At 46.5% G+C, this 69,105-nt stretch overlaps 1 protein-coding gene across 1 annotated transcript; it reads left to right on the forward strand.

The window, feature by feature from the left end:
• Nucleotides 1-23,774: 23,774 nt before the first annotated feature.
• LOC140411374 (uncharacterized) lies at nt 23,775-59,164 on the forward strand (the record flags this gene model as incomplete). Its single annotated transcript, XM_072500493.1, has 3 exons — nt 23,775-24,916; nt 55,163-55,277; nt 55,381-59,164. Coding segments are annotated over 3 exons (2,286 nt in total), but the record flags the coding sequence as incomplete, so codon positions are not given.
• Nucleotides 59,165-69,105: the final 9,941 nt, after the last annotated feature.

A 69,105-nucleotide genomic window follows, 5' to 3' on the forward strand; every position in this document is an offset into this window, starting at 1 on the left:
ATTTCATCAGCTGCTGTAGGGGGCCACACGCCTCTGTGTAATAATGCCTCGATTACATTCTACCCTGGTCTCGTCGTAATTGATAGTGCATCACCACCTACGCCACTCCCTCAGAAACAGTATAAAATCCATCACATTTCTCCCTCTCTTTAGCTCTGAAGAAGAGCCATGCGGACTCGAAACGTTAATTATTTTTCTCATTTCACAGATTTCCACAGACTTGCTGAGATTTCTACCAGCATTTTCTGTTTTAATTGCAAGTATCCGCAGCAATTTGCTTTTATTGCAGGATATGATTTACCTCTGGAAATGCAGAAGGGGCATTTTGAATGTTTTCCAGCGATAACCGTGAGCAAGGATTGAATGATTTTGTCTGACGATGACTGGAGACATTAGCTCTGTTCTCACTCCATAGATGCTGACAGACCTGATGATTTTCCAGCATCCTATGTTTTTATTTTAGATCCCAGCATCCGCAATAATTTGCTTTTATATTGAATGGAATATGTTGCTGCACGTTAACAGGAAGGAGTCAGGCGGGATGAATGATGGAGCGTTTTTGATGAAGACGCTGTGCTGACAGATCATATACACCGAAACTTTGTGATTCACACAATTTGCACTTTTGCCGAATGAGCTTTCTCCTGTTCGTATTGAGTGTATATATTTTAACATATTATTATGCGTACGTCTTACTTTCGGGATTCCTTCCTGAGCAGATCTTTGTTTCTCTGGACGTCTTTCTCTTTGTCGCTTCCAACTACTGAACGGATAGCATAGTGCCTTGTGTTCTCTGACACGTTTTGAATGGCTGTCATTTGTCTCTGTTTCCCTCTCTTTATCTCTCTGTGTAATAAATTATCCTTCCTATTAGGTTAGTAAATTAGCCAAGAGCTGTTCACATATCCCGTCAACTCGTCAATGATCTCGGGATCTCAGCTTTGAAGGTATTGAGCGCTCCCAAGATTCTGAGGGGAGCATTTCAAAGATTCACGAATCTCAGATTGAAGAACTGTCTCCTCATCACTCGTTATTCTGAACTCTAGAGTGTATAGACACGTGCAATCGTTCTCTCCTCATAACCCAGGAATGAATCCAAAATCACACTAATATATTAACGTTACAACTCCCACACGGGAATATTCCTCCTCCAGGTAAAAAGATCAAAGCAACATTTTATGGTAACTTGAGACCAGAAAGAAAGGAATTCGAATGTGTTATTTAAAAGAAGGGACTTCTTTGGAGAAATAAATAGCGAAGTTCAACAATAAAAGTAATAACTCCCAAAAGGGGAGCTCTAGCAAAACAGATCGTGGCTTCAGGTCAGACCGCCAAAGCCCGCCCAAAGCTCACACATGCTCAAAACCCTCAACGGATGCCAGGAAAACAATTACACAGGAGAAAGAACGTCTTGTGCAGAAATAGCACTCTGCAACACATTTTATTTCCAGTCCCTTGGAACAAACGTTGCCCAGGAGAGAGAAAGAGAGAATCCACTAGAGAGTGAAATTGAGATGTCAACCAATGGAGCACTGGATTTATGGGACATTAATAATTTATTGCGGATTCAAAATCGGCAATATTTTCACATATTAAAAGGTCTGACCAAATTACAAAAACTTGTAAAAGCAGGAATCTCAATAAAAAAACGAATTGTTGAGTAAAAGGTAGAAAGCAGCAAATACAACAATCTGAAGTAAAATCAGAAATGAATGCACGGCCAGTGTCATACGTCTTACTTTCGGGATTCCTTCCTGAGCAGATCTTTGTTTCTCTGGACGTCTTTCTCTTTGTCGCTTCCAACTACTGAACGGATAGCATAGTGCCTTGTGTTCTCTGACACGTTTTGAATGGCTGTCATTCATTTGTGATTCATTTGTCTTCCTGTCACAGTCAAAGGCCCAAGATCCTCCGCACCTTGGGTATAAAGTGAACACTACGGTTGAGGTGTTTTCTTTAACACGGACGGTGCTGGGTGTGTGTAATTGAGCAGCAAAGGCGGCAGGGGGACTGGATTGTTGCACAACACTCGAGAGAATTGTTAAGCTCTTAATTGCAGCAACGGGTAAAACCTGGTGTTTTACCAACTCGAAATTCAGATTTTTAAATTATGTTTGTACAAGTCTACCAGTATTTGGTGGGTTTTATACCTGGAGACCAATTTCGCTTTGCTTCCCTGCTCCCTGATTCCTTGTTTTTCGCCATTGAGAAAACATTCCGCCCTTTCTCGCCTTCTGCCTGCAATATCTGTTCTTTGTGTAACTCCCACATTCTTACTGACGGGTTCTCCCTCCACTGTTCAACGTCCTTCCCTTTCGGCCGCTGTGTGGTGCACATACACATTTCCAAGAGGTAATTTATTCCCAGCCAACCTATCGAATCCTCCAGCTTTAATTAATTGGTAACCTCTCAAGTCCAAATGACAGACATATACGGATTATTGTGGAATATAAATCGATAAGGGCAGCACGTTAGCACAGTGGTTGGCACAGCTGCTTCATTGATCCAGGGTCTCAGGTTCCATTCCCGGCTTGAGTCACTGTCTGTGCGGAGTCTGCACATTCCCCCAGTTTCTGCGTAGGTTTCCTTCGGGTGCTCCAGTTTCCTCCCACAGTCCAAAGATGTGCAGGTTAGGTGGATTGGTCATGATAAATTACCCTTAGTGTTCAAAAAAATGTTAGCTGGTGTTAATGGGCTATGGGGATAGGCTGGAGGAGGCGTGGGCTGAAGTAAGGTGCTCTTTCCAAGAGCCGGTGCAGACTCGATGATCCGAATTGCCTCCTTCTGCACTGTAAATTGTATGATTCTATCCTCTTCCTATTTCAAAAAGCAATCATTGGCACCGCTTTTAACGGAGCTCTTGTGGAGTCCCGGCATTTGGTCTAACCGTTGCCAACGCTATATACATGTTAAAGTGAGAAATATAAGTAGAAGTGGCCACATGGCTCTCAATCCTGCGCCGCCATTTAATCAAATCGTGACCGTTCTGTTTCTCTTGAGTTGTACTCTTTCCCTCTAACCCCGATAACATTTGATTCATTTGTCGAATAAGGATCTATCTACCTCCGCCTTAAAAATATTCAGTAACCCACTTCCACCACCTTCCCAGGCAGAGAGATTCAAAGTTCTACAACCCTTTGAAAGAAAAAGAATTCTCATATTTGACCTATTGGGGCGTTCCCTAATTTAAACACAGCTACCCCGAGTTCTGGACTCACCCACAAGTGGAAACGTCTTTTCAGCATCCACCTTTTGAATGTCCCGGATCTTATCTGCGACAATCAAGTCACCCTTCACTCTCAGTAGTTCTGACAGCAGCTGTGGAGAGAAAAGGGAGCTAACGTTCGAGTTGCGACAAAGATTCATCCTGACTCGAAACGCTAGCTCCATAGAGACATGCTGAGAATGTTCAGTATTTTCTGGTTTTGTTCACTCTTCTGAACTCGAGCAGACACAAAGCCAACCTTTCCTGCCCACATAAGACAACCCAGTCATTCGGGTATGAATCTAGTAAACGTCATATGAACCCCTTCCAACATATTTACAGCCTTCTTTGAATAAGGTGACCAATACTACTCACAATATTCGAGGTATGGTGTCCCCAATGCGCTGTGTAACGGAAGCAGAACATCCTTACTTTTACCATCAATTCCTCTCGTAATAAATTAATCTTCTTGGTATACATATGAAAAATATTGTGATATTTGCAACTGGATTGTGGATGTATCGGTGTATTATTCTGCAGAGATGTCTGTGTACCTCTGTGGTATTTCTGGACCTATTTGTGTTTTAGGCGTATTGGAATATAAGAGAGAGAAATATTCCGGCAGGAAAAAGATACGTTTTCGAATGAAATTCTATCCAGACGAAGCAATGAAGGAGGAATAATTCAAATCAATGGGTAAGAAACAGAGGCATGAAAGGAATGTGCATCCGTCACACGAAATGAAAAGAAGAGCTAAATGACTTCCTGCTCGTTCAATTATGTTTACAATGTCGATTAAACTTCAGCAGTCCGTCTCTGGTGGTCTGGTGGTTAGGATTCGACGCTTTCACCGTCGGGGCCCGGGCTCGATTCCCGGTCAGAAAAGGAATCTTTTAGATTCATAACAGTTGCTCTCTTAACCACGGAGAAACCCTCTCTGTGGGAATTTTAACCGTTTCCGCCACTGGTTGGCAGATAAAATGCCAACCAAGAGGAAACTCCGGAAATGCTTTACAGACAAAGACTAGTTCCAAATCTCCAAATAATTATGATCACTCTACTGTAATTTGGATAAGATGTTTCATGGAAATTAAGCAAGTTGAGCCAAAAGCAGCGCCTCCTTATGGCAATGGCCTACTGTGATCTGTGGCCATTCATCGTTGACATCGACACATAGTCATAGAGTTTTACAGCAGAGAAAGAGGTCCTTCGGCCCATCGTGTCTGTGCTGGCCAACAAACACCAGTCTATCCTAACCCCATTTTCCAGCATTTTGTCCATCGTCTTGTATTCTATGACGTGTCAAGTGCTCATCTGAATACGTCATAAACATTGTGAGGGTTTCCGCCTCTACCCCTGCTCAGACAGTGAGTTCCAGATTCCCACCACGCTCTGGGGAAAAGTGTTTTTCCTCAAATCCTCTCCACGTCTCATGTTCCTTAGATCTAGCTTTATTGTCACGTGCACCGAGGTACAGTGAAAAGGATTGTTCTGCCTGCAGTCCAGACAGATAATTTCAGACAGGAAAAACAAGAGATGTCGGAAGACATCGATGGGGGAGAGCTCGCAGAGAGTCGCCACGCTCCAGCCCATCTTGAGATATCCTGTTGTTTACTCTATGCCCCTGGTTGTTAATCCCTCTACTAAGGGGAAGCGTTTCTTCCTGTCTACCCTATATTTGTTCCTCATAATTCTGTGCACCTCGATGAGCTCCCCCCCCCCCACCCCCCCACCCCCACTTCCCTTACCTGCTCTAAGGAAAACAACTCCATCCACCCAACCTCTCTTCCCACAGTTTTCCCATGGCTGCCTTCAGTGAATTCCCTGAACCTTGTACAGATCTGAAATGTTAATCCCCCCTTCCTCTCTCCATGGAAGCTGGCGGACTTGCTGAATGTTTCCAGAAGCTCTGGTATTATGTCAGATTCCCAGAGTGAGCAGTATCTCAAATTTTGTGAACAATGAAACAAACTCTCTCGATAAATCGATATTCCGATAAGATATGGGAAGCTGCAGAAGGAAAAGATTCAGAGAATTAGTTAATCGCACTGCAATTATATCCCGGCTGCACACTATAGTTCGGAAGGAGGGGGGATCAGCGATAAGGAACAAACCTGAGTTAAATTTAAAATGATTATAAGTGGAGGTTGGAAAATATTTTAATTTGTATTACACCCGTTTCCGGGGCAACGTTTCACCAAAACGGATCCAATTCAGCTCCAAACTTGGAGCTTCTGATTTACGATGTTCAAAAGATCACAAACTGCGAGTGGAACGTAGAACAACTGCTTGGAAGGCTGCTATGCTCACTAGTGGATCACCACCGCTGCTGGTGGGCATAGAGTCCGTATAGCCAAATAACCCAAGGCAGTTACCATAAGCATTATCCTGAGCCACAGAAGAGATATTGCATCCTGGTAACAAAAACATGGTCAAAGATGAGGATTTTAAAGAACATCTTAAAGAAGAGAGGGGGGAGAGAAGTCGAGGGAGCGAGAGAAGTGGTATCGTGGTATAGGGTACACGGACGGAGTCCAGAATTTTAGACCAGGTCATCTGAAAGCACGGCTGCCAATGCTATAGAGATTAAAGTCGGGAATGTACAAGATGGCAGAAGAGAGGAGATCTGTAAGATTTGTTGTGATGGAGGCGCTTATAAAGAAAGGGAGGGATTTAAAATAAGGATGAGGATCCGAAAATGGGGGCAATTCGGGCCAAGAGCCAGTGCAGATCATCAAATACCGGGTGGATTGGTGTCTGGACTTGGTTCACCAAGGTGCAGTTCCAGGCAGCGGGCGTCTGGATGAGCACAGGGTGGAAGCTGGGAGGCCGGCCAGGGGAACACTGGAATAATTAAGTCCAGAGTGAACCAAAGCATGGGTGAGGGTTTCAGCAGCAGATGAGCTGAGGCAGGATCAGAGTTGGACTCTGTTTAGGATGTGGAAGTACAGTGTATTCACCTGATAACATTCTGTCAGTCTGTCGAGTATCATGCAGTTTAGTCAGAGTAATTTGGGTGAAATGAGTAAAGTGCCTGTCGTTATTATTTAATATTAGGTTTGTTACTGTATCTGTATCCCGAAACGATTACATGAATACGGGAATCTTCTCATTTCACTCTGATCAGAATCCATATATAATGTTTCAATGACTTTTAGATTAATATAATAATATACAGACGGTGGACATTCAGTCCATCTTGCTGTGCAGGGTCTCCGAAAAACTATCCAATTAGTCACACTTCTCTTTCCTTTGTCCATAAACCCAAAAGCTTTCTATAGGTATGTCAGGAATAAAAGAATGACTAGGGTAAGAGTAGGGCCAGTCAAGGACAGGGATGGGAAGTTGTGTGTGGAGTCTGAAGAGATAGGCGAGATACTAAATGAATATTTTTCGTCAGTATTCACTCAGGAAAGAGAGAATGTTGTGGCGGAGAATGCTGAGACCCAGGCTATTAGAATAGATGGCATTGAGGTACGTAGGGAAGAGGCGTTGGCAATTCTGGACAGGCTGAAAATAGATAAGGCCCCGGGGCCTGATGAGATTTATCCAAGGATTCTCTGGGAAGCCAGGGAAGAGATTGCTGGGCCTTTGGCGTTGATTTTTATGTCATCATTGGGTACAGGAATAGTGCCAGAGGACTGGAGGATAGCAAATGTGGTCCCTTTGTTCAAGAAGGGGAGTAGAGACAACCCCAGCAATTATAGACCGGTGAGCCTCACATCTGTTGTGGGTAAAGTCTTGGAGGGGATTATAAGAGACAAGATTTATAATCATCTAGATAGGAATAATATGATTAGGGATAGTCAGCATGGCTTTGTGAAGGGTACGTCATGCCTCACAAACCTTATCGAGTTCTTTGAGAAGGTGACTGAACAGGTAGACGAGGGTAGAGCAGTTGATGTGGTGTATATGGATTTCAGTAAAGCGTTTGATACGTTTCCCCACGGTAGGCTATTGCAGAAAATACGGAGGCTGGGGATTGAGGGTGATTTAGAGATGTGGATCAGAAATTGGCTAGCTGAAAGAAGACAGAGGGTGGTGGTTGATGGGAAATGTTCAGAATGGAGTTCAGTTACAAGTGGCGTACCACAAGGATCTGTTCTGGGGCCGTTGCTGTTTGTCATTTTTATCAATGACCTAGAGGAGGGCGCAGAAGGGTGGGTGAGTAAATTTGCAGACGACACTAAAGTCGGTGGTGTTGTCGACAGTGCGGAAGGATGTAGCAGGTTACAGAGGGACATAGATAAGCTGCAGAGCTGGGCTGAGAGGTGGCAAATGGAGTTTAATGTAGAGAAGTGTGAGGTGATTCACTTTGGAAGGAATAACAGGAACGCGGAATATTTGGCTAATGGTAAAGTTCTTGGAAGTGTGGATGAGCAGAGGGATCTAGGTGTCCATGTACATAGATCCCTGAAAGTTGCCACCCAGGTTGATAGGGTTGTGAAGAAGGCCTATGGAGTGCTGGCCTTTATTGGTAGAGGGATTGAGTTCCGGAGTCATGAGGTCATGTTGCAGCTGTACAAAACTCTGGTACAGCTACATTTGGAGTATTGCGTACAGTTCTGGTCACCGCATTATAGGAAGGACATGGAAGCTTTGGAGCGGGTGCAGAGGAGATTTACCAGGATGTTGCCTGGTATGGAGGGAAAATCTTATGAGGGAAGGCTGATGGACTTGAGGTTGTTTTCGTTAGAGAGAAGAAGGTTAAGAGGAGACTTAATAGAGGCATACAAAATGATCAGGGGGTTAGATAGGGTGGACAGTGAGAGCGTTCTCCCGCGGATGGAAATGGCTAGCACGAGGGGACATAGCCTTAAACTGAGGGGTAATAGATATAGGACAGAGGTCAGAGGTAGGTGCTTTACGCAAAGAGTGGTGAGGCCGTGGAATGCCCTACCTGCAACAGTAGTGAACTCGCCAACATTGAGGGCATTTAAAAGTTTATTGGATAAGCATATGGATGATAATGACATAGTCTAGGTTAGATGGCTTTTGTTTTTTGACTTCCCATGTCGGTGCAACATCGTGGGCCGAAGGGCCTGTACTGCGCTCTATCGTTCTATGTTCTATGTTCTAACCCTGTAACCTCCCAAGAATCACAGATTTCTTGAAATCCATTCTAAAAGTTATTATTGAATCTGCTTTCTCCGCCCTTTCAGATGGTAATTCCAGATGGAAACAATCTGCTGTGTCAAATAAACTGTTCTTCTGTCAAATGTCTATACTCTTTTCGCCACCACTTCTCGCAATGGAACAGATTATTCTCATTGATTTCTGCATTTTGAGCAACTTTTTGATAATACTCCAGCTGGACGCTGCAATTCAAAAAGGTTGAACATCTCTTCCGTTTCTGGTTTCTAACTTTGTCTGGGCTCTGGTTTCGGCAGATTGAACATTGAACAAAGAACAAAGAAAAGTACAGCACAGCAACAGGTCCTTCGGCCCTCCAAGCCTGTGACAATCATGATACCCTAACTAAAAAAAACTCTGCCCTTATTCATGTACCCATCCAGGTGCCTCTTAAAGTTGCTAATGTGCTTCCACCATATCCTCCGGCAGCGTGTTCCAGGCACCCACCACTCTCTACATGATAAACACACCCGGCACATCTCCTTCAATCTTTCCTGCTCTCACCTATTGCCCCCTGGTAATTGACAGTTCCACCCTTGGAAAAATCCTGTGACTATCCAACCGGTCTATGTCTCTCATAATTTTGTAGACCTCTATCAGATCTCCCCTCAGCCTGTGTATTTCCAGTGAAAACTATCCTAGTTTATTCAACTTCTCCTCATTGCCAACACCCTCGAGGCCAGACAACATTCTGGTGAATCTTCTTTGCACTCTCTCCAAAGCTTCCACGTCCTTCTGATAATGTGGTGACCAGAACTGGACCCAATACTCCAAATGCGGCTTAACCAAGGATTTATATAGCTGCAACATGATTTCCGAACTCCTGCACTCAATGCCTCAGCTGATGAAGACAAGCATGACATATGCCTTCTTAAACACCTTGGCTACCTGTTTTGTCACTTTTAGGGAACTGTAGTGCTGCGTGCCCAGATCCCTCCATATATTAATGTTCTTAATGGTGCTGCCACTAACAATTCATACTTAGATTTGATCCTCCAGCGCATCTCCTCACATTTGTCCAGATTAAACTCCATCAGCCATTTCTGTGCCCAAGTCTCTAATAGGCCAGCACGGTAGCACAGTGAATAGCATTGTGGCTTCACAGCGCCAGGTTCCCAGATTCGATTCCACGCTGGGTCATTGTCTCTGCAGAGTTTATACGTTCTCCCCGAGTCTGCGTGGGTTTCCTCCGGGTGCTCTGCTTTTCTCCCACAGTCCAAAGGCTTGCAGGTTAGGTGGTTTCGCCATCTTAAATTGCCCTTGGTGTCCAAAAAGGGTTAGGAGGTTTTTTTGGGTTACAGGGATAGGGTGGAAGTGAGAGCTTAAGTAGGTAATGGGCCGAATGACCTCCTTCTGCACTGTATGTTCTATGTTCTATCCAAATCCTGTTATATCCTCTGACAATCCTCAGTACTATCAGCAATGCCGCAAACTCTATGTCATCAGCAAACTTACTAATCAGACCGTCCATATTTTCCTACAGATCATTTATATATACTACAAACAACAGAGGTCCCAGCACTGATCCCTGCTGAAACTAGCAACAGTCTCCATTCTGTAATATACCCTTCCATTGCTATTCTCTGTCATCTATAACCAAGCCAGTTTGTATCCATCTAGCCAGCCCACCCAGAATACGATTTGGTTATAGTTTTTGTACCAGTCTGCCATGTGGGGCCTTGTCAAACGCCTTAATAAAGTCCATATAAACTACATCCACAGCCCTTCCCTCATTAATTTTCTTTCTCACCTCTACTTTGGAACGATTTGGTCACTGAGTCCCTGCCTTTGCCTGCCGCCAGTGCACAATCTTGATCTGCACTCACTGTCTCCTGGACAACCACGGTTCAATTTCAAAGCCTACTTCTGATTTTCAGCTGATGAAAAGTCAACTGGTCCCCGTCGGGGAATTGAAGCCCGGTCTCCCACGTGATAGCCGGAACACGGACTACTTATGTTAATGAATAACATTTACTAATCTGGCTGTGCTGATCTTTCAACAACTCAATTAATAATGCAACAAAATCTGTCGAATTATGGTAATCGCCATCATAAATCCCAAATTAAAACGGAAACACAGTCAGTTCACTTAGAGAAGGTTTCCTTTCATCCTTCCAGTCTCACCCCAACACAACTCAAGGAATCCTGAAGACCCTGTAGTGCCACAGTGAGTAAGACCAGAAGACCATAAGACAGAATTAGGCCACTCGGCCCTGCGCGTCCGCTCCACAATTCAATCATGGCTGACCTTTTCCTCATCCCAATTCTCCGGCCTCCTCCCCATAACCCCTGATTCTCTTATTAATCAAGAAGGTATCTATCTATGCCTTAAAGACACAGTGATTTGGCCTCCACACCCTTCTGCGGTAAGGAATTCCTCAGATCCACCACCCTCTGGCTGAAGAAATTCCTCCTCATCTCTGAGTTAAAGGATCGTCCCTTTAGTCTGAGATTGTGTCCTCTGCTTCTAGTTTTTCCTACTAGTGGAAACATCCTCTCCACATCCACTCTATCCAGGCCTCACTGTATCCTGTAAGTTTCAATAAGATACCCCTCATTCTTCTAAACTCCAACGTGTACAGACCCAGAGTCCTCAACCGTTCCTCACACGACAAGATCTTCACTCCAGGGATCATTTTTGTGAACCTCTTCTGGACCCTTTCCAAGACCAGCACACTCTTCCTTATGTACGCGGTCCAAAACTGCTCACAATACCCCAAATGGGGTTTGACCAGAGTCTTCTACAGCCTCAGAACTACATCACTGATCTTGTATTCTAGCCCTCTCAACATGAATGCTAACATTGCACCTGCCTTCCTAACTGCCGACTGAACCTGCACGTTAACCTTAAGAGAATCGTGAACAAGGACTCCCAAGTCCCTTTGTGCTTCTGATTTCCTAAGTATTTTCCGATTAGAAAATAGTCTATGCCTCCATTCCTCCTTCCAAAGTGCATAACCTCATACTTTTCCACATTGTATTCCATCTTCCGCTTGTTTGCCCACTCTCCAAGCCTGTCCAAATCCTTCTCTAACCCCCTGCTTCCTCAATACTACCTGTCCCTCTCCAGATCTTTGTATCATCTGCAAATTTAGCCTTCAGTTCCTTCTTCCAGATCATTAGCAGTTTATTCCTGAAAGGATTGGGACATCCCTCCATTTTCAGATGAAAATGTTAATGTCTGATATAAAGGTCGGATTTCTCTACCCATTCTACCAATTAAGACGTTACTTGTTAGAAAGTATATGTTACCATTAATGAATTGAAAATCCACTTAAAATTTTATTTATTGTAAATAATACGTTCAATTGTCTACTTTACCTAAATTTACCATAAACTCTCGGAAATCTCCCGCCAATTTCTTCTCCCATGTTGTAATTTGCTGTTACAGGGAACGCAGAACCAGTCCTCTCCATCTCTCCTTTGATCTACCTGCTCCACTCCCTCTTAAACAGTAGAAATTTCGTTCACATGTACTCGAAAAGTCCACTCTGTTTCTCTCGCCACAGATGCCACCAGACCTGCTGATTTATTCCAAGTGTTTCTGTTTTATCTCCTGTTTACTAGACAGCCGCTTTAACCCACTAAGACACGGCGCTAAATAGCATTCAACTTTCTGATTCAAATTGGCCCGCAACTTGCGCAGAGTGGCAATCCTCAAAGGACTATCACTCTCGCCAGATTTACCTGCGCTGGGATTCCTAAATCTCTGTCTCTCCCAACCTTCCTCACTCAGGCTGGGTGAAACAGCGGTTGTAGCTGCCGGAAAGTAGAGGTTTGAAAGCGCAGGTATATTTTTACGTTTACGGAATAGGGAGGGGAGCGGGGGTCAGGAAAGGGCTCAGTCCGGGAAGAATGGAAGGGGCTCGATCCAGGTGGAAAGGAAGGAGGAGGCACTGTCCAAGTGTGAAGGAGTGAGAGGGGCTCAGTCCAGGTGTGTGTGGGAGGGGGGGGGGGGGAGGAAGTCCTATCGGGTCGGAGGTGAAATTGGGGTTTTTAAGGTGGTCCCGGGAGAGCGGGGGTGGGGGGAGTGGCGCGGCATAGTCGGGTCGGGCGGGGAACGTCGAGCTGAGGAGTGGGTTCAGGCGGGGATCGGGTTTGCGGGGGGGGGGGGGGGGGTGGTCAGGCCGAGGCTGTTGATCCGGGGTCCGACGGCGTCAGGTCGGGCTGTGGGGGTAGGGAGAGGCGGGTGCCAGGCCGGGCGGGGGATTGAATTGGGCCGCAGGGATGGAGGGAGGATCGGGCCGGGGTGGGCGATGTGGGGGTGGTGTGATGGCTCCCCTGGGAGGCCGTGTTCGTGCGGGGTGCCCCGTGAGGGTCTGGGTCTGGGTGTTTCAATCGTTACTCTGGAGTGAGAAGTTTGTTTTTAGTTTAACTCTTTCATATTATCAGGGTAAAACGAGCAGAACTATCTGAAGCTAGCGATTTCAATCGCTTCTGTTGGATGGTTCCCAGCCCAGCTCAATTGTCCAGAGGAAGTTAGCTCTTCTCGGAAATTGCCAGGTAGCCCCTTACGTGGCTACCCCCTAAATGCGACCCTGGGGAAGCAGGCAGTTATGGGTCAAAGTTTTGAATTGCTTCCAATTCCAATTCCCAATTGCTTCCAATTCCCGTACCGGCCTCCACGAACAGGCGCCGGAATGTGGCGACTAGGGGCTTTTCGCACTAACTTCATTGAAGCCTACTTGTGACAGTAAGCGATTATTATTATTACGATTATTAATTATTTTACAGCAAACATAATTGTTCATTTGTTATGAAGCTGCATGGCAGATCGAATTGAGAACATTCATGTCAAAGATCATTCGAGCACGGACACAACTCCGGAGAAGTCAGCATTAACGGGATAGGGTAGATGGATTCTTACAAAAAATAGAAGAATCAAAGGTGATTTGATGGAAATGTGTAATATTTTATGGGTCTTAACAGGGTAGATGTTGGAAATATGTTTCCTGAGGCTCGGGTTTCTCGTTCTAGTGGTCAGAATCTCAGAGGAAAGCAACAGTCATTATCTCTGAGATGAGGAAACATATCTTCATTCAAAGAGTTGGGAATCTTTTGAATTCTAGAGACGGGAAAGCGGTGGATGAGCAAGGCAGAGATCGATATTAAATCATAGAATAGAATCCCTACAATGCAGAAGGAGGCCATTCGGCCCATCAGGTCTGCACCGATCCTTCGATAGATCACCCTACCTAGGCCCAATCCCCCAGCCTATTCTTGCAACTCGCCCCTCATGACCAATCTACCTACTGTGGGAGGAAACCGGAGCACTTGGCGGAAACCCATGCACACACGGGGTGAATGTACATACCCCACACAGACAGTTGCCCAGGTTCTATGGGAATAATTGGGTTATGGGGATAGTTCAGGAAGGCGCAATTCAGGCAGATGATCCAGGTAGTTATTGAATGTTTGAGAAGCAGTGCAGACCAGTACATGATACGCCTGCTCCTATTTCTCATGTTCTTACAGACACTACTCAGAGAGACAGTGAAGATTATACTGACCCTGCAGTCGAAGCAGTGCTGAGTCAGCAGTAAGATTCCAGCGTTTGGTGAGTTATATTCGGAGGACAAGCTCCATGCTCACTGAATCACAGAGTGGTCACAGTACAGCAGGCTGGCACTCAGGCCATTCTGTCTGTGCGGTCTTTCTGAAGGATCCATTCACTGTTGTCACTCCCCAGTCTTCTCCCCGGTCCCCGTGCATTCTTCATTTTCGAACCTTCTTCAAATTCCAGTCTCTTGAGGATAAAAGGATAAAGGATTATCTGATCAATTTTTCTATCCTGTAAAAAATGAATTGTTCAGCTAAGCAGGGAGAAAATGTTTCTCCGCCCACTGGTAAGAATGGGATTGAAGGGCAGCACGGTGGTGCAGTGGACAGCACTGCTGCCTCACGACGCCGAGATCCCAGGTTCGATCCTGGCTCTGGGTCACTGTCCGTGTGGAGTTTGTACATTCTCCCCTTATTTGCGTAGGTTTCGCCCCCACAACCCAAATATGTGCAGGGTAGGTGGATTGGCCACGCTAAATTGCCCCTTAATTGGAAAAAATGAATTGGGTACTCTAAATTTATTTTAAAAAAGAATGGGATTGAATGTTAATCTGGTGGTTGCCAGTTGATATGGAATGAAATGGCTCAGGAGCTCACCTACACTGGGTGTGGGGAGAGATTCAGGTGCTCCCCAATCTCACTGAACATCTTGATGTGAACACTGTGGAATGACCATTCACCGGCTCTGACTGAGGGAAGAGATTCACACAGACCCTCCACCTGCTGAGACACCCGTGGGTTCACAAGTGACGGCAGTGGTTGGAGCTTGCCTTTATTGCTCCTGTTAATCACATCGACGACTGAAGCATGCTCATTCTGGCAGAATTCTGACTCTGTGCTTGTGAGTTTGGTGTCCAAAGTTTCTGACATTGTGTGCCAACTCCTTGGTTTCTTCAAGAAGAGACATATTAATCTGAATGTTAAGGACTTTTTGGGGATGGAAAGCGGGATCCCACTGCCTACATTCTAGGATTAGGGAAGTGTTGGCTGTACTGATACGAGATTGTTGTGATTTTCCAAAATTCCCCACATTCTGAAAGGTCCAGTGGAGTGGAATGCACAACATGTAGTTCCAATATTTAAGAAAGGTGAGAGACAGGAAACAGGGCATCATAGAATCGTAAGATCACTAAGTGCAGAAGGAGGCCATTCGGCCCATTGAGTCACCGAGCCTATGAACGAGCACTCTACACAGACCCACTCCCCTGCCCTATCCCTACAATCCCATCTAGGGGCAATTTAACATGACCGATCCACCTAATCTGCATATCCTTGGACTGTAGGAGGAAACCGGAGCATTCAGAGGAAACCCACGCAGACACAGAAAGAATGTGCAGACCCCACACAGACAGTCACCCGAGGTCGAAATCGAACCCAGTCCCTAGTGCTGTGAGGCAGCAGCGCCAACTACTGTGCCACCGTGCCACCTCTCAATCAGGAAACAGGCCTAACATCAGTCAACAGAAATGTACTGGAAGATATTAATACTGAAATGGTAACAATACACTGAGGAAAGCAGAATATGATCAGACAAAGTCAGCATGGTTTAATGAAAAATAAATCCAGTACAATTTGATGGTGATGTAACTAACAGATCAGATCAAAGGGAACCATGAGATTATGTATAGTGACTTTTCGGAAGTCATTTGATAAGGTACCACACACAAGATTGTTGCACATATAAGGGCTCATGAGAATGGTGCAAAATATTAACATGGATAAACAAAACAGAGAATAGGAAATAACGTGCCCATTAGACCATAAGGCAGTAGGGAAGAATTAGGACATTCGGCCCATCAAGTCTGCTCTGCTATTCGATGAGATCAAGACTGATTGGATATGATAATCCTTAACTCCGCTTTCCCACCTTTTCCTCATAACCATTGACTTCCTTGCTGATTAAGGATCTGTCTATCTCAGCCTTGAATATACTTAACGGGCCTGCCTCTACAGCTCTTTGTGGTAAATGCAAAATTACACAGATTCACTACCCATTGTCTTATATGAGGGGCTCTTAAATCGTGATTATGCCCCCTGGTTCTTGACTCTCTCACAAAGGGTCTCATCCTCTCCACATCGGACATGTTCAGCCCCCGATAATTCTATGTGTCTCACTAAAATCACCTTTCATTCTTCTAAACTCCAATGAGTACAGGACCAACCTACTCAACCTCTCCTCATAAGAAAAAAAAAATAGACCTGGAATTAGCCGAGTGAATCTTCTCTGGACTGTTTCCAACGTCAGTATAACTTTCCTTAGATAAGTGGACCAAAACAGATCACAGTATTCCAGGTTTGGTCGAACTAGTGCCTTGTATAGTTTTTGCAAGGTTTCCCTACTTTTATACTCCATTCCCTTTGAAATAAAGGGAGCCTTCAACACATCATCGATGAAGACGAATATCTCGCCAAGGTCATCCCCACACCCCCACTTCTTGCCTTCAAACAACCGTGCAACCTCAAGCAAACCATTGTTTGCAGCAAACTACCCAGCCTTCAGAACAGCGAGGACGACACTAAACAACTCTGCCATGGCAGTCACTGCAAGACGTGCCGGATCATCGACATGGGTACCACCATTACACGTGAGAACACCATCCACCAGGTACGTGGTACATGCTCGTGCGAGTCAGCCAACGTTGTCTACCTCATACACTACAGGAAAGTATGTCCGGAAGCGTGGTACATTGGCAAGACCATGCAGATGCTGCGACAACGGATGAACAGACATCGCGCGACCATCGCCAGGCAGCAATGTTTCCTTCCAGTCGGGGAACATTTCAGCAGTCAAGGGCATTCAGCCTCTGATCTTCGTAAGCGTTCTCCAAGGTGGCCTTCAGGACACGCGACAACGCAGAATCACCGAGCAGAAACTTACAGCCAAGTTCCGCGCACATGAGTATGGGCTCAACTTGGACCTTGGATTCATGTCGCATTACATTCGCCCCCCACCATCTGGCCTGGGCTTGCGAAATCCTACCAACTGTCCTGCACTTGGGAGAATTCACACCTCTTTAACTTGTGATTATCCCTCTCTCCAGTTGCTCCGTTTGGACCTGTAAAGACTTAATCGCCTACAAACACTCACATTCAAAGTATTGTCTTGCATTTTTGTCTTTGTCGATATAAATGTTTCTGGAACCCACCTCTTCATTCACCTGAGGAAGGAGCAATGCTCCAAAAGCTAGTGATTCGAAACAAACCTGTTGGACTTTACCCTGGTGTTGTAAGGCTTCTTACTATGCTCACCCCAGTCCAACGCCGGCATCTTCACACTTTGAAATAAAGGCTAACATTTCATTTGTCTTGCCTATTACTTACTGAACTTGCATGCTAGCGCTTTGTGATTTATGCACGAGGATCCTAAACCCCATGGTGCTGCAGTTTCCTTCAGGTTTTCTCCATTTAAATAATATTCAACGCCTTCATTCTTCCGACCTGTGGAAGGGAAAGTAATGAGTTGCCCACTTAGAAGCATGCTGGGAAATGCTTGACTATAGTTTAACACTACTTTTGAACGAAAATACGTAGGTCAGGTAACCTGAACAAAATACTGCTTAGTATTTTGGTCTCGGCCTTATTATGCTAACACATTGTCCTCCGAAAGATAACAAAATGCATACTCGAGTTGTTTTTAGCCAAGGGCAAGAACCATACATACCACGTATTTCATCTTACGTACTGTCCAAGGTCTATTTAATATAAACATGGATGTTTACTTCAAGCTGTTATTTCAGACTAGAAAGATATGCTTTCTTCGGTCGAATCTCAGAGTACTGTGGAATGGCTACTTAGCCAGACTGGCCTATCTGCAAATATATTTGTGTCAAATAAATATCTTTTAACGAAACTCGAAGAATTTGTCTTCATTATAATTTCCACGACACTACCAAAGTATATCTCTTGACATTTTCCTACATACGTTCCATCCGCCATGTCATTTCGCACTCACTTAACCTGTCTATGTCTCTCTGTGGACTCATTGTGTCATCTTCACCATTTGCCTTCCCATCCATTTTTATGGCATGTGCAAATTATATATTTTTGGGTTGGAACGTTGTTATTGCAGAACATGACAAGGAGCAGGACTAGAGTTTTGACTATTTATAACCTATACTAATGACTTATTTGAAGGGAGCAAGACCCATGCATTCATGCTGTCGATGGTATAATGTTAACAGAAAGCGTGAGGAGGAGACAACGAGTCGACAAGGGGACATGAATTGAGGGGTAAGAAGGTGTCAGATAGAGTATAATATATGCAAATGTGTGGTTAGTCACTTTGTTAAGAAGCATAGAAGACACAATAAGAAAATAGATGATATGCTGATGTTTGTTCCAAAAGGATTGGAATGAAGTTAAATTAATGGAAATAAAGCAGGGCAGCTCATGGACATCAGGAATTGTGTTGTAAATTATGATGATGAATAATGGCAGCAATGCCTGCTGAGTATGGTGCAATGTCCGAGGACATTGGAGAGAAATACTCAAACCCAAGCGAATCTTGGGGCAATGCGCCTAAAATATATTATATTAGTTCTCATTGTAACCTGTGTTAGAATCTTCCTCATCAACCAAACGATCAATATAGGAGGAACTAACAACGTCTGTAATTTCAAGAGGAAAGTTGGGCGGTAATTTCCTTGTGATTCAAGCCTATATTGTACATTATCTTCTAATGGGGGTTGATAATCCTGGGTAACAATAGATTACTAAATGTTAATTTTTTGTTGTCGTCTCTGTCATAGAGTCGTAGAAGTCTACAGCACAGAAAAGTCCGTTCAGCCCATCACATTTGTGGCAGTCAAAAATAATCAATTAAGTATTCCAATCCCATTTTCCAGCAACTGGCCCATAGCCTTGGATACCTTGGCATAGAAAATGCACATCTAAATACTTCTTAAATGGTATAAGGGTATCTGGCTCCACTACCCTTTCACGCAGACTCCCACCACTCTCTGGGTGAAAATGTTTTTCCTCATATCCCAAACCTCCTGCCCCTTATGTTAAATCTATACCCCCTGGTTGATGATCCCTCCAACACAGGGAAAGGTTCTTCCTGTCTACTCTATCAATGCCCATCATAATTGTATATATCTCAATCATGTTCTACCTCAGTCTCCTCTGCTCCAAGGAAAACAACTCCACTTTAACCACTGTCTCTTCACTGTCAAAACTCGCCAGCACAGGAAACATCCTGGTAAATCTCCTTTGCATCCTTTCCAATGTTATTGCCTCCTTTCTTTGACGGTGATTACAGAACTGCACACAATATTCTAGCTGTGTTTTAAGCAACGTTTTAAACAGTTCCAGCAAAACCTCCCTGCTCTATGTCTCGGATAATAAAGTCAAATATACCATATGCTTTCTTTACCACTGTATCTACCTGCCCTGCTACCTTAAGGGACCAGTGTACATGCATACTACTTTTCTTCTGATCTTCGGTGCTTCCCAGGGTCCTGCCATTTATCATGTATTCCCTTGCCTTGTTTGTCCTCCCCAAATGCATCGCCTCGCACTCTTCCAGATGTTGTTCAGTGTAGATTTAAGGTTCGGAGAAAGAGGGGGAATTGGACGATCAAAACTGCTCAAAACTTTCTTGAATTTTTCAAACATTGTGGCTCTGATAGGCACTAATACATTATCCCCAATATTGATCAGATAGTTTGATGTTCTCCACCCGATTGGACTGCAAATACATAGATACATAGATACATAGAAGATAGGAACAGGAGTAGGCATTTTTGGTCCTTCGAGCTTGCTCCGCCATTTATCACACACATGGCTGAACATCCTATTCAATAGCCTAATCCTGCTTTCTCCCCATAGCCTTTGATCCCATTCTCCCCAAGTGCTATATCTAGCCGCCTCTTGAATATATTCAATGTTTTAGCAGCAACTACTTCCTGTGGTAATGAATTCCACAGGCTCACCACTCTTTGGGTGAAGAAATGTCTCCTCATCTCTGTCCGAAATGGTTTACCCTGAATCATCAGACTGTGACCTCTGGTTCTTGGCACACCCATCATCGGCAACATCTTCCCAGCATCTACCCTGTCCAGTCCTGTTAGAATTTAATAATTCTCTCTGAGATCCCCCTCATTCTTCTGAACTCCAGTGAGAATGATCCGAACCTAGTCAAATTCTCAGAACAATCCTAACCAAGTCAATCTTTCTGATTTCATGTGTTCTCTGTTAGTCTGTAGTGTGGTTGTAGGTGTGTCCAGGACTTTGAGTGTGTGTCTACATGTTGGTGTGGGTGTCTTAGTGTGGGTATGTGTGTGTTGGAGAGGACATGCATGCGTGTGTGTGTGTGGCAAATAGTATTTATATGGGTATATGTGTGGGTGTCTACGTGTGGGTGTCTATGCACACTGTTTTTCATTAGCTTCAATACAAATCTTCCTCTCCAAGGAGACACTGTGCCTCCTGAGAATCCCATCAAATAATTTAAATGGTACAATTGGGAGATTCTTCAAACAAGTTGATACCGCCGGCTCACTGTGCTGTGCAAAACTTGACAGCTGCAAACCTCCCCTACTTTTCCTTGAATAATAAGATGTGGCTGCTAGTTTTCTGGTTCTCTTACTTTCCGTGCACTCAGCATAGAATCATAGAATACCTCCAGTGCATAAGAAGGCCATTCGGCCCACTGAGTCTGCAACAACCCTCTGAAAGAGCACCCTACCTCGGCCCAATTCCCCCATCCTATCCCCGTAAACCCGCCCAGGGGCAATTTAATATGGTCAATTCATCTAACCTACTTATCTGTGGTTTGTGGGAGGAAACCAAACTATCCCCCAAAAAAACATGCAGACCCGGGGAGAACGTGAGAACTCCACACGGTCACCCGAGGTCAGAATCGAACCTGGGCCCTGATGCTGTGAGGCAGCAGTGCAAATCAATGTGCCATTGATCTTCAGATATTTCATAAAGTCCTTGAGAACAGTGCTACGGGAGTCCATCCCGTACCAGCCTCCCAGAACAGGTGCCGGAATGTGGCGACTAGGGGCTTTTCACAGGAACTTCATTTGAAGCCTACTTGTGACAATAAGCGAATTACATTTCATTTCATTTCAGAACAGAATCCACCAGCCTCTCGTCTCCAATTTAAATCCTTCTATTGTTCTTACGAACAGACAGCAATGGAATTGCTGCAATCAGAGATGATCCAGATCTTTCTACCCAACACCAATCCTCATCTGCGTTCTCGATGTTAATGTGATTAATATAGAAAATAAAAATAATTTCACCACTTTAAACCTGATTCAACAGTCACACACTCTGTATAAATTACAAACTCTGAGACCTGATATTCCTTTTTAGTCAGTATAATCTGAATGTTGACGGTATCAGCAAGTGATTAGCACTGTGGATTCATAGCGCCAGGGTTCCAGGTTCGATTCGTTGCTGTGTTTCTGTCTGTGCGGAGTCTGCACATTCTCCCCGTGTCTGCGTGGGGTTCCTCCGGGTGTTCCAGTTTCCTCCCACAGTCCAAAGACGTGCAGGTTAGGTAGTTTGGCCATCCTAAATTGCCCTTAGTGACCAAAAAAGATTAGGCGGGGTTTTTGGGTTACGGGGATAGTTTTTAAGTGGGTTGGTGCAGACTCGATGGGCCGAATGGCCTCCTTCTGCACTGTATGTTCTATGTTCTATGTATTAACCTTCTCTCTAACCTGTCCTAAATCTTCAGTCGGTTCACATTGAAACCAGAGACTCTCCTTGTTCTGATGGCCACATGCCCTGCTGTCCAGTTGTTCCTTTAAGTCAGCCCTTAGCCTGTCCATTATTTAAGCATTATCCTACATTTTACTGACAAATGTTGAAATGTTTGCTCCACACCCACGGGGTTTCATCTATTTAAACCAACAAACAGAAAGGTCCAGTTTTCCCTGAAGTTTGAGTGAAATCAGCTTCCAAAATAACGCCGACTTTCAGCCAGTGAGGGAGATCCGGGTGCAGCCCCGACCATCATTCACTCTGATTGGTTGGAGGACCAGCCGCTCGCGCATCGTCCTCCATGGCCGCCCCCTGTTTCTATTGGTCTTTAGCTGCCGTCAATCACTCAGGCATTGCGAGCTGGTGCATGCGCGGTACGGTTATGAAACTGGACTCGCTGCGCGGAAACTCGGAGCGGGTTAGAGTGGGCCGGGAGGGAGCCGGAGGACGGGGCGGTCGGGGTTGCCTAAATGTGATGTGAAGATCTCAAACACCGAATAAGGAGCTCCGAGTCCGGGATTTGTTGGGCAGCCGCCGGCGGGTTTTGATCCGGAATCAGGCCCGGGTTAATGTGCGGCAGGGCGCATGTGCAGATTGAGTGAGATCCTGCATCAGCCCCTCATGGTGCGGAAGGTAGAATATTAACATGGATGGGAGATTGGAGAGTTAAGAGGAGACAGAAAGTAGGTATAATGGATAATGGTGTGGGTGGGTAACATATTGACATGGATAGGAGATTGGATAGTTAACAGGAAACAGTAGTTTTAAATAGAACTATACAGTGCAGAACAAGACCATTCGGCCCATTGAGTCTGCACCGACCCTCTGAAAAAGCACTCTACATAGGCCCATGCTCCCAAGCTATCCCTGTAATCCACACATCATAGTAATTGATCATGGCCAATCCATCTAACCCGTACATCTTTGGACTGTGGGAGGTAACCCATGCAGACACTGGGAGAATGTGCAAACTCCACACAGACGGTTACCCATGGTTGGAATCAAACCAGGGTCCCTGCTGCTGTAAGGCAGCCGTGCTAACCACTGTACCGCCGTGCTGCCATAGGTCATCGTGTCACAGTAAAATATTGTCACGGAGAGGAGTTTGGATAGTTAACAGGAAACAAAGAGGAAGTTTAAATGGGTCATCGTGTTGGATCTAAAATATTGTAATTGATGGGTCATTGGATAGTTAGCAAACGGACAGTAAAGAGACAGTATGTATAAAAGTGTCATGGAAGAGGACCTAAAATATTGTCATCGATGGGAGATTGGATAGGTTGCAATCAGATCGGCCATGATCATAGAATTTAGAATGCAGAAGGAGGCCATTCTTCCTATTGGGTCTGCCCTTGGAAAGTGCACCCCACTTAAGCTATGCCTGCACCCTATCCCAGTAACCCCACTTAACCTTTTGGACACTAAGGGCAATTTAGCATGGTCAATCCACCGACCCTATACATCTTTGGACTGTGGGAGGAAACCGGAGCATCCGGAGGAAACCCACGCAGACATGGGGAGAAAATGCAAGCTCCACATAGTCACCTGAGGCAGAATTGAACCCGGGACCCTGAAGCTGTGAGGCAGCAGTGCTAACCATTGCACCACATTGTCGCCCTTATCCTATTGAAGGATAGAGCAGGTTCAAAGAGCCAACTGCCCTACTCCTGCTCATTGTTCGTATGAAATGGGGATTTTACGATGGGTTTGGATTTCACTCCAACAGGGAGTGTGTCAAGACAGGAATTTAAAGCTTTGAGGAACATGAGAGGACAAAAATATTCCATTAAATCTATTGTTTATTCTGAATTTCTATCCTGTATTTACAATGATGACTTTTGTGAACTCCTTCAACAGGATAGCAGAAGGGAAGGATTCTCAGATGAAAAACTGAAACCAAACATTATGGTCGATTATCCAAGTCCAAATATCATCAGACTTTAAATGTGGAGGAAGAAATGCCTGTCTGTGGGAGAACATTTCAAACATCAGTGTCATTCGAAAAGACCTAAACCCCCCCCCCCCCCCCCTCGAGTAAAAGTGTTCCAGTGACTGTGGAAATAGCTCTAACCAGTTGCGCAGTCTGAAAGAAAATCACGGCATTAATCGCTGAGAAAAACCATACATGTGTTCTGTGTGTTGTTGAGGCTTCAATTGATCACCCAACCTGGAGAGGCACAAGTCCACCGGCACCATAGAGAAACCATGGATATGTGAAGACTGTGGGAAGGGATTCAATTACCCATCCCTGCTGGAAATCCATCGACGTATTCACACTCGGCAGAAACCGTGGAAATGTGAGGATTGTGGTAAAGGATTTAATTATCCAGAGCAGCTGGAAAACCATCGACGCAGTCACACTGGGGAGAAACCATGGAAATGTGAATATTGTGGTAAAGGATTCAATTATCCATCCCTGCTGGAAAACCATCAACGCTGTCACATTGGAGCTGACATCAGAGAGAAACCGTGGAAATGTGAAGATTGTGGTAAAGGATTTGATTATCCATCCCTGCTGAAAAACCATCGACGCAGTCACACTGGGGAGAGGCCGTGGAAATGTGAGGATTGTGGTAAAAGATTTAATTACCGGCATTTGCTGGAGGTCCATCGACGCAGCCACACTGGGGAGAAGCCGTTCATCTGCTCTGTGTGTGGGAAAGGATTTATTAAGTCATCCTGCCTCATGATACACCAGCGAATTCACACTGAGGAGAAGCCCTTCAGCTGCACGTCCTGTGGAAAGAGGTTCAGGCAGTCATCAAAGCTCAATGCACATCAGCAAGTTCACATTGGGGAGAGACTGTTCACCTGTTCCGTGTGTGGGAAGGGATTCAGTCGGTCAGCCTACCTCCTGATACATGAGCGAATTCATACTCAGGAGAAGCCCTTCAGCTGCACTTCCTGTGGGAAGACGTTCAGGCAGTCAGCCAACTTGGTTACACACCAGCGAATTCACACTGGAGAGAGACCATTCAGCTGCACTTACTGTGGAAAGGGCTTCAGGAGGTCATCCAGCCTGAGCACACACCAGCGTGTTCACACAGGGGAGAGACCGTTCACCTGCTCGGTGTGTGGGAAGGGATTCACTCAGTCAGCCAGCCTGGTGTCGCACAAGCGAATTCACACTAAGGAGAAGCCATTCAGCTGCTCTTCCTGTGGCAAGAGGTTCAGGCATCTGTCCACCCTCAGTGCACACCAACGTACTCACACTGGGGAGAGGCCATTCCTCTGCTCCGTGTGTGGGAAGGGATTCACTCAGTCACGGTATCTGCTGAAACACCAGCAAGCTCACAACTGACTTTAGGGGCTGGATTCTGCTGTTTAAAAACATCTGGAACTGATCGTCTGACAATATTAGGTTTATGAATGACTTATGTTAACAACTCTACAACAATAAAATTATGAAATTTTACTTCAATCCTAAACTGATCTTTGGTGCAAAATCTAAAATTCAGTTTCTTAAGAATTCCACTGATTTGCATCTCCCATGAGAAAGTGCTGATTAATCCTTGCAGAAAATTCTTACTGACTTCCGCATTCTTCACACTGACACTTACAAAATTAAGTTATGAAGGATCATGAATAAAATACCAAAATCATTTTACAGCCACATCAATAAAAACTTCATTAATAAAAACTTCAACAATCAGCATTGATGTTGGTGAAGTTTGAAAGTCGCTGAGCTCAATCATTTCTGACACAGCAGCAACATTTGTTAAAGGTGGAACTCACAACAGAAACTGGTTGGAAACCCACTCAGCAGAGGTGACATCAGTCATTGAAGCAAAAAGCAAATCCTACCTGATGCTAGAGCATGGCATAACTTGAAACTAGACAAGACAGTCGTACAAAAAGGCAGGAAGATTCTGTGTAAATAAACACTGGGTCAGCCTATGGAAATCTAAACTGCCTATGACAACTGAAACGTATGTGCTTTGTGATGGGACCAAGAGGGTGTTTGGTCCAATTATTACAATGATGCTCCCATGAAATCAGCAGATGTTGAAGTATTCATCATCAGAAGTAAACAGATGTCCCACTGGGTTAAACACCACTGAGCTGTACTCCCATGAGACAGACATCTTCCTGTCTCTGTTTGATGCTCTGTGTCATGTTTGAGTTGCACAAGGAGCCCTCATCACCTAAGCCCAAAAGGCCACTGATTACTTAGCAAGCAGAAAGACCCAACAGGGATGGAATTCCTGTTGAACGGCTCAAGCACGGAAAGACCCAGCCATTGCTGCACCTTCAGGACATCCTCCTCTGTTGGGCGGCAGGACCATTCCACCAAACATGTGTGATGCTTAGATCGTCAGCATATATGAAAACCAAGGTGACTGAAGAGATTGCAACAACTACAGGATATCTCACTCCCGAGTGTCACAGGATCATGCTAAAAGAGTTTGTATACTTGCAGACTGAGTGTATCCAGAAGCACAGTGGGTTGTCCTTGCTGTCAGATCAATACTGGAAATGATCTCCATATACCAGGTACAAGAGAATTGTACAATTGGTATTTAATTTAAAATGCTGCTGGCTTTTCCTGAGAAAAGTATAATTACTGGGTGAAAGTAAACCTTTAATTATGAATTACAATGTACTTGTACAGTTGTAAAAGAAACTAAAAAGTTTGAATCTTTAAAGATAAGCTTCAGCCTTGAAGTTCTGATCCAGAGATCAAGGCCTGTAGGAAGCTCCACCCTCTTTCACTCTTTTTCTCTGAGAAGGTTGACGTTTATCTGTAAAAACTAATGTGTTTTTTTTTAATCACAGTCATTTGGAAAGGTGCCTGAAGGAAAGTGAAATAACCCAACAACAACTGGGCAAAGCAGAGAAAAATATCAGAGAAATTGGAAAAACAGTTTAAAACCGTGTTCGGTTTGTCTTTGATCTGAAAGAAAATTCAAGTAAATTTGACACACTGCACATTTAAGAATGTTAACATGGCTCTTCTGCAAATAAGCAGAGAAATTAACTCTTTCCACTGACAGTCTCTGATGATTTGAACTAAACCCTTTTAAATATTTGACTGTCCATTTGTTATCTTTCTAGACAAAGTGAGGACTGGAAATATGGGAGTTATTTCCAAACTGATTACAAGTACTGCTCCCATCTGAAAACACAACTCGACAGAAAGTTCCCATTGTGCAGATAAGTTGGAATGGTAACGAATGGGATGCCTCAGTTCTAGCAACAGATCATCAGTCCAGGAGACAGGAATTAGAATAACTCACCCTGGGTACAGTTTAATAAAACTGCATTTGATATTGTTTGGCCACTACCCACAGCATTGGAAACATGCAAGGGGAGTTAAGCACACCTCTTCAGACAGACACCTGCCCTTCCCCTGATCTTCTGATAAGGTCACAAGAAAGTCCAAGAGTGAGTTGTATCAGATGGCACGTGTACCTTGATATTGGGACACCAATATGAGTGCGAGGATGTGATTTCTTACTGAAGTATCTAACATGCTGAAATGCAGGATGAAGCTGCACTGGAGAATGGGTCACCAACATGCTTCGCTACTTAACAACAGAACAAATGGCATGATTAATGTGGTCAGTAGACTGGGACACTATTTTAAATCATCAAGACTCCGCATAGAAACTGACTTTAAGGAGATCAGGACAGAATTAAACACACTGGTATCTTTTGGGGGGAGTATAATTAAAGTAAAGAGGGAAACAGAATCTGGATTTGGAAAATAGACTCAAAATTGGTGCAGGTGAACAGAGAGCTAGAGAATCTTTAAACTCCAGGCATGAATTTTTGTTTGAACTGTATGTATTTATGTTTTGATAATTTCGAATTGTGTGAAATGATCTGCGATGGGCAAGATTAATCTCAGTCGCCAGTTACCATACTTTACTGGAAAGGTTTTTACATTTATTCTTGGGGGCAGCTCAAAGGTTCGTTTTGCTGATTCTGATAATTGTGGTAGCTTCAGTATATTATCTACAGAAAGTAATCAAGACATTAGAAAAACAAGCTCAAAGCTGGGTTTGCCAGAAATCAGTTTGTCAGATGTCAATTGGGATATTGTCTCTTTAAGGTTGAGAGATCTGTAAGAAATAAAGTCCAATAATCTTATAAAATGTTTTGAAATGTATTGATTATAGGAATAGCTCTCTCCAGGTTGACAAACATCTCTGCCAAGGACATGTCCGTAACACAGACTCTGAAAAAAGACAAATCTGATAGGGTGGCAGATCTCATGGCCCCATATGTAACCCACCTGTTTGAGTAAAGGTTAAACAGGATGACCCAGCAAGCAATAAACCGGGAAATCAATTCATAGATTTCCAATGCAAATAAGAAGGATTACCTTGAATATTTGTCCTTTGCTAATGGACAATTGAATAAATGATTAGCACAAGAATCCCAGAAATAAGGAATAGGAATGGCTTTCGCGAGAGAAAATGATTTCACACAAGGACATACTCTCAATGATCCATGCTGGCTTCAGACGAACATGTTGGCCCAAGGAGACTGAGAAAAGGTGAAGCTGCCATGTCCAGCCTTGAAGATCAGTTTGGTTCAGACTTGGAGATCAGCTTTCTTTTATCTGGGACCGTAAACCATTCCGCGGAGACTGTCACCTCTATCCAGGGAGATCAGCATCCCCTCACTCCATCCGTCGTCCCATCAGGGATCAGTGAGCCATGTGTCATCGTCCCTGGCCGTATGTCTTTATCCCTGTTTAGCTGATGTCTGATATCAAAACTACAGCTTCTTAATAAAATACTTACAAATTACTGATGAATTTGAACCTCTGTGATTCCTGCACTAAAATCTTACACTTGTCCACGGACTAACCATAGGTGTAAGAACTGATATAGTCCAGAGTAACGATGAGTTGTTAGTTGCGGCTCACTGGTCACATTCCTATCTCTGTGTCAGGAGGTTGTAGGTTCAAATTCACATCCAGAAACGTGTAAAATCCAGGTTTTTTATTTTGATGCAGTACTGAGGGAGCCCTGCATTGTCAGAGGTCCTGACTCCCAAATGAGATCTTCAACTATAGCCCCATCTGCCCCTCCGTTGAGTGTAAAAGTTCCCATGAGGTTATTGTAAAGAGCAGGGGAATTCTCCCCGGTGTGCGGCTTAATATTTATCCTTCAACAAACATCACTGAACAGATTCTCTGGTCACAATCACACTTCTGTTGGTGGAAACTTGCTGCACAATTTGACGACTACATTTCCTACTTTACAACAGGGACTACACTTCGAAAAAGCCATATTGGCTGTGAAGCACTTTGGGACATCTCGAGGTTGTGAAAGGCTCCATATAAATACAAATATCCCATTAACAAAGGAGAAAAATCCCAAAATAGAACAGTCAGTAACAGGACATCAATCAGTCTCCTCTTAGAAACAAACCGATTTCATCAAACTTCAGAATGAACATGGCTCAGTCCTGGATGTGATTAACAGCAGCAGAATCAAACCTGTGTAGTAACTTTTAATTCACTTGTGTCTTAGCAGGGTAGATCTTTGGTTAAATCTCTTTCCACACAGGGACCAGGTAACCAGCCTCCGGTATAATGTAGTGTCTCCGCAGATGACTTGGACTTTTAAAGTTCTTCTCATAGTTCAATCATTTATAAAGTCTGATTAAAATGAGCAGGTTAAGGTGCAGCACGGTGGTGCAGTGGTTAGTACTGCCGCTGAGGACCCGGGTTCAATCGCGGCCCCAGGTCACTGTCCATATGGAGTTTGCACGTTCTCCCCTTGTCTGCATTGGTCTGACCCCCACAACCCAAAGATGTGCAGGGTAGGTGGATTGGCCATGCTAAATTGCCCCTCAAAAAAAAAGAATTTGGTACTTTAAATTAAAAGAAAAATGAACAAGTTAATGTTTACTGGGTTGCAATAACTGAGCAAATCCCTTCCTACACACAGAGATGAAGAGCCTCTCCCTAATGAGTGCACTGATAGATCAACAGATCAGTCAGAATTTAAACCCTTTGTTTATCAGTGTGAACAAGTTCATGCAAAATGAGAGTGGTTAAACGAACGGGTCCCTTGCCTGGATAAGCAATGGGACAACCTTTTTTAATCCATTCAAGAGATGTGAGCTTTCCTGGCTAGGCCAGCATTTATTGCCTATCCCTACATGGTGGTGATGAGCTGCCTTCATGAACCACTGCAGTCTATGTGGTGCAGGTACACCCATAGTGCTGTGAGGGAGAGAGTTCCAAGCTTTTGACCAAGTGACAGCGAAGGAATGGTGATATATTTTCAAGTCAGGATGGTGGGTGTCTTGGAGGGGAACTTCAAGATGGGGTTCTAATGTATCTGCTGCCTTGTGCTTCTATAATAATAAATAATATTTATTGTTGTCACAAGTAGGCTTACATTAACACTGCAATGACGTTACTGTGAAAATCGCCCAGTCACACTCTGGCACCTGTTCAGGTACAGAGAGGGAGAATTCAGAATGTCCAATTCACCTAATAAGCACGTCTTTTGGGACTTGAGGGAGGAAACCTACGCAGACATGGGGAGAACGTGCAGACTCCGCACAGTCAATGACCCAAGTGGGAATTGAACCCGGGACCCTGGCACTCTGAAGCAACAGTGCTAACCACTGTGTTACCGTGCCACCCATTCTAGAAGGTCATGGGTTGCGAAGGTTGTGTCAAAGGAACCTTGGTGAGTTCCTGCAGTGCATCTTGTAGATGGTATACACGGCTGCTACTGTGTTACTGTATTGAGGTGGTGGGGGGGGGGGAGTGAACGTTTATGGAACGGATGACAGTCAAGCAGGCTACTTTTGTCCTGGATGGTGTTGAGTTTCTTGAGTGTTGTTGGGGCTGCACTCATCCAGGCAAGGGAGTATTCCATCACACCCCTGACTTGTGTCTTGTGGATGGTGGACGGACTTTGGGACTGAGGAGGTGAGTTACTTGCTGCAGGATTCCTAGCCGCTGACCTGCTCTTACAGCCACAATGCTGAGATGGCTAGTCCAGCTCAGTTTCTGTTCAATGGCAACCTCCAAGATGTTGCGAGCCTGTCCCCAGTAAGTGTTGATTTATGTCTCAGCAGATTTCCTGTGCTTTTCAAACTCTTTCCAGAGTCAAAGCATTTAAACTGTTCCTTCTCAGCGTGAACAAGATGATGTTTACTGAGATGCAGTGACCGAGTGAATCCCTTCTACACACACGGAACTGGTGAATGGCCTCTCCACAGAGAGAATATGTTGGTAGTTCATCAGATTATTTCTGTTTGCAAATCTCTTCCAATAGTTTGAACATTTACATGGATTCTCATTGGAGTGAACAGTTTTGTATCTTCAGAGATAAGATACGCATGTGATTCCCTTCCCACAAACAGAGCAGGTGAACAGTTTCTCCCCAGTGTGAACATGCTTGTGTTCAGTGAGGGCAGAATACTGCCTCCTTGCCATACTGAAAGCAGATGACTGATCTCCCCAGTGTGAACTGGTAGATGTTCAGTAAGGTGGGAAGCACAAGGAAACCCTTCCCACACATGGGGCAAGTGGAAGGCCTCTCCCCAGTGCGAACACACTTGTGTTCAGTGAGGTGGGAAGAACAAGAAAATCCCCTGCCACACTTGGAGCAAATAAAGGGCCTTTCCCCAGTGTGAACATGGAGATGTTCAGCAAGGTGGGGTGCACAAGGAAACCCTTCCCACACACGGGGCAAGTGGAAGGCCTCTCCCCAGTGCGAACACACTTGTGTTCAGTGAGTTGGGAAGAACAATTAAATCCCCTGCCACACTTGGAGCAAATAAAGGGCCTTTCCCCAGTGTGAACACGGAGATGTTCAGCAAGGTGGGGAGCACAAGGAATCCCTTCCCACACATAGGGCAAGTCTCCCCAGTATGAAATTCTTCTCACAGTGAGAGCAACTGAATGGTCTCTCCTCACTGCGAACTTGTTGAATTAAACCCTTGTTGCTCTTTAAACACTCTCCACAGGAAGAACATTTAAAAGGTCTCTCCTCACTGTGTACGTGTTGATGTTGAATTAACCCTTGATGCTCTTACAACGTTTCTCACAGAGAGAGCATTGAAAAAGTATTTCCTCGGAGTGAATTAGTTGGTGTTGATTTAAAACCCCATAACTCTTAAAACACTCGACAGACAGAACATTTGAAAGGCCTCCTCAGTGTGAATTTTCTGGTGTTGAATTAACCCCACATTGCTCTTAAAGCTTTTCTCACAGTCAGAACATTTGAAAGGTTTCTCCTTGCTGTGAACTTGCTGGTGTGACACGAGGTCAAATGACTGAGCAAATCCCTTACCATACACACAGCAGGTGTGAGTGTGTTGAAGATTTTTGTAGGGATCTGAATCCCTTCCCACAGTCCCAACATTTCCACAGCTTCTCCATGGTGCAGGTATCCTTGTGTCTCTCTAGGTTCAACAATCAGTTGAATCCTTGTCCACACACACAACACATGTATGGTTTCTCATGGCTGTGAATGGTGTCTGGCGTGTAACTGGTTACAGTTCTTTCCACAGTCACTGCACTGAAAAATCTCTCAGGTATGGGTGTCTCATGGCTTTTCCAGTCACACTGATGTTGGAAAAACTTTCTCAGATAGAACAGACAGAACATCTCCCAGCACATTCAAAGTCTGATAATATTCAGGTTATGATGAACAGAGAGACTCTGTCAGGTCTTGACGTGATGTTTGGCTTGAGTTTCCCATCTGGAACTCCTCTCCTTCCAAAAACCTGGAAAGGAGACTTACACACATTATCACTGTCAGGACAGAACAGTAACTCATAACAGACAATTCTAGTTCCTATGGAACATTGTTCCCTTATTGTTTCCCCAAACATGTAGTTCAATCAAACAAAAAGGATCAAAGGTCAGCAACAAATGCCAAAGAGAAGCAAAGGGAACTTTAATCTAAATGTGATTCCTGGTGTCCACGAGACCCTCTATACCCTGAGGTCCCCAATTGCCATGGAACATAACAACTGTACTGGTGAACACTGCATCCTCCCTCTCCAGATCCTTCCAAATACAGACAGCCACAAAGGAGAGGCAGCAACTGGAGTGATCCCCCCCACCCACCCCACAATCCCTGCCGTGGTTTCCACCCATCCTGGATCTGCCAAATCCCTTTTTAAAAAAAATATATTTTATTCAGCTTTTTCGGCCATACAAAACAGTACAAAGGTTTTTCCCCTTTTTACAACAGCAAAACAATATAAATAACCGTGACCGTATTTTAACAAATAAATAAATAATATATAAACTAAATGGCAACTGCCATAACAAAAATAATAGCTCTCCCAAATAATAAAATCAGCAATTCAATATACATAACCAAGTACCAATATCTTTACAAAAACACCCCTGAGGACCCACCTGAGCCCTCCACCCCTCCCCCCTGGGTTGCTGCTGTTACCTTCCCATTTCCTTTATCGTTCTGCGAGGTAGTTAATAAACGGTTGCCACCGCCTGGTGAACCCCTGAGCCGAACCCCTTAGTGCAAACTTTATCCGTTCCAGTTTTATAAACCCTGCCATGTCGTTTATCCAGGTCTCCACGCCCGGAGGCTTGGCTTCCTTCCACATAAGCTGTATCCTTCGCTGGGCTACTAGGGACGCAAAGGCCAAAACATCAGCCTCTCTCGCCTTCTGCACTCCCAGCTCTTCTGCAACCCCGAATATAGCCAGCCCCCAGCCTGGCTCGACCCGGACCCCCACCACCTTTGAAAGCACCTTCGCCACCCCCACCCAGAACCCCTGCAGTGCCGGGCATGACCAAAACATGTGGGTGTGGTTTGCTGGGCTTCTCGAGCATCTCCCACACCTATCCTCTACCCCAAAAAATTTACTGAGCCTTGCTCCGGTCATATGTGCCCTGTGCAAAACCTTAAATTGTATCAGGCTAAGCCTGGCGCACGAGCATGAAGAGTTTACCCTACGTAGGGCATCTGCCCACAGCCCCTCTTCAATCTCTTCCCCCAGCTCTTCCTCCCATTTTCCCTTCAGCTCATCCACCATGTTCTCCCCCTCGTCTCTCATTTCCCTGTATATATCTGACACCCTACCATCCCCCACCCATGTCCCTGAATTAACTCTATCCTGAATCTCCTGCGTCGGGAGCTGCGGGAATTCCCTCACCTGTTGCCTCGCAAAAGCCCTCAGTTGCATGTATCGAAATTCATTTCCTTGGGGCAACCCATATTTTTCCGTCAACGCTCCCAGACTCGCAAACGTCCCGTCCAAGAACAGATCCCTCAGTTGCACAATCCCAGCTCTCTGCCATGCTCCAAATCCCCCATCTATTCTCCCCGGGACAAACCTATGATTATTTCTTATCGGGGACCGCACCAAGGCACCCGTCATTCCCCTATGCCGTCTCCACTGCCTCCAAATTTTCACCACCACTGGACTTGTGGTGTATTTCTTCGGGGAGAATGACAGCGGCGCCGTCGCCAGTGCTTGTAGGCTGGTTCCTTTGCAGGACGCCATCTCCAATCTCTTCCACGCCGCTCCCTCCCCTTCTCCCATCCACTTACACACCATTGAAATATTGGCGGCCCAATAGTACTCACTTAAGCTCGGTAGTGCCAGTCCCCCCCTCTCCCTGCTACGCTGCAAGAACCCCCTCCTCACTCTCGGGGTCTTCCCAGCCCACACAAAACTCATAACGCTTTTCTCGATCTTCTTGAAAAAAGCCTTCGTGACCATCACCGGGAGGCACTGAAGCACAAAAAGGAATCTCGGTAGGACTACCATTTTGACCGCCTGCACCCTCCCCACCAGTGACAGGGGCACCATGTCCCATCTCTTAAAATCCTCCTCCATCTGTTCCACCAATCGTGTTAAATTAAGCCTATGTAAGGTTCCCCAACTCCTGGCTATCTGGATCCCTAAGTACCGGAAATCCCTTGTTACCCTCCTCAGCGGTAAATCATCTATTCCCCTGCTCTGCTCCCCCGGATGTACCACAAACAACTCACTCTTCCCCATGTTCAATTTGTACCCCGAGAATTCCCCAAACTCCCCGAGCGTCTGCATTATCTCAGGCATCCCCTCCACCGGGTCCGCAACATACAGCAGTAAATCATCTGCATACAATGATACCCGGTGTTCTTCTCCTCCCCTGAGTACTCCCCTCCACTTCCTGGAGCCCCTCAGTGCTATGGCCAGGGGCTCAATTACCAATGCAAACAGTAACGGAGACAGGGGACACCCCTGCCTCGTCCCTCTATAAAGACGGAAGTAGTCAGACCTCTGCCTGTTCATGATCACACTTGCCACCGGGGCCCTATATAGCAGCTGTACCCATCCAATGAAACCTTCACCAAAACCAAATCTCCTCAACACTTCCCACAGGTAGTCCCACTCGACCCTGTCAAATGCTTTCTCGGCATCCATCGCCACCACTATCTCCGCCTCCCCCTCTGGTGGGGGCATCATCATCACCCCTAGCAGCCTCCGTATGTTCGTGTTCAGCTGTCTCCCCTTAACAAACCCAGTTTGATCCTCATGGACCACCCCCGGGGCACAATCCTCTATCCTCATCGCCATTACCTTGGCCAGGAGCTTAGCATCTACATTCAAAAGGGAAATGGGCTTGTAGGACCCACACTGCAGCGGGTCTTTATCCTTCTTCAAAAGTAACGATATTGTCGCCTCCGACATAGTCGGGGGCAACTTCCCCCTTTCCCTGGCCTCATTAAAGGTTCTCGTCCAAAGCGGGGCCAGTAGGTCTATATATTTTCTATAAAATTCCACCGGGAACCCATCCGGTCCCAGGGCCTTCCCTGACTGCATGCTCCCAATCCCCTTTACCACCTCCTCCACATCAATCTGTGCTCCCAGTCCCGCCCTCTCCTGCTCCTCCACCTTCGGGAATTCCAGCTGATCCAGGAAATGCATCATTCCCTCCTTCCCTTCCGGGGGCTGAGCCTTATACAACCTCTCATAGAATGTCTTAAACACCCCATTCACTCTCTCCGCTCCCCGTTCCATCTCTCCCTCCTCATCCCTCACCCCACCTATCTCCCTCGCCGCTCCCCTCTTCCTCAATTGTTGGCCAGTAACCGACTCGCCTTCTCTCCATACTCATACTGCACTCCCTGTGCCCTCCTCCACTGTGCCTCTGCCTTACCCGTGGTCAGCAGGTCAAATTCCACATGTAACCTTTGTCTTTCCCTGTACAGTCCCTCCTCCGGTGCCTCTGCATATTGCTTGTCCACCCTCAGAGGTTCTCTCAGCAATCGCTCCCTTTCTTTACTCTCTTGCTTCCCTTTATGTGCCCTTATGGATATCAGTTCCCCTCTGACCACCGCCTTCAACGCCTCCCAGACCACTCCCACCTGAACCTCTCCATTGTCATTAAGCTCCAAGTACCTTTCGATACACCCCCTCACCCTCAGACATATCCCCTCATCCGCCAACAGGCCCATATCCATTCTCCAGAGTGGGTGCTGTTCCTTTTCCTCGCCTACCTCCAGATCTACCAAGTGTGGAGCATGGTACGAGATGGCTATGGCCGTGTACTCCGTTCCTGTCACCTTCGGAATCAGTGCCCTTCCCAGGACAAAAAAGTCTATCTGTGAATATACCTTGTGAACATTGGAGAAGAATGAGAATTCCTTACTCCTAGGTCTGATAAATCTCCAAGGGTATGCTCCTCCCATCTGCTCCATGAAGTCCTTAAGCACCTTGGCCGCTGCCGGCCTCCTCCCAGTCCTGGACCTTGACCGGTCCAGCCCTGGATCAAGCACTGTCTTGAAATCTCCCCCCATTACCAACTTTCCCGCCTCCAGGTCCGGGATACGCCCCAACATATGCCTTATGAAGTTTGCATCATCCCAGTTCTGGGCGTACACGTTCACCAGAACCACCGCCTCCCCTTGCAGTCTGCCACTCACCATCACGTATCTACCCCCACTGTCTGCCACTATGGTCTTTGCCTCAAACAGTACCCGTTTCCCCACTAAAATAGCCACCCCCCTATTCTTCGCATCCAAACCCGAATGAAACACCTGTCCCACCCATTATTTACGTAGTCTGACCTGATCTGTCAATTTCAGGTGCGTCTCCTGCAACATAACCACATCTGCCTTTAATTTCTTTAGGTGTGCGAGTACCCGCGCCCTTTTAATCGGCCCATTCAGCCCTCTCACGTTCCACGTGATCAACCGGGTTGGGGGGCTCTTTACCGCCCCCCCTTGTCGACTAGCCATCCCCTTTTTTACCCCAGCTCCTCACCCGGTTCCCACGTACCCGTATATCCCACCGACGGTGCCCTCCCGCCTCGACCACCCCGCCCCATAACAGCTCCCCCTTCCCCTTAGCAGCAGCAACCCTGTTAGCTCCTTCCCCCCCCCTCCGCTAGATCCCCCTCTAGCGTAATTACACCCCCCATGTTGCTCCCAGAAGTCAGCGAACTCTGGCTGACCTCGGCTTCCCCGTTTGCCCTCGGCCTCTCACTGTGCGAGGCCCCCACCTTCCTGCGTCCCTGTTCCCGCCATAATTACCATAGCGGTGGAACGAGGCTCGCGTTTCCCACTCAGCCCCGCTTTCCTACCCACCGGCGCCCACAGTTCCTGATACTCCCCCCCTCCCCAAACGAGGGGAAGAGAGAAAATTTACAGGATAAAAGAATTAATAATTGAAAAATCATCCTCCCCCCCCTTCCTCATCCCACATAGTCACCCCACCACTTTGTCCCAGAAGCTCTTTCTCTTGCCAGACTATTCCAGCTTCTCGTCCACTATGAATGTCCACGCCTCTTCTGCCGTCTCAAGGTAGTGGTGCTTCCCTTGGTATGTGACCCACAGTCTCGCCGGTTGCAGCATTCCAAATTTCACCTTCTTTTTGTGAAGCACCGCCTTAGCCTGATTGAAACTTGCCCTCCTTCTCGCCACCTCCGCACTCCAATCCTGGTATACGCGGATCACCGCGTTCTCCCACCTGCAGCTCCGAGTTTTCTTTGCCCATCTTAGGACCATCTCTCTGTCATTATAGCGGTGAAACCTCACCACTGTGGCTCGAGGTATTTCTCCTGCCCTTGGTCTTCGCGCCATAACTCGATAAGCTCCCTTCACCTCCAAAGGGCCCGTCGGGGCCTCCGATCCCATTAGCGAGTGAAGAATCGTGCTCACATATGCCCCGACGTCCGCCCCCTCTGCGCCCTCGGGAAGACCCAAGACTCTTAGATTCTTCCTCCTCGAATTATTCTCCAGGGCTTCCAACCTCTCCACACACCTCTTGTGCTGCGCCTCGTGTGTCTCTGTCTTCACCACCAGGCCCTGAATTTCATCTTCATTTTCAGCAGCCTTTGCCTTCACGACCCGAAGCTCCAGCTCCTGGGTCCTCTGCGCCTCCTTTAGCCCTTCAATCGCCTGTAGCACCGGGGCCAACACCTCCTTCTTCAGCTCTTCCACACAGCGCCGCAGGAACTCTTGTTGCTCCGGGCCCCATATCGAACGGCCACCTTCCGACGCCATCTTGCTTCGAGCTTCCCTTCCTTGCCGCTGCTCCGAAGGATCCACTGCAATCCTGCCGCTATCCTCTCATTTTTCCATCAATATCCAGGGGGATTCCCTTCTATTTCACCGCACAGTGATTTTGGCTGTTTAAAATTGCTGTTGGGGCTCTTATCAAGAGCCCAAAATTCCGTTCCAACGGGAGCTGCCGAAACGTGCGACTTAGCTGGTCATCGCCGCACCCGGAAGTCGCCAATTCCCTTTTAACCAGACCCAGGAACAGATTCAAGAGATGATCCTCCAACTTACCCCCGTCTCCTTCCACATTGAGATCCAATGATTAGGACCAGATGGTGAGGAGCAGCCACTTCAGGTATCTATACTGGGGCTGCAACCTCTCACACTGAATATACACACGGCCCACAGACTCCTGTCGGTTGTAAATATCACCGGCAGTCTGGGAGTGGATGAAGCTGCTCAAAAACATGTTGCCCCCAAGGAGGGACAAGAGGATTGGGAAAAGCAGCAAAGGAGTTCTGGCTCGGAGCACTTTGGGTAAAAACAAATAGTTGGGTCAGGAAGAAACCGTGGGAGTAACAAAGGGAATGGAGCATTGGGCCTAAGGTGACGTAATCAATAATTGGAAAAATATCAAATCTAAAGTCTCCAGATCTAAATGTATAATGTATTCACAACAACGAGATGAAACAGAACATAGATATAAATGAAGAGGTTTGGTTGAATAACTATTGTGGAGACATGGCTGTAAAGTGATCAGTGTGCTCTTTCAGAGGGTCAGTGAGACTCGAATGGCCTTCTGCACTGTCGCGATTCTATGATTATGTTGGGAACTAATTCTTAATATAATAATAATCTTTATTAGTGTCACAAATAGGTCTACATTAATACTGCCATGAGGTTACTGTGAAAATCCCCTAGTCGCTACATTCAGGCACCTGTTCGGGTAAACTGAGGGAGAATTCAGAATGTCCAAATTACTGAACAGCATGTCTTTTGGGACTTGTGGGAGGAAACCAGAGCATCCGGAGAAAACCCACGCAGACATGGGGAGAACGTGTACACTCCACACAGACAGTAACCCAAGCCAGGAATCGAACTTGGGACCCGGCACTTTGAAGCAACTGTGCTAATCACTGTGCCACGGTGCCACCAGCAATAACAGCAGAATTCACTCCCTGCAGTTCAATGTTAGGCAGGATGATTGAGTAAATTCCTTCCAACACATGGGCCAGGTGAAGGGTCTCTTCCCGGTGTGAGTGCATCTTGCAGGATGTTTAACTTTTCAAAATAAAGGAAAAATGAAAAAGGAGGAAGGAGCGGGCCTGGTAAGAAATCTTGTGATAAAGATAATACAGAGGAAGGATCATCACTGCAGATCATCTCACACAATTCAAAATTATCAGCATGAGAAATCCCTCTGACTTACATCCTGGGATATTCAGAGGCAACTGAAGACAGAGTGGATCCATTGGTTCACATCATCGGGAATTCCAGAGATTTACTGGGACTCTGAAACCCCGCACACTCCCTCTTCCTTCACCAAGATGGACGACCATCTGTCCCACTCATTATATAAGCCCAGCCTTCCACTCCCAAGAAGGCAGCCGGTTGCCTGTGTTAACAACCTGTCAGCAAGAAGGCATTCCTGCCTCCCTGATTCTTTCTGAATCCGACATGTAAAGTGGTGTCCACTGAACCTTTTCTCATGGTTTGTCACTGCGATGTAAAGAATCCGGCCTACTCCAGAAGTTGCTAATGTTTCCAGGCGACCCTAGATTTCCATTCGTACCTTGTGCTCACAACCCGCTCCAAACTCCAGAATCATCCGCTTCTCCACAATCTGTCACCATCACTAATGTTGAGCATGCTCATAGAATCCTTACAGTGCAGAAGGAGACCATATCGCCCATCGAGTCTGCACCGACACTCTGAAAGAGCACCCCACCTAGGCCCACTCCCCACCCAACCCTATAACCCTATTAACCTTTGGAAAATAAAGGGCAATTTAAAATGATCAATCCACCTAGCCTACACATTTTTCGGCACCCGGAGGAAATTGGAGCACACGGGGAGAAACTGCAAACTCCACACTGTCACCAAAGGTCGGAATTGAACCCGGGTCCCTGGTGCTGTGAGACAGCAGTGCGAACTACTGTGCCACCATGCCACCTGTGCCCAGAGCACACACCCTGTCAGCAGCTGTGCACTGGCATCCTATAGTCATTGAAAGGGGACTTTCTGAAGCTCCTTGTGTTCTGGGTAAATAATCCAACATTGAGGACATAAAAGTGTTTGGCATCTCAATTGAGATCAGGGCCAGAGAATAAGTACATAAATTATATATGTATATATGACATGTGGCCAGGATATGTGTCCTATCGAAAGGACAGGCAGATGGGCAGAGAGGCCGGGGTTGCATTGTTAGTAAGGAATGAAATTAAATCGATAGCAAGAAGCGATATAGGATCGCAAGGCATAAAATCCGTTCGGGTCGAGTTGAGGAATCGCAAAGGTAAAAAGCCCCTGATGGGAGTTATGTCCAGGCCCCCTAGCAGTAGTCAGGATGTGTCACAGAAAATAAATCAGGTGATAGAAAAGGCATATAAGAAAGGCAATATTACAATAATCATGGGGGACTTAAATATGCAGGTGGACTGGGAAAATCAGGTTGGTAGCAGATCCCTAGAAAAGGAGTTTGTGGAATGTCTATGAGATGGTTTTTTGGAGCAGCTGTGACAGAGCCTACTAGGGAACAGGCAATTCTGTATTTGGTGATGTGTAATGAGGCAGACCTGATTAAGGAACTTTAGGTGAAGGAACCCTTCGGGACCAGTGACCACTATATGCCTGCGTTTTGAGAGGGAGAAGCTGGAATCAGATGTAACGGTATTACAATTGAATAAAGGTAACTACAAAGACATGAGGGAGGAGCTGGCCAGAGTTGATTGGAAAAGGAGCCGAACAGGGAAGACAGTGGAACAGCAATGGCTGGAGTTTTGGGGGGGTTATTTGGGAGGCACAACAGAAATTCATCCCAACGAGGAGGAAACATGCTGAGGGAAAGACGGGCATGCATGGCTGATGAGCAAAGTCAAGGACAGCATAAATGCAACAAAAAAAAAGCAGACAAGGTGGCGAGAATTAGTGGGAAGCCAGGAGATTGGGAAGCCTTTAAAAGTGAGCCGAGGACAACTAAAAAATAAATAATGGGGGAGAAGATGAAATATGAGTGCAACCTTGCTTGTGATATAAAAGAAGATAGCAAGAGTATTTTTTTCAATATATAAAAAGTAAGAGATGTGCAAGAATAGACATTGGACCACTGGAAAATGAGGCTGGAGAAGCAGTAATAGGAAACAAAGAAATGGCAGAGGAACTGAATTGTTACTTTGCATCAGTTTTCACGGTGGAAGACACCAGTGGGATACCAGAACTTCAGGATAATCAGGGGGCAGAGGTGAGTGTAGTTGTCATCCCTAAGCAGAAGGTTCTGGAGAAGCTGAAAGGTCTGAAGGTGAATAAATCACCTGGACCAGATGTACTACACCCCAGGGTTCTAAAATAGATAGGAGCAGATTGTGGAGCATATTTGTGGTGCTCTTTCAGGATCATTGGTAGCAGGTATGATCTCAGAGGACTGGAAAATGGATAATGTAACACTGCTGTTTAAGAAGGGAGGGAGGAGGGCAGCACTGTGGCACAGTGGTTAGTGCTGCTGCCTCATGGCGCCGAGGTCCCAGGTTCGATCCCGGCTCTGGGTCACTGTCCGCCTGGAGTTTGCACATTCTCCCCATGTTTGCGCTGTAGCCACATAAAATGGCTGCGTTCCGTTTAATCTGGCCAAAACCCAGTTTAAAATGGCTAACCCGAAAGACTGCTGGGAAAAGCAGCTAAGAAGACACAAGCAGGCAGCTGCAGACAGTATTGCAAATTCGGCTCTGGGAAGTTAGCCCAGATCGATACTCAGGGCTATCAACAGCCCATCAACCCAGGTATTTGCAGTTGCATTCAGGACTGTTTGCAGCCCATCCATTCAGACATCCACAGTTAAATCTGCTATCCCCGGGAACAATTGCAACATATTAGCAATTGAATACCGGGCCAGACCTGTCGGCACCTGCAGTGGCCGAAACAAAGACAGGTGAGCGACCACCCCCAGATCGAGGAATCGCCTCACCATTGGACACATTGACCCCAGAGATTGGGGACAGATCCAATCACTTGGGACTCAGGGTCAAGGGCCGCCCCGGGAGGCGGGAAGCCCCTGGGCCCTATAAAAGTGGGGGTCCAAGTTCAGATCTCTCGCTCTCCTCTTCGCCTGCTCGAGACCTTCGCAAGAACAGCAACCGGCAACTGTAAGTTTGAATCCAGCGATCGCTATCCGGTAGAGACACCTAGCCAGCGACCTGTAGCAGCCTTTTGAATCCCGCGGGCCAGATCTGATTGGACAAGCCATTTGTTTCCCTGACCTGGTGGGCTCTTCCTAAGTTAAGTATTGGCCAGTAGTGATAGGTTTATTATATAGAAAGTAGTATTAGGGTATTAATATTGCTTGTTGTATATAATAAATGACTGTTGTTTTAAACCTTACTAAGCGGTGTGCTGTTTTATTAATCATAACCTGAACTTGAACCATGTGGCGGTATCATAAAGATACCTGGCGACTCGTGAGCAAAGGTGACGTAATCAGAGCAAATAGACTCAGGCTAAAAAGAGCAACAGTGTGGGTTTCGCCCTCACAACCCAAAAGATGTGCAGGGTAGGTGGATTGGCCACGCTAAATTTCCCCTTAATTCAAAAAAATGAATTGGGTACTCTAAATTTATTTTTAAAATTAAAAAATGAAGGGAGGGAGGCAGAAGACTGAAAATTCTAGGCCGGTTGGCCTGACTTCGGTCTTGGATAAGATTTTAGAGTCTATTATTAAAGATGAGATTGCTGAGTACTTGGAAGTGCATGATAAAATAGGACTGAGTCAGCATGGCTTCATCAAGGGGAGGTCATGTTTGACAAATCTGTTAGAGTTCTTTATGGATGTAACAAGGAAGTTAGACAAAGGAGAACCAATGGACGTAACCTATTTAGATTTCCAGAAGGCCTTTGACAAGGTGCCGTATAGGAGGCTATTAAATAAATAAAGGAGACTTAATAGAGGCATACAAAATGATCAGGGGGTTGGATAGGGTGGACAGTGAGAGCCTTCTCCCGCGGATGGATATGGCTGGCACGAGGGGACATAACTTTAAACTGAGGGGTAATAGATATAGGACAGAGGTCAGAGGTAGGTTCTTTACGCAAAGAGTAGTGAGGCCGTGGAATGCCCTACCTGCTACAGTAGTGAACTCGCCAACATTGAGGGCATTTAAAAGTTTATTGGATAAACATATGGATGATAATGGCATAGTGTAGGTTAGATGGCTTTGGTTTTGGTGCAACATCGTGGGCCGAAGGGCCTGTACTGCGCTGTATTGTTCTATGTTCTATGTTCTATGTTCTATGTTCTATGTTCTAAGTGAAGAGCCCATGGTGTCAAGGGTAAGATACTGGCATGGATAGAGGATTAGCTGGCTAGCAGAAGGCAGAGAGTGAAGATAAAGAAGTATTTTTCAGGATGGCAACCGGTGATTCAGGGGTCGGTGTTGAGACGACAAATTTTCACAATATACATGAACAATCTGGAAGAAGGAACTGAGGGCACTGTTACTAAGTTTGCAGAGGGACAGGTAGTCTCATGCACTTCCAAGTACTCTGCAATCTCATCCTTAATAATGGACTTGAAAAACTTACAAGTGACCAAAGTCAGGCTAACCAGCCATTTGGAGTATAGTGAGCATTTTTGGGCCCCATATCTAAGGAAGGATGTGCTGGCCTTGGAAAGGGTCCAGAGGAGGTTCACAAGAATGATCCCTGGAATGAAGAGCTTGTCATATGAGGAGCGGTTGAGGACTCTGGGTCTGTACTCATTGGAGTTTAGAAGGATGAGGGGGGATCTCATTGAAACTTACAGGATACTGCGAAGCCTTGATAGAGTGGACGTGGAGAGGATGTTTCCACTTGTAGGAAAAACTAGAACCAGAGGCCACAGCCACTGAAGGGATGCTCCTTTATAAGTGACATGAGGAGGAATTTCTTCAGTCAGAAGGTGGTAAATCTGTGGAACACTTTGGCGCAGAAAGCTGTGGAGGCCAAATCACTGTGTCTTTAAAACAGAGATAGATAGGTTCTTGATTAATAAGGTGATCAGGGGTTATGAGAAGAAGGCAGGAGAATGGAGATGAAAAACATATCAGCCATGATTGAATGATGGAGCACACTCGATGGGCCGAGTGGCCTAGTTCTGCTCCTTTGTGGTGTGGGAAGGGATTCACTCAGTCATCCTATCTACTGAGGCACCAATGCATTCACACTAGGGAGAAATCTTTAATCTGCTCGCTCGCATATGGGAAGGGATTCCTCAATCATCTGTTCCTTGTGTGGGGAGGGATTTAATCTCTTACCCAGGAAACATCAGTGCCTTCTGGGAGAGGCCATACACCTGCTTTATCTATGGCAAGAATTTAATCGGCCATCTAAACTACTGACAGACGAGCGAGTTCACACTGGGGAGAGGCCATTCATCTGCTCCATGTGTGGGAAAGGAGTCACGAATCCATCTGACTTGCTGACACACCATCGGTTTCACATTGGGGATAAGCCTTTCACCTGCTCGCTTTGTGAAAATGGATACACTTGATCATCCCACCTAGAGACACATCAGCTTCTTCACATAGAATTTACAGTGCAGAAGGAGGCCATTCGGCCCATCGGATCTGCACTGGCTCTTTGAAAGAGCACCCTACCCAAGCCCACACCTCCACCCTATCCCCATAACCCAGTAACCCCACCCAACACTAAGTGCAATTTTGGACACTAAGGGCAATTTATTATGGCCAATCCACCTAACCCGCACATCTTTGGACTGTGGGAGGAAACCGGAGCACCCGGAGGAAACCCACGCACACACAGGGAGAACATGCAGACTCCGCACAGTCAGTGACCCAAGCCGGGAATCGAACCTGAGACCCTGGAGCTGTGAAGCAATTGTGCTAACTACCATGCTACCGTGCTGAAGAGAAGATCTTCAAAAGTCAAAAAGATATACTGACACACCAGCGAATTCACACTGCGGGGAGATTTTTTGCCTGCTCTGTATGAGGGAAGGGATTCACTCAGTCATGCTCCTGGCTGACACACCAGTGAGTTCACACTGGGGAGAGGTTGTTCATCTGCTCGTGTTAGGGAAGGGATTCACTCAGTCATGTTACTGGCTGACATACCAGCGAGTTCACACTGGGGAGAGGTTGTTCACCTGGTCTGTGTTGGGAAAGGGATTCACTCAGTCAAGTTCCATCCTGGTCAATCATGCACCAGCAAGTTCATGTGGCTGAAGGGGTTGGATTCTGGGGTCGCTGTGTCTGTTAATCATGTTCAATATTAAATGATTTTGTTCTGACAGTTGGAGTTTGTTTTGTTGATGTTAATAAACTATATAAATGGACTGCTGTTTAATATTCTGGATAAATGTTGAATAACATGTAAAGCTTTATGTTAAACACGTTGTTGTAGATTTTTGTCTTTTCCACCTGAGTGTCGAACATCACTTGGCTGAAGCTCAGGAAGGACAATCTGGGGGAGGATTCGGCAGCAGGATTCTATGGATGTCTTTCTATTGATGTCTGTGGAAACATTCAGTCATCAGTTCACAAAGACCACGGTGATTGTCCTGTGACGTTTTTAAGGTGTTTTTGTGAATAGTCCTAAATCTACCACTTTAAACCAACATCAACAACTTGTATTGTACAATCTTGTATTTCCTTTAATGTAGGAAACTGCAGTTAAAAATAAATAGTTTAAAGTGCGTACTAAAATAACTCATGGAGGAGTTCACAAGATCCTTTATCTGCTGGAACAATTATACAACAGCCATTTGATCTCTAGATGAAGAAGGACATGTGGCAACTTTCCAAGATCCCTGTTTTATTGATGTGTGTATTTTAGATCCCAGGATGTTGCTGCATTTTTCCTCAGTATTAACAGTACCTCCCAATTTGTTCATTAACCAATTCATAAATAAGTCATCTCATCACTCCCTCATGACATTATTTAGTCCGGCACTGAATTAATTACATAATTAGCTGTGTTACTAAGTTTTGGGAATCGGAAATTCTTATCTATGATTTACTGTCATTTTGATCCCAAGTTTTAAACTTTAAATTTCTGTGCCCAAATGATTGACATAAATTGTAAATAACAGTGGTCCCAGCATTGCTCCCTGTGGAACACCACTTCCCATCTTTTACCAGTCTGGTTATTATTCTTAACCTGTTTTTTGTTTAGTAACCAGCTTGTTATCCATAACAGTATGTACAATCTACAAAGTGAACAAAATCAGGCTGTGTAGAGTGAACAGCCAGGCAGGAGAATGGATGGAAAGATGACCACAAAACATATATCGGAGGACTATATTTACAGGGGGTTTGAGCCACCTTTCCATCCATTCTGCTGTGCGGCCCGACTATCTAAATATGGAAACTTAGCATCATCTCCAACACCACCCGGAGAATCGAAGCTGTAATTATCCAGGATGTGAACTGTATTTTACACTATCTCCCACAAGGCTGATCATCCGCGGTGCCTACAGACTGCTCATTGTTAATGCTTTGTCGTCGCTTCTGTCCCAGATTGTATTGAATCTGGATTTAAAGTTCAGTGAAAGGAGTGGAATTGGATGGTCAGAACTGCTCACAGTTACTACGGGGTAATGTCAAATGGAATTTCAGTAACATTGTGACCCCTACCCCCAGTATTCATCGGGTTAGTTAGTGTGAGGCAGAATGTTATCCATTTAATCAGAGAGGTAGAGTACCCATGTATGCACGCAAGTGTGAGTGTGTCTGTAGGTGTGGGTGTTGTGTAAAACCTGACATCTACATAACCAGGCTCCATTTCCTTTGGAAAACCATGAGGTATTGTTGCTTTCCGGACCCCTTCCTTTCCCCCATTACTATCTTCAGATAGTTCACAAGTTCCTTGTGTATATCATGCTCCAAGATGCCTGTGGTCTCCATCGAAAGTTCACAGAATCACAGAAAAATACAGAGCAGGAAAGTCCCTTCGGCTCTTCGAGCCTGCACCGCCATATGAAAGGCACCTGATCTGCCAAACCTTTTTTTTAAATATAAATTTAGAGTACCCAATTCATTTTTTCCAATTAAGGGGCAATTTAGCGTGGCCAATCCACCTACCCTGCACATCTTTTTGGGTTGTGGGTGCAAAACCCACGCAAAAACGGGGAGAATGTGCACACCGACAGTGACCCAGAGCCGGGATCGAACCTGGGACCTCGGCACCGTGAGGCAGCAATGCTAACCACTGAGCCACCGTGCTTGATCTGCCAAACCTAACCCTATTTGCCAGCACCTGGCTCACAGATTTGAATGTTAAGACGTGTCAAGTACACATCCAGGTACTTATTAAAGGATGTGAGGCAACCCGCCTCTACTACCCTCCGTTCCAGACCGTCACCACCCTCTGCGTAAAAAGGTTTTTCCTCAAATTCCTCTGAACCTCCCACCTCTCACCTTGAACTTATGTTCCCTCGTAACCGACCCGTCAACTGTTCCCTATTCATCCTGTCCGTATTCCTCATAATCTTGTACACCTCGATCAGGTTACCTCTCAGTCTTCTCTGCTCCAGCAGAAATAATCCAAGCCTATCCAATCTCTCTTCATAACTAAAATGTTCCATCCCCGGCAACATCCTGGTGAAACGCCTCTGCACCCGCTCCAGTGCAATCACATCCTTCTTATAACGTGGCGACCAGAACTGCACACAGTACTCCAACTGTAGCCTCACCGATGTTCAAAATAACTCCAACATGATTTCCTTGCTTTTGTAATCTATGCCACGATTGATAAAGGCAAATGTACCATATGACTTTTTCACCACCCTATTAACCTGCCCTTCTGCCTTCAGAGATCTATTTTCAAATACGCCAAGGTCACTTTGTTCCTCAGGATTTCCCACTGTGGAGACATTCATTGAATATTTCCTTGTCAAATTGCTCCTTCTGAAGTGTAACGCCTCACACCTTTCAGGGTTAAATTCCATCTGCCACTTTTCTGCCCATTGGACCTACCCATCAATATCTTCCTGACCCCAAGACTTTCAGCCTCACTGTTAACCACCCGGCCTATCTTTGTGTCACCTGCAAACTTACTGATTCTACCCACACATAGTCATCTAAGTCATTTATATAAATGATGAATAATAGGGGACCCAGCACAGATCCCTGTGGTACAACATTGGACTGTTGCTCTCTTTTAGTGACGCTAAATATGGTGGTTAATAAGGTTGCCTTTCTTAATCTTAATTATGAATATGCTTTCAGCGTCGCCAGGTATCTCTTGATATCGCACAAGGTTCAACCGAATACCGATTAAAGAGCCACTACACCAGTTAGTTAGTTCAAAGTCAATGTTACTTTATTTACACATAGTATGATTTACTCATGCACAATAACACTACAGGCTAAACTATGTCTATCACTAACACCTATACTTAACTTAGGGTGCCCACTTAGGTCAGAGGAACAATGGCCATTGTTCGGATCTGAGGCTATTGGGTTTGAAGAGGTAGCAGGAGTACAGCTAAGGTCGTCCGTCTGGTAGCGAGCGTTGAACTTGAACTTACTTGCTTCTGGTGGTGCAGGTGAAAGGGTCTCTCTGGCTGAGATCCAATTCCAAGAGAGTGAACACATGGCGGGGGTTCATTCTAATACTCAGGGGGGCTTCGTGTGCTTTTAGGCAGGCCTTAAATTTGGTCCCAATTATCTCGATCACTGCCATTGATCTGAGCCAATAAATGGGCGGGTGCCTTGATGGCTGGGCGTGTCCTAAGTGGCCTTGTGTTTGTTTAATCTTGCTGAGGTAGTGGCGCCGGAATGTCTGGAACGGTATCGGCTACCTGAGCACTAGTCTTTGTTCATCGGAGATGGGCCATCAATGTGCAAATCGGCCAAGTGTTTCAGTTCTGTCTGCAGTCTGTCTTCTAAATACACATTCAGGCTCTGTGCCTGCTTGTTACTTTGCATTGTCCATTTTTCCCTGTATGCTCTGCGAGTGTCCATTTTATATGCTGGAAGTGGCCATCCCAGATGGCTACAGGACGCTGGATTCCAGTCGCTAAAGCAGCCGTCTGTCATCACCCTCTGTTTCCTACAGCTCAGCCAACCTTGAATCCACCTTATATTAATGATTTGGATGAGGGAACAAAATTTTAACATCTCAAAGTTTGCAGAGGATACCAAGTTAAGTGGGAGGGTGAAATGTGATGAGGATGCAGAGATCCTACAGCATGATCTGGACAGGTTGGGTAAGAGGGAAAATCAATGGCAAATGCAGTACAATTTTGATAAGTGTGAGGTATTCACTATGGAAGCAAAAATAGGATGGCAGATTACTACCTGAATGGTTGTATATTGGGAGAGGGGAGTGTGCAGTGGGGCCTGGGTGTCCTTGTGCACCAGTCACGAAGGTAAGCATACAGGTACAGCAGGCGGTAAAGAAGGCTAATGGTAAGTTGGCCTTCATTGCGAGAAGTTTCGAGTATAGAAGCAGGAATGTGTTGCTGCAATTATACAGGGCCTTGGTGAGACCACACCTGGAGTACTGTGTGCAGTTTTGATCTCCCTCTTTGAGGAAGGATGTTCTTGCTCTCGAGGGAGTGCAGCAAAGGATTACCGGACTGATTCCAGGAATGGCGGGACTATCATATGAAGAGAGTTTGACTCGGTTGGGATTGTTGTCGCTGGAGTTCAAAAGAATGAGGGGGGATCTCATAGACACTTATAAAATTTTAACAGGACTAGACAGGGTAGATGCAGGTCAGATGTTACCAATGATGTGTGTGTCCAGAACCAGGGATCACAGTCTGAGGATTCTGGGTAAACCATTTCAGACAGAGATGAGGAGACATTTCTTCACCCAAAGAATGGTGAGCCTGTGGAATTCATTACCACAGGAAGTAGTCGATGCTAAAACATTGAATATATTCAAGAGGCGGCTAGATATAGCACTTGAGGAGAATGGGACCAAAGGCTATGGGGAGAAAGCGGGATTAGGCTATTGAGTTGGATGATCAGCCATGATCGTGATGAATGGCGGAGCAGGCTTGAAAGGCCAAAAGGCCTCCTCCTGCTCCTATCTTCTTTGTATCTATGTATCATGTTCCCCTGAGTCGCATGTGCATTTGCCTTTTTTAGAAGTCTCCCATGTGGGACTTGGCAAATGCTTTGCTGAAATCCATGTAAACTACATCAACTGAAATACTCTGATCACTTAGTCACGTGCTCAAAAAATTCAATCAAATTTGTTAGACATGACCTCCCTCTGACAAAGCTATGCTGACTATTCCTGATCAAACTGTGCCTCGTGAAGTAGAGATAGATTCTCTCCTTCAGAATTTTCTCCATTTGTTTTCCCACTACTGACGTGTGATTCACCGGCCTGTAGTAGTTTGAAGGTATTCTGAGAGTCAGGATGTACAGGCATTTAGAGAGGCAAGGACTGATTAAGGACAGTCAGCATGGCTTTTTTAGTGGAAAATCATGTCTCACGAATTTGATTGAGTTTCTTGAATGAGTAAACAAGAAGGTCGATGAGGGCAGTGCAGTTGACGTTGTCTACATGGACTTTAACTTTGACAAGGTATCCCATGGTATGTTGTTGCTTAGATTAAATCTCACGGGATCCAGGGTGAGGTAGCCATTTGGATACAAAATTGGCTAGATGACCGAAGACAAAAGGGTGGTTGTAGAGGGTTGTTTTTCAAACTGGAGGCCTGTGACCAGCGGTGTGCCTCAGGGATCACTACTGGGTCCACTGTTACTTGTTATCTATATTAATGATTTGGAAAAAGAATTTAGGAGGTATGGTTAGTAAGTTTGCAGACAGCACCAAGATTTGGATCAGAGCCCCAGCAATCTCCTCCCTCACATCCCACAGCACCCTGGGACACAATTCGTTGGACCTGGAGATTTCTCCATGTTTACTTCTGCCAACACCTCCAATACCTTGTCCCTCCCTATAACAACTTTCTGAATAACCACACACTCTCTTTCCCCATTCTCTTAGATGAAGGCAGATGTAAAATATTTATTTAACACACTATCAATGTCCTCTGGCTCCACCCACAGATTCCCCCCTTGATCCCTAATGGGCCCTTATTTTTCCCTGGTTATCCTCTTCCCATTGATATACTTATAGAATCTGTTGGGATTTTCCCTACTTTTACCAGCTAGAGATTTCTCATATCCCCTCTTTGCTCTCCTAATGGCTTACTTAAGTTCCATCTGGGGCTGGTTTAGCACAGTGGGATAAACAGCTGACTTGTAATGCAGAACAAGGCCAGCAGCACGGGTTCAATTCCCGTACCAGCCTCCCCGAACAGGCGCCGGAATGTCGCTACTAGGGGCTTTTCACAGTAACTTCATTGAGGCCTCCTTGTGACAATAAGCTATTATTATTATCCTGCATTTTCTGTACTCCACTATTGTCTCTGTTGAATTGCTCTCCTTGTACTTATTAAAAGTCTCTCTTTTCCTTTTCATTGTATCCTGAATCCATAGTTCCATCTGTCTTACTGAGAGATAACAATGAGATTGCTGCTGTCACAGGATCACTTCTGAAATAACTAAAATACTGTGGACACTGGAATCTGAAACAAGAACAGAGGATGCTGGAAAATCCAGAAGCTCTGTCAGAATCCGTAAGGATAGAAAGCTGAATTATTTTAAGAGCCAAACGGACTTGAAATATCAACTCTACTTTCTCTCCCTACGGATGCTGCCAAATCTGCTGGGTTTTTCGAACATCCTCTACTATTGTTTCAGTTCTGAAATACTGTCAGTTTGATCTTAAGGTTTCTGGGTTAATGCCCAGTAAATAGGATAATGAGCAGCACGGTGGCACAGTGGTTAACACTGCTGCCTCATAGCACCAGGTCCCAACTTCGAATCCAACCTTGGGTTCCTGTCTGTGTGGAGTTTGCACATTCTCCCTGTGTCTGTGTGGGTTTCGTCCGAGTGCTCCAATATTGTCCCACAGTCCATAGATGTGCAGGCTAGGTGGATTGGCCATGCTAAATTGTCCTTGTGTCCAAAGGTTGCGAGGGATTCCAGGGATAGGGTGGGGGATTGGGTATAGGTAGGGTGGTCTTTCAAAGGGTTGGTGCAGATTCAGTGGGCCGAATGGCCTCCTCCTGCACTATACAGATTCTGTGAATGCACTGATCCAGATCAACCACCTAATATTAATCCATATTCACATGAGTTGCAGATTTTTACATTGGTTTGAGCCTGATCTTCCTCCACACAAACATCGGGTTCAAGTGCATAATTCTCTGAAGGTGGCCAGGCAAATTGAAACAGTTGTTACAAAGGCTTAGAGGATCCTTGAGTTCATAAATAGAAGCATGGAGTATAAAAGCAAGAAAGTGATGTTACACCTCTCATTGGTCAGATCACATTTGGAGTTTTGTGTTCAGTTCTGGGCACCTTATTTAAGGAAGGATGGTAAAACCCTGGAGAGAGTGCAGGGGAGATTTACTAGAATGACCCCAGGAATGAGGAATTTTAGATTCAAGGAAAGTTTGACAAAATTGGGCTTGTTGTCCTTGGAGCAGAGAAGATCAAGAGGTGATCTTATTGAGGTGTTCAAAATTATAAATAATTTTGACAGGGTAAAGAAGGATATTCTGTTTCCACTAGTTGGTATGTCAGTGACTAATTTCAAGATGGTCAGCAAGAAAGCTAGGAGCGGGTGAGTAAGTGGAGCTGAGTCCACAAAAAGATCAGCCATGATCTTATTGAATGGCAGAGTGAGTTCGCGGGGCCTACTCCTGCTCCTAGTTCTTATGTTTTTATGAGTAAAATGAAGATAAATTTCTTTACTCAGAGAGTTGTTGGAGTTTGGAATGCACCACGTGGAAGAGTGGTGGACATGGATTCCATAGGATGTTCAAAAGAGAGCTGGATATATATTTGAAAGTGATGAATTTAGAGGGCTACGGAGATAGGGCTGGGGAATTGGACTAGGTAGGTAGCTCGTTTGGGAGCCAGTGCACACATGGTGGGCCGAATGGCCTCCTTCCTGTAAATAACAAAAAATGCATAACAAACTACAGATATTGTCTTTGAGATCAATCCTTTTATAATGTGGAGATGCCGGCGTTGGACTGGGGTGAGCACAGCACGAAGTCTTACAACACCAGGTTAAAGTCCAACAGGTTTGTTTCGATGTCACTAGCTTTCAGAGCGCTGCTCCTTCCTCAGGTGAATGAGCAGACCTCAGAATCCAACAGACCTCTTCATCCACCTGAGGAAGGAGCAGCGCTCCGAAAGCTAGTGACATCGAAACAAACCTGTTGGACTTTAACCTGGTGTTGTAAGACTTCGTACAATCCTTTTATAGTCAGTGTTGTTCTGAATGATGACAGTGTTAACCTTATTTCTAATTTGTCCTAACTTATTTCTAATTTGTCAATTTGTCACTTGATTTATTGCCATCATTTTTCTATTGGACACATTCCCTTTCTTTCCAGTTATTCCTGAAGTCAACCCCTGAATTATTTGTATATTCTATCATCATGTTACCACATTTCGCTGACAAATGTTGAAATGTTTGCTCCACACCCAAAGGGTTTTATCTATTTGAAGCCACAAGAAGTGCACTTTTCTCTTTGAGGTTGAGTGAAATCAGCTTTCAAATGCAATGAGGCAATCGGGGCTTAGCCCCGCCCCTCATTCACCCCGATTGGTTGGAGGACTGGTCGCATCTACTTGGTCTCCCCCTTTCTCTATTGGCCCGAAGCTGCCGTCAATCACTCTGTGGGCGTGGAGATCCGGCGCATGCGCCGTGTGGTTGAAGTTGGACCAGTACGCAGGCGTAGTGTCGGTGTTTAGCGCGTGCGCAGTGCCATTAATGATGCTGGCGACCGAGGGACGTCTGTTTGCCCCGGAGAAGCGGAGGCGCCGTCAGGCGGTGGGTGGGAGGATTTGGAAACACTTTGTCGATCCACAAACCCTTCACAATTATTGTCAGCTCCCTGGTTTGCAACTGCGGGCTTCTCCCTCCCGGGAGCAGGCGGAGGTTCATGGCCGCCATCCTGGTTCAGCGAGTGGAGGACGGTTCACATCAGAGGATGGGGGAGGGGGGACAATAAATGAGAGGGTTATCAATGAGGACTCCGATCTCTGGGAAGGAAAGAAACCCTGGGAGGTGGGCAGGGAGGATTCAGAAACACGCGCTGGAGGCCCCAAATCCCTAAGAGGACACATTGATTTTATTGTCGGTCTGCAGACAGGAGCTGAAGAACAAAATCCAGTAAGAAGTCTCACAACACCAGGTTAAAGTCATAGAATTTACAGTGCAGAAGAAGGCCATTCAGTCCATCAAGTCTGCACTGATCCATGGAAAGATCACCGTACTTAAGCCCACACCTCAATCTTATCTCAGTAACCCCATCTAACCTTTTTGGACACAATTGGCACGGCCAATCCACCTAACCTCCACATCTTTGGACTGCGGGAGGAAACCGGAGCACCCGGAGAAAACCCACGCAGACACGGGGAGAACGTGCAGACTTTGCACAGACTGTCACCCATCGAACCTGGGACTCTGGAGCTGTGAAGCAACTGTGCTAACCACTGTGCTACCATGCCCCTGATGAAGGAGCAGCGCTCCAAAAGCTTATCATTTCAAATAAACCTGTTGGACGTTACCCTGGTGGTGTGAGACTTCTTACTATGTCCTTCCCAGTCCAATGCCGGCATCTCCACATCAGAACTGAACCCAGGGAGGGAGACAACTGGGAGTGGAGGAAAGAAATTATGGTAGATGGTGAAGTGGTTTCGCCAGAGAACAGGGAGTGTGGGACGGGGACTTACAACTTTGGGGAAACAAGAGGAAAAAAATGCTGTAGGAGCTAGAATTGTGTTCTGAATTTTTAACGTGTGCTTACAGTTAAGAGCTTTGTCAATTCATTTTGCAGGAAGGGGACGATTTACAGTCAGGGAAGTCAAATGAAACTTCACATCAGGCTACACCAGGACCTGAATATCAGCTGCCTTTATATGTGGAAGGGGAAATGTGTGCCTGTTCTGGTTGTAAGAAAAGATTTCAAGTGTCAGTGAGACTGGAAAAGCATCAAGAGACACACACCTAAGTGAGAAAGTTCCAGTGCACTGACTGAAAAAGGAGCTTTAACAAGTAACACAGCCTGAAAAACAAAATTGTACTGTCCACAGTGAGCAGAAATGTACAGGTATTCTGTGTGTGGACAAGGCTTTAATAATTATCCAAGCTGGCACAATGGAGAAACCATGGAAATGTGAGGACTGTGGGAAGGGATTCAATTATCCATCCTTGTTGGAAAATCATCAACGTATACACACTAGGGAAAAACCATTCATCTGTTCTGTGTGTGGGAAGGGATTTACTCAGACATCTTGCCTCATGTTACACCAGCGAATTCACACTGCGGAGAGGCCATTCAGCTGCATTCACTGTGAAAAAAGATTCAAGTCTTCATCACATCTCAATATACACCAGCGACTTCACACTCGGGAGAAACCGTACAGCTGCATTCACTGTGGAAAGAACTTCAGGTCTTCATCTGACCTCAAAAAACACCAGCCACTTCACACTGGTGAGAAGCCATTCACTTGTTCTGTGTGTGGGAAGGGATTCACTAATTCATCTGGCCTTAGGTCACACCAGCGAATTCACTCTGAAGCAAAGCCATTCAGCTGCATGTCCTGTGGAAAGAGGTTCAGGCATCCATCTGCACTCGTTGAACACCAGCGAGTTCATACTGTGGAGAAGCCATTCACCTGCTCTGTGTGTGGGCAGGGATTTACTCATTCATCCAGTCTGCTGAGACATCAGCGGGTTCACACTGGTGAGAAGCCATTCAGCTGCAGTTACTGTGGAAAGAGTTTCAGACAGACATCCACCCTCATTGCACACCAGCGAATTCACACTGGGGAGAGACCATTCACCTGCTCCCTATGTGGGAAGGGATTCACTGTCTCATTTGCCCTCAAGTCACACCAGCAAATTCACACCGAGGAGAAACCATTCAGCTGCACTGACTGTGGAAAGAGTTTCAGGTGTTCATCTGCTCTCCTGGCACACCAACGTGTTCACACTGGAGAGAGACCATTCAGCTGCTCTGAGTGTGGGAAGAGATTTACTCGCTCCTTCAACCTAGTCACACATAAGCGAGTTCATACGTGACTGCAGGGGTTGGATTCTGCAGTTATTGCTCTCATCCAGGATTGTTAGTCTGACAATATTTGGTTTGTTTCTGCAAATGTTAAGAACCCTCTAACTCGCAGGAGTTTAATATTCTGCAGATGTTACTGATTTTCAGGGCTGCAGTATCCTTCTTTGAACACATTATCTGTGATCGTTCTTCTTAATGCAAGAGCTCTACTGGAAGGTAGGATCTGTTTTACAGTACTTGGGTGACAGATAACACAATATACAAAAACAAATGTAGCCATGATGTGGAGATGACTGCGCTGGACTGAGGTGGGCATAGTATGAAGTCTCACAATACTAGGTTAAAGTTCAACAGGTTTATTTCAAATCACAACTTTCGGAGCGCTGCGCCTTCACCTGTGATTTCAAATAAACCTGTTGGACCGTTGAAAATCAAAGGTGACAGAGGGGATATCACAAAGGTTTTGTCCAAACAAAGCTCCTCAGTCTCATGCACTCTAATGATAACGTGTCCTATACTGTACAGTTTGACGGTTCCAATTCTGATGCTTTCAGAGTGAAGAATGGGGTCAAACAGGGATATCTTTGGGGCAGCACGGTGGTTAGCACAATTGCTTCACAGCTCCAGGGTCCCAGGTTCGATTCCCCACTGGGTCACTGTCTGTGTGGAGTCTGCACGTTCTCCCCGTGTCTGCGTGGGTTTCCTCCGGGTGCTCCGGTTTCCTCCCACAGTCCAAAGATGGGCAGGTTAGGTGGATTGGCCAAGCTAAATTGCCCTTAGTGTCCAAAATTGCCTTTAGTGCTGGGTGGGGTTACTGGGTTATGGGGATAGGGTGGAGTTGTGGACTTGGGTAGGGTGCTCTTTCCAAGAGCCGGTGCAGACTCGATGGGCTGAATGGCCTCCTTCTGCACTGTAAATCCTATGTATCTATGTCTATGTATGTTCCAGACCACCGCACTTTGATATTTCATTTCCTTGGCCGCAGAAAAATATGTTTCACTGTACTTCGGTACATGTGACAATAAATCAAATCAAATATTTTATTCTCCATGTTCCTGACTTTGGCCTTCGCAGTTCATATGGCAGCAATTTCCCTACAAACGAGGACAGACAGTAAACTCTACAATCTGTCCAGACTGAAAGTGAGGACAGAAATACAGAATGTCTTCATCAGAGAACTCCTCTGGTGTCTATGTACATAGATCCCTGAAAGTTGCCACCCAGGTTGAGAGGGTTGATAAGAAGGCGTACGGTGTGTTAGCTTTTATTGGTAGAGGGATTGAGTTTCGGAGCCATGAGGTCATGTTGCAGCTGTACAAACCTCTGGTGCGGCCGCATTTGGAGTATTGCGTGCAATTCTGGTCGCCGCATTATAGGAAGGATGTGGAAGCATTGGAAAGGGTGCAGAGGAGATTTACCAGAATGTTGCCGAGTATGGAGGGAAGATCTTATGAGGAAAGGCTGAGGGACTTGAGGCTGTTTTCGTTAGAGAGAAGAAGGTTAAGAGGTGACTTAATTGAGGCATACAAGATGATCAGGATTGGATGGGGTGGACAGTGAGAGCCTTTTTCCTTGGATGGTGATGTCTAGCACGAGGGGACATAGCTTTAAATTGAGGGGAGATAGATACAAGACAGATGTCAGAGGTAGGTTCTTTACTCAGAGAGTAGTAAGGGCGTGGAATGCCCTGCCTGCAACAATAGTGGACTCGCCAACACTAAGGGCATTGAAATGGTCATTGGATAGACATATGGACGATAAGGGAATAGGGTAGATGGGCTTTAGAGTGGTTTCACAGGTCGGTGCAACATCGAGGGCCGAAGGGCCTGTACTGCGCTGTAATGTTCTATGTTCTACACTGATGATGTCATGTTTGTTGCTCATACAGAAACTCAACAACAAATACTCAGATTGTCTCCCACACAGGGAGGGGAAATGTCTCCCACAGAGCGAAGGACGGTCTCTCCCATGCCTGTAACTTGTTCTCCCTTACTATAAGCACCAAGAAAACCATAGTTTTGGGCGGGTGTTGTCAAGACATTGTGATAAAATGAAAATGAAGGAATTGAATAATTGAACTGCATTTTGGTGAGAGTAGGATTCAAAGAGAGCAAACTATTTTTAAATGGGAATTGGTTAGGAAAACAGATTGATTGAGAGGAAGTAACTGAAGTTTTTGATATGCGGATTAGCTTAGCAATGCCGTTACCAGATCTTTAATAAAGAGAAGTGGACAACAATCGGGCATACAATTTCATGAGTTAAAGCAAAGATGATAACAGTTCAAAAGAAAAGATGAGGATGAATTTCACACTTACAGGGTGAGCTCATGTGAGAAATGTTATTAACGGGGATCTCTGAGACAGTTACTTCAAATAAAATCAAACCAAAAAGAGATCAGTGGCAGAGTTCATCTTATACAGGCAGCTGGTCCAAGATCATAGCTACGTACAGCAGGAAGCTGTGTTCACTCCGAAATGAAGCTCCTGAAGAAATCGTGTTTGAACAGCCATTTCTCTCTATTCGAAGCCAGAAGCAATCTCACAAGAGATATAGGTTCCAGGACTGGTAACTATTGTTAGATTTTGCATATAGTGGATACCTAGGGGATGTTGTTTGGGGAGGTTAAGCTCTGAAGTTAGGAAAGTAGAGGATTTTTACTGGGCCAATTTTAATGTATTGTGTATCACCATTAATGTAGTGTACGTTTTAGTTGCCTTTCTTATTGTGTTTTACTGTTTAATAAACATTTATTTTGTTCAATTATTACAAGACTGGAACACTGCTGTTCTTCAAATCTTTCATTACATTATACCAAATTGTGAAACCGACAGTTAAAATTGGCATTCCAAGTTTCCCTTCTGGGAGTTGGATTTTCCGAGCATTTAACATCAGCTGGGTTCTTCGCTATGTCTTAACAAATCTCACAAGTAATATGGCACTCATTAAGCGCATCAGAATCATAGAATAGAATTCCTACAGTGTAGGAGGCCATTCGACCCATTGAGTCTGCACCGACTCTCTGAAAGAGCAACCTACCGAGGCCCATGCCCTGTCCCCATAACCCTGTCACCCCACCTAACCTGTACCCCCTAGACACTAAGGGGCATTCTACCTAACCTGCACATCTTTGGATTGTGGGAGGAAACTGGAGCACCGGGAGGAAACCCACGCAGACACAGGGAGAAAGTGCAAACTCCACACAGTCACCCATGACTGGAATAAAACACGGGTCCCTGGCACTGTGCTAACCACTGTGCAGCACAATTTTTTTTTTTGAAATATATTTTATTGAAATTTTTCAAACAGGAATTTTCTGTTTTTACAACTTAATAAAGGAATATACATTAAAAGTTATTTAAATAATATATTGAACTAACAACAAATGAAAAAAGAGATAAACCAAAAAGCAAATATCAACAACTGGCAAAAAAACAAAAACACGGGATAATACTCCCCCCCCCCCCCCGGTTGCTTCTGCTGTCTTTTCTGTTTTTCCATTATCGTTCCGCGAGATAGTCAAGGAACGGTTGCCACCGCCTGGTGAACCCCTGAGCCGATCCTCTTAACGCATATTTTCCAGTCTTATGAACCCTACCATGTCGTTTATCCAGGCCTCCACGCCCGGGGGCTTTGCTTCCTTCCACATAAGTAGAATCCTTCGCCGAGCTACTAGGGACGCAAAGGCCAAGACGTCGGCCTCTTTCGCCTCCTGCACTCCCGGTTCTTCTGCAACCCCAAATGTAGCTAACCCCCAGCCTAGTTTGACCCGGACCACCACCACCTTTGAAATCACTCTTGCCACACCCTCCCAGAACTCATGCAGTGTCGGACACGACCAGAACATGTGAGTGTGGTTCGCCGGGCCTCCTGAGCACCTTCCACATCTATCCTCCACCCCGAAAAACCTGCTCAGTCTTGCTCCCGTCATATGCGCTCTGTGTAGAACCTTAAATTGAATCAGGCTAAGCCTGGCACACGAGGACGAAGAATTTACCCTACTTAGGGCATCTGCCCACAGCCCCTCCTCGATCTCTTCCCCCAGCTCCTCTTCCCATTTTCCCTTCAGCTCCTCTACCATCGCCTCCCCCTCCTCGTCTCTCATCTCCCTGTATATTTCGGACACTTTACCTTCTCCAACCCATGCCCCCGAAATCACTCTATCCTGGATTCCTTGCGTCGGGAGCTGCGGAAATTCCCTCACCTGTTGCCTCGTAAATGCCTTCACTTGCATGTATCGGAAAGCATTCCCTAGTGGCAACTTATATTTTTCTTCCAATGCTCCCAGACTCGCAAACCTCCTGTCTACAAACAGGTCCTTCAGCTTCCTAATTCCTGCTCGCTGCCAACATTGAAATCCCCCATCTATCCTCCCCGGGACGAACCTGTGGTTATTCCTTATCGGGGACCACACCGAGGCACCCGTCACTCCCCTGTGTTGTCTCCACTGCCCCCAGATCTTCAAGGTCGCCACCACCACTGGGTTTGTGGTGTACCTTTTCGGGGAGAACGGTAGCGGCGCCGTCACCAGCGCTTTTAGACTCGTTCCCTTACAGGAAGCCATCTCCAACTTTTTCCATGCCGCACCTTCTTCTTCCCTCATCCACTTACAGACCATCGACACATTAGCGGCCCAATAGTAGTCACTCAGACTCGGCAGTGCCAATCCCCCTCTGTTCCTACTGCGCTGCAGGAACCCCCTCTTTACCCTCGGGGTCTTTCCCGCCCACACAAAGCCCATAATACTCCTGTCTATTTTTTTGAAAAAGGCCTTTGTAATCAGGATGGGGAGGCACTGAAACACGAAAAGAAACCTCGGGAGGACCACCATTTTAACCGCCTGTACCCTGCCCGCCAATGACAGGGGCACCATATCCCACCTCTTAAAGTCCTCCTCCATCTGGTCTACCAGTCGCGTCAGGTTAAGTTTATGTAGGGTTCCCCAGTTCCTGGCCACCTGAATCCCCAGGTATCGAAAGTTCCTTGCCACTCTCCTCAGCAGCAGAGCATCTATCCCCCAGCCCTGTTCCCCGGGGTGCATCACAAAAAGCTCACTCTTTCCCCTATTTAATTTGTATCCCGAGAACTCTCCAAACTCCCTGAGTATCTGCATTACCTCTGGCATCCCCTCTATGTGGGTCCGCCACATATAGCAGTAAGTCATCTGCATAGTGACACTCGATGTTCCTCTCCCCCTCTAAGCACCCCCCTCCACCTCTTAGAGTCCCTCAGCGCTATGGCCAATGGTTCAATTGCCAACGCGAAAAGTAACGGGGACAGGGGGCACCCTTGTCTTGTACCCCTATGTAATCGAAAGTATCCCGATCTTTGCCTGTTTGTAACGACGCTTGCCACCGGGGCCCCGTACAAGAGACTCACCCATCTAATGAACCCCTCCCCGAACCCAAATGTCTTCAGCACCTCCCACAGATAGTCCCACTCCACCCTATCGAATGCCTTCTCTGCATCCATCGCCACCACTATCTCTGCCTCCCCCTCCGGTGGGGGCATCATCATCACCCCCAGCAGCCTTCGTACATTGGCATTCAATTGTCTCCCCTTTACAAACCCTGTCTGGTCGTCATGTACCACCCCTGGGACACAATCCTCTATCCTTGTCGCCATCACTTTGGCCAGCAGTTTGGCGTCTACGTTTAGGAGGGAGATGGGCCTGTATGACCCGCACTGCAACGGGTCCTTGTCTCGTTTCAGAATTAGCGATATCGTCGCCTCCGACATTGTCGGGGGTAATATCCCCCTTTCCTTAGCCTCATTAAAGGTTCTCGCCAAGAGCGGGGCCAGCAGGTCCATATACTTCCTATAAAATTCCACCGGGAACCCGTCTGGTCCCGGGGCCTTCCCTGCTTGCATGTTCCCTATTCCTTTGATCACCTCATCCACCTCATCCATCAATCTGCGCCCCCAGACCTGCCACCTCCTGCCCCTCCACCCTCGGGATCTCTAGCTGATCCAAAAAGTATATCATTCCTTCTTTCCCCTCCGGGGGTTGGGACTTGTACAGCCTCTAATAAAAGGTCTTGAACACCTCGTTCACTTTCCCTGCTCTCTGCTCCATATTTCCCGTTTCGTCCCTAACTCCTCCGATCTCTCTCGCCGCCCCCCTCTTCCGAAGTTGTTGGGCCAGCAGCCGGCTCGCCTTTTCCCCATATTCATACTGTATCCCCTGTGCCTTCCTCCACTGTGTCACTGCCTCTCCCGTGGTCAGCAGGTCAAACTCCGTTTGTAATCTTCGTCTCTCCCTGTATAGCCCTTCGTCTAGGGCCTCCGCATACTTCTTATCCACCCTCAAAATTTCCCCCACTAATCTCTCTCTTTCTTTACCCTCTTGTTTCCCCTTGTGGGCTCTGATGGAAATCAGCTCTCCTCTAACCACCACCTTCAGCGCTTCCCATACTACCCCCACCTGGACCTCCCCATCGTCATTGACCTCCAGGTATCTTTCGATACATCCCCTCACCCTTCCGCATACCCCCTCGTCCGCCAGTAGTCCCAAGTCCAATCGCCAGAGTGGGCGCTGCTCCCTTTCCTCTCCCAGTTCCAGATCCACCCAATGCGGGGCGTGATCTGACACGGCTATAGCCGAGTACTCCGTTCCTGCCACCTTCGGGATCAGTGCCCTTCCCAAAACAAAAAAGTCTATCCGGGAGTATACCTTATGGACGTGGGAGAAAAAGGAAAACTCTTTACCCATCGGTCTGGCGAAACTCCACGGATCTACTCCCCCCATTTGTTCCATAAATCCCTTCAGCACCTTGGCCGCTGCCGGCCTTCTCCCGGTCCTGGATCTGGACCGGTCCAGCCCTGGGTCCAGCACTGTGTTGAAGTCCCCCCCCATTAACAAGTTTCCCACTTCCAGGTCCGGGATACGTCCCAGCATTCGCTTCATGAATCCCGCATCATCCCAGTTCGGGGCATATACGTTCACCAGCACAACCGCCTCACCCTGCAATCTGCCACTCACCATCACATATCTGCCCCCACTATCCACCACTATGGTCTTAGCTTCGAACGATACACGTTTCCCCACCAGTATTGCCACCCGTCTGTTTTTTGCGTCCATCCCTGAGTGAAATACCTGTCCCACCCATCCTTTCCTTAGTCTAACCTGATCCGCCAACTTCAGGTGCGTCTCCTGGAGCATAACTACGTCCGCCTTCAGTCTCTTTAAGTGCGCAAACACCCTTGCCCTCTTAATCGGCCCATTTAAACCTCTCACATTCCAGCCGAATTGGGGGGCCATTTACCCCCCCCCTCGTCGACTAGCCATCCCCTTTTTTAAACCATCTCCTCACCCAGGTCTCACGCACCCGTCTATCCCCCAGACGGCGCCCTCCCGTCCCGACCACCTCGTCTCGTATCAGCTCCCCCTTACCCTCAGCAGCAGCAACCCAGTTAATCCCCCCCTCCCCGCTAGATCCCCCTCTAGCTTGATTACTCCCCCCATATTGCTTCCGGAAGTCAGCTAACTCTGGCTGACCTCGGCTTCCCCCGTTCATTCTTTGACCTCCCTGCGTGTGAGGCTCCCTTCCTTCCTGCGCCCCTTTTCCCGCTATAATTTTCATAGCGCGGGAAAATACCCGCGCTTTCCTCTCGGCCCCGCCCCTAATGGCGCAGCTCCCTCATTCTCCTTCCCTGTCCCCTTTTCCACCGGCGCCCACATTTCTTCGTGTCCCCCCCATTGGGGGGAGAAATATTCCCCGTCCAACATTATTATACAGTAGCCCTCCCCTCTCCCCACTTTACATTTCTGTGCCACCACCTCGCTACCTCCCTCCGGACATCAATTTCTCAAGTCTAGTCCAATTTCTCATCCTGAATAAATGTCCATGCCTCCTCCGCTGTCTCGAAGTAGTGGTGTTTGCCCTGATGCGTGACCCACAGTCTCGCCGCCTGCAGCATCCCAAATTTGACTTTCTTCCTATGGAGCACCGCCTTGGCCCGGTTGAAACTCGCCCTCCTTCTATCACCTCCGCACTCCAGTCTTTTTTTTTAAAATATATTTTATTCAAAATTTTTGGCCAACCATAACAGTACATTGTGTATCTTTTACACAGTAATATAACAATATAAATAACAATGGCCAGTTTTTTAAACAAGAAATAAATAATATATAAACAACATCAAAATTAAAAAACAAAACTAAATGGCAACAGCCTTGTCCCAAATAAATACTCTCCAAAAATACAATTCAGCAGTCCAGTGTACAATTACCTATAACAACAACCTATACATATACTTATACACTAACATCCCTGAGAGTCCTTCTGGTTCCTCCCCCCTTCCCCCCCCCGGGTTGCTGCTGCTGTCTTCTTCTTTTCCATTCCCTCTATCTTTCTGTGAGGTATTCGACGAACGGTTGCCACCGCCTGGTGAACCCTTGAGCCGATCCCCTTAGGACGAACTTAATCCGTTCCAGCTTTATAAACCCTGCCATGTCATTTATCCAGGTCTCCACACCCGGGGGCTTGGCTTCTTTCCACATCAACAGTATCCTGCGCCGGGCTACTAGGGACGCAAAGGCCAAAACATCAGCCTCTCTTGCCTCCTGCACTCCCGGCTCTTCTGCAACCCCGAATATAGCCAACCCCCAGCTTGGTTCGACCTGGACCCCCACCACCTTCGAAAGCACTTTTGTCACCCCCACCCAAAACCCCTGTAGTGCCGGACATGACCAGAACATGTGGGTGTGATTCGCTGGGCTTCTCGAGCATCTCGCACACCTATCCTCTACTCCAAAAAATTTACTGAGCCGTGCTCCAGTCATATGCGCCCTGTGTAACACCTTAAATTGTATCAGGCTTAGCCTGGCACACGAGGACGATGAGTTTACCCTACTTAGGGCATCAGCCCACATCCCCTCCTCAATCTCCTCCCCCAGCTCTTCTTCCCATTTCCCCTTCAGCTCATCTACCATAATCTCCCCCTCGTCCCTCATTTCCCTACATATGTCTGATACCTTACCGTCCCCCACCCATGTCTTTGAGATCACTCTGTCCTGCACCTCCTGCATCGGGAGCTGTGGGAATTCCCTCACCTGTTGCCTCGCAAAAGCCCTCAGTTGCATATACCGGAATGCATTCCCTTGGGGCAACCCATATTTTTCGGTCAGCGCTCCCAGACTTGCAAACGTCCCATCTACAAACAGATCTCTCAATTGTGTTACTCCTGCTCTTTGCCATGTTCCAAATCTCCCATCCATTCTCCCCGGAGCAAACCTATGGTTATTTCTTATCGGGGACCACACCGAGGCTCCCGTCTTTCCCCTATGCCGTCTCCACTGCCCCCAAATTTTCAGAGTAGCCACCACCACCGGGCTTGTGGTGTATTTCTTCGGTGAGAACGGCAACGGCGCCGTCGCCATAGCTTGTAGGCTAGTCCCCCTGCAGGACGCCCTCTCCAATCTCTTCCACGCCGCTCCCTCCTCTTCTCCCATCCACTTACATACCATTGAGATATTGGCGGCCCAGTCGTACTCACTTAGGCTCGGTAGTGCCAGCCCCCCCCTATCCCTACTACGCTGCAAAAATCCCTTCCTCACTCTCGGGGTCTTCCCGGCCCACACAAAACTCATGATACTCTTCTCAATCCTTTTGAAAAAAGCCTCGTGATCACCAAGGGAGGCACTGAAACACAAAGAGGAATCTCGGGAGGACCACCATTTTAACCGCCTGCACCCTCCCTGCCAGTGACAGGGATACCATGTCCCATCTCTTGAAGTCCTCCTCCATCTGTTCCACCAACCGCGTTAAATTTAACCTATGCAATGTACTCCAATTCTTGGCTATCTGGATCCCCAAGTAGCGAAAGTCCCTTGTTACCTTCCTCAGCGGTAAGTCCTCTATTTCTCTGCTCTGCTCCCCTGGCTGCACCACAAACAACTCACTTTTCCCCATGTTCAGTTTATATCCTGAAAATTCTCCAAACTCCCCAAGTATCCGCATTATCTCTGGCATCCCCTCCGCCGGGTCCGCCACATACAACAACAAATCGTCCGCATACAGAGATACCCGGTGTTCTTCTCCTCCCCTGAGTACTCCCCTCCACTTCCTGGAACCCCTCAATGCTATTGCCAGGGGCTCAATCGCCAGTGCAAACAATAATGGGGACAGAGGACATCCCTGCCTCGTCCCTCTCTGGAGCCAAAAATACGCAGACCCCCGTCCATTCGTGACCACGCTCGCCATCGGGGCCCTATACAGCAGCTGTACCCATCTAATATACTCATCTCCAAAGCCAAATCTCCTCAACACCTCCCACAAATAATCCCACTCCACTCTATCAAATGCTTTCTCGGCATCCATCGCCACCACTATCTCCGCTTCCCCCTCTGGTGGGGGCATCATCATTACCCCTAGCAGCCTCCGTATATTCGTATTCAGCTGTCTCCCCTTCACAAACCCAGTTTGGTCCTCATGGACCACCCCCGGGACACAATCCTCTATCCTCATTGCCATTACCTTGGCCAGAATCTTAGCGTCTACGTTCAGGAGGGAAATAGGCCTATAGGACCCGCATTGCAGCGGGTCTTTTTCCTTCTTTAGGAAAAGCGATATCGTTGCCTCTGACATAGTCGGGGACAGCTGTCCCCTTTCCCTCGCCTCATTAAAGGTTCTCATCAGTAGCGGGGCGAGCAAGTCCACATATTTCCTGTAAAATTCAACTGGGAATCCATCCGGTCCCGGGGCCTTCCCCGCCTGCATGCTCCTAATTCCTTTCACTACTTCCTCCATTTCGATCTGTGCTCCCAGTCCCACCCTCTCCTGCTCCTCCACCTTAGGAAATTCCAGCTGGTCCAGAAAACACATCATTCTCTCCTTCCCATCCGGGGGCTGAGCTTCATATAATCTTTCATAGAATGCCTTGAACACTCCATTCACTCTCTCCGCTCCCCGCTCCATCTATCCCTCCTCATCCCTCACTCCCCCTATTTCCCTCGCTGCTCCCCTTTTCCTCAATTGGTGGGCCAGTAACCTGCTCGCCTTCTCCCCATATTCGTACTGTACACCCTGTGCCTTCCTCCACTGTGCCTCTGCAGTATCCGTTGTCAGCAAATCAAATTCTACGTGTAGCCTTTGCCTTTCCCTGTACAGTCCCTCCTCCGGTGCCTCCGCATATTGCCTGTCCACCCTCAGAAGTTCTTGCAGCAACCGCTCCCGTTCCCTACTCTCCTGCTTTCCTTTATGTGCCCTGATTGATATCAGCTCCCCTCTAACCACTGTCTTCAGCGCCTCCCAGACCACTCCCACCTGGACCTCCCCATTATCATTGAGTTCCAAGTACTTTTCAATCCACCCCCTCACTCTTAGACACACCCCCTCATCCGCCATTAGTCCCATGTCCATTCTCCAGGGTGGACGCCGTTCTTTTTCCTCCCCTATCTCCAAGTCCACCCAGTGTGGAGCATGATCCGAAATAGCTAGCGCCGTATACTCTGTCCCCCTCACCTTCGGGATCAACGCCCTTCCCAAAACACAAAAGTCTATTCACGAATAAACTTTGTGGACATAGGAGAAAAACGAAAACTCCTTACTCCTAGGTCTGCTAAATCTCCATGGGTCTACTCCTCCCATCTGCTCCATAAAGTCTTTAAGCACCTTGGCTGCTGCCGGCCTCCTTCCAGTCCTGGGCCTCGATCTGTCCAGCCCTGGTTCCAGCACCATGTTAAAATCTCCACCCATTACCAACTTCCCCACCTCTAGGTCCGGGATACGTCCTAACATGCGCCTCATAAAGTTGGCATCATCCCAGTTCGGGGCATATACGTTCACTAAGACCACCGCCTCCCCCTGTAATTTGCCACTCACCATCACGTATCTGCCCCCACTATCTGCCACTATGGTCTTTGCCTCAAACATTACCCGCTTCCCCACTCGTATAGCCACCCCCCTGTTTTTCGCATCTAGCCCCGAATGAAACACCTGCCCCACCCATCCTTTGCGTAGTCTAACCTGGTCTATCAGTTTCAAATGCGCCTGTAACATAACCACATCTGCCTTAAGTTTCTTAAGGTGTGCGAGTACCCGTGCCCTCTTTATCGGCCCGTTCAGCCCTCTCACATTCCACGTGATCAGCCGGGTTGGGGGGCTCTTTACCCACCCCCACCCCTTGTCGATTAGCCATCCCCTTTTATCCAGCTCCTCACCCGGTTCCCACGCAGCTGTGTTCCCCCCAAGCGGTGCCCTCCCGCCCCGCCCACCCCACCCCATACCAGCTCCCCCTTCTCCCCAGCAGCAGCAACCCAGTAAATCCCCCCTCCCACCCACCCCCCCGCTAGATCCCCCACTAGCATAGTTACACCCCCCGTGTTGCTCCCAGAAGTCAGCAAACTCTGGCCGACCTCGGCTTCCCCCCGTGACCTTGGCTCGCACCGTGCGACGCCCCCTCCTTCCTGCTTCCCTATTCCCGCCATAATTATCATAGCGCGGGAACAAAGCCCGCGCTTCCCTTTTGGCCCCGCCCCCAATGGCCAACGCCCCCAGCTCCTCCACCTCCCTTCCTCCCTCCCCCACAACCTGTGGAAGAGAGAAAAGTTACCGGGTCGCAGGATTAACAACATAAAAATCATCTCTCCCCCCTTTTTCCCCCCTCTTCGCCCCGCATATTCGCCCCACCACTTTGTCTCAAACGTTCTTTTTTAATAACCCGCTTATTCCAATTTCTCTTCAACAATAAATGTCCACGCCTCA

This window comes from Scyliorhinus torazame, chromosome 4 (genome assembly GCF_047496885.1).
Source record: "Scyliorhinus torazame isolate Kashiwa2021f chromosome 4, sScyTor2.1, whole genome shotgun sequence".
In the NCBI taxonomy this organism is placed as follows: Eukaryota; Metazoa; Chordata; class Chondrichthyes; order Carcharhiniformes; family Scyliorhinidae; genus Scyliorhinus; species Scyliorhinus torazame.